We start from the raw sequence: 72,089 nt of genomic DNA on the forward strand, positions 1-72,089 counted from the left end.
AGAAGCGAATTCGTTGGTTGACTTTATTGATTACCTTGGTGGTCATTTTTTCGCTGGATAGGTTAGCCTCCAGGATGCAACCCAGGTAGCAGATGTAGTTTTTGAGCGGTGGTCACACCGTCTCCATAGCGTGGCCGTGTGTGTCTGTGTGTGTGTCTGTGTGTGTGTCTGTGTGTGTGTCTGTCTGTCTGTATGTAGCCTCTGGTGTAGCCTGAGTACCCTGGGTGACCAGAGAGGTGCTGTTGAGTCTAGCCTGCCCTGAGCATCAACTGCAATACACACACACAGGCACCCCCCCCCCCCCCACAGGCACCCCTCCCCCCCCCACACCCCCACACACAGGCACCCCTCCCTCCCCCCCCCCCACAGGCACCCCCCCCCCCCCCCCCACAGGCACCCCCCCCTCCCCCCCCCCACCCCACAGGCACCCCCCCCCCCCCACGACCACCGCTCAGTTCACACGGGTGTGATTTTTTCTTTCTATCACAGTGTCACCTACTTTAATTGTGAAGTTCTCAACTAGGCTAAGTTTCTGACTAGATCAAAAGAGGATACATTCAGTTTTGCCTAGGTGAATTGATAGTCTGTTATCATTGAGCCAAGTGCAGATCTTATTAAGTTCACAGTTAAGGGCCTTTTCAACCTGCGATATGTCTCTGCCTGAGACTAGGAGAGCCGAGTCGTCCGCGAACAGAAACAGATTGCAGTCACAAGCAGATGACATGTCGTTTACGTATATTAAGAACAACAGTGGTCCTAGTATACTCCCTTGAGGTACTCCACAGTTTACTGGGAGGGGGGGGGGACAGGGTTCCGTTGACTTCCACCATCTGTTCCCTCCCCACCAAGTAAGAGTGCATCCATCTCACTGCTGTGCTATCAAGACCAATAGCTTTGAGTTTTTCAATCAGAATAGAATGATCGACGGTGTCAAATGCCTTCTGGAGGTCCAGCATGACCATGCCGCAATATTTGCCATCGTGAATTTCACGTTTGATGTAATCATTCAAATAGATGAGGCATGTATCTGTGGAATGGGACTCTCTGAAGCCAGACTGGAACTCGTAGATCAGTTTATTCTCTTCAAGATATTTAGCCACCTGTTCATAGACAATTTTTTCCATTACCTTAGAGATGGAACTAAGGATTGAGATTGGCCTGTAGTTGCCAGGGTCAAGTTTACTGCCTTTTTTGTGCAGGGGGGTTACCTTAGCTAATTTGAAGTCCTGGGGGACATAACCCTGCTTGATAGATAGATTAATAATATGGGTAATGATTGGGGCAATGGTGGCAGCTGAGTCTATGAGAAATTTGGGGGCGATTTTGTCATGGCCAGCGGCCTTGAATTGAGGTAGGGTGCGCAGTTTTTTAAACACTTCATCAGTTGTCACCGTGGCAAGTTTAAAATTGTCTTTGAATACCCCAAGGTTCCTGTAGAATTTCAAGATGTGCCTAACACCAAACAGCCCAGATGGAGCGGGCAGTTTATTGACCAGATTTTTGGCCATGGAGGTGAAGTAGATGTTGAGATTTTTGGCTACATCAAGGCTGTCAGTGAGGAGGGTTATGGGATTTATCATCGCCACTAGTAACGGTGGTGATGGGTAGGGACTTCCAAAACAGCCATTTCTGTCAGCCAGCAGCACACAGCTTGTGGAGGGCTAATGATGATGACAGAACAGCCTTATCCTCGCCCCAGGTGGGCTCCACTGCTCGCTGAATGACTCAAGCAGAGACATGACTCATGGCCTGCTTGCTTGATCTTTTCACCATTAAGGTCGGCAGCACATTGTGTCTGGACAGATGTACAAAGAACGGCGGGGGGCCGCCCGCTGGCCTGGCAGTCCAGGTGCCATGCCACGTGGGCTCTGGTGCCTGGCAGCGTGTTGCGGGTTCGAGTCCCGATCCCGACGGCCTTTGCTGCATGTCACTCCCCATCTCTCTCTCTCCCTGTTTCCCGTCTACCTACTGTGCTGTGAATAAAGGCAGAAAAGACCCCTACAAAATATCTAGGAAAAAAAAGCGTAGGAATGGGACGATAAGCGATATTATCGTTTATCGTAATAAAAAAACACTCACGATAATCGTATCGTGGACATTTAATTTATCGTGATATCGTCTTTGCAGAGCTGCATATCCGGTACCACTTAAACCCTCTATAATTGGTTAAAGGTACTTAATAATATACGTACTTCTTTTTTTTACTCTCTACCAAATGTCTTTGACATAGCCGATCTATAAGCTCACAACGCGTCACAACACAACGTGTTGTGAGCTTGTAGATCTGCTATTTTTTGGCAAATGATCCACCCCAGGATAATGGATTTTGATTATCGCGATAATATTGTAAATCGCGACTTGTTTTGTCACAATAATCTTGATATGAAATGTTCGGCCCACTGTTACTTACTGTTAAAGACCAGACCAGAAAATGTACTTTTAAAAGGTAGGGTAAGGGTAAGCGATATTTATTGGTGAAAACTACGTTATTCTGATAGTAATCATTGCTATAGAGTGTTTGTTCAGTCACTGGAGTCTCCTTGTCTCTCCATCTCTTAAACAGAGAAAAATAAAACCTGGTATAGGTGACTGAATTTCAGCTAAACAGGAGAGAGTACCCATTTATCAGATATACAAGCGCATCACTTCCTGCCGCACGTTTTTAACTCAAATCTTCGCTTCTGCAGTGGTGGAAGGTAATTAAGTACATTTACTTAAGTACGGTTTTGAAGTATTCCTACTTTACTTAAAGGGGTACTGTCACCTAAAGGGGTACTGTCACTTTAAAAAGTCATCTTAAAATATGAGTTAATATTTTTATGAGGTCATTGTGGGAATGCGCAATTATAAGCCAATCAAATTAATTGGCTGTACTTAGACTACTTACTGTACTGGTCAGCTGTTGTTGGGGGGCAAGGGGCAGATTACACTGTGACATGAGACTATTTCAGAGCGTTTTCAGAGAGACCACGTGACCTACTGTATCATACTATTATAATTTCGGGGCGTGTCAGCGGGCCTTTAAGTATTTCTAATTTCCAATACTTTTACTTTTAGTAAAAACAGCCTTTGCTACGTGTCTCTCCCCGCCTCTCTCTCCCTCTTTCCACTCAATCTTCACTGAAAAACTGTCAATAAAGACAGCAAAACCAAAACATTATCTTTAAATAATAATAATAATAATCAGGGCACCTCCTGGCCTACTGGTCCAGGTGCATAACACTGTCTTAGGCATTGCCACATAGGCATGGATGCCTGGCGGCATCTTTTGAGCGTGCTCAGGAGAGATACCATATACTCAGCACAGACAGACCTGGCTGTACAGGTGATGTCATGGTGATACCTGATGTCCGTTGACCTGTTGACGTGACATGTGGTGTCAGACTTAGTTAACCCCCACACAGACAGTGGTGGACAGGGAACTATATCAGTGGTGGACTCTGTTTGACCAGGAAGGAACAGCGGCTCCGTTAGTACCGTTGGTATGAAGGAAGGAAGTATGGGGCCCAATTTCCAATTAACAATATGGCTGATGTGCATAGGGCATATACCCGCCCGGCCCAAGAATGTGACGGAAATGTTCTTTCATTCTTTATAATTATGGCCTTTTTAATATAAAGGCCATATTATATACATAATATATACAAGGCCATGTTATGGCCTTGTCTCGAACCATTAGTTAATTGCATTCACCTATGGGGCTGTTAAGTATGACATCATTTTGTAGGCAGAGGAGAATTTCTGCCCCGTTTCCGTGAATCTTTTTACTATTTTTACTATTTACACATTTTTATTCTCTTTGTTGTTGAAAGGAAAGTGTTAGAATTATACTTTAGTCGTTATTTTTGTCTCGGATCTGTTGAAATAGCGAGGGACAGAAAATGCTCCTCTGCCTACAAAATGATGTCATACTTAACAGCCCCATAGTGACATACAGTTGGTCATACCAGTGCCTGAATGCATGGAAGGCGGATGCAATTAACCTGTTGATAAAGAGAGAAAAACTGCAGCACTTGCCTGCAGTCTGTGAAAAACAGGGTTACGAATACGATCCACTTCTCTATAGGCAAAGATATCTAAAAAATCCACACGCAATATCTTTTGAAACCAGGGGAGAAAATATACAGAAAACGAATCACAAATGAGTGCATTATTTCCCTGATCATTTCCAATCGTATCACAGACTCCGCTGGTCATCAAATTTGTATTTGTCTCCAAAAATAAATGTTTGTCAAAGAATTATTGACAAAAATGTAAAAGCTCCATGACTCCAAGGCTTCATGTGTGTAATTGATGGAAAATAAGTTGTGTTTTGGGGTGAACTACTCCTTTAAAATGGACTGTGGGTCCAACTGCGGCGACACGCAACAACCCTTTCAATTTTTAACACTTCCCCTCACAGTCCTCTGTGGCTGTGTGGTGGTTGGTGACACCGCCATGAAACCCAATAAGTCAGAGACACTGCTGTCTGTCTGTCTGTCTGTCTGTCTGTCCGTCTGACTGCCACACACACACACTGCTACATACTCACACACGCAACTGTAGCTGTGTTGCCAGGTTCCACGAGAGAAATAAGCAACCAGGTCTATGAAAACAAGCGACTAGACAACATGAGTAGGCTACTTTAAATACACATTTGTATACATTTGCTAATTGAAAATAGACGATCTACAATAAATATATAATCTACAAGCTAAAAAACTAGCAAATAGCAATATTTACAAGCTACTTTATCGGAAAACAAATCCAAAGTCGCTTATAATGAGCAGACTTGGCAACACTGAACGGTACCTGGGGCAACACATACCACAGGACAGGTGTAAAATTCTTCATGACTGTGATGATGAACACATCTGGTGTGACTACCTCAACTGGCCTAGTGTATGTATGTGCACGTGTGTCTCACTATATGCATGTCTTTTTGTATGTTGCTATCTGTGTTTGTACTGCAGCTTTTAACCCATTCAGGCCAGGAACACATTTTAGTGTAGTACAGTACAGTACATGTACAGTATGTAGCAACATATTTGTTTTTGTAATTTTTTAAATCATATTTGACTTTATTCAGAAAACTTAGGTCAGGCCTAAATGGTTAGTACCCTTCTATTGATAATGTTAAGACCCTGGTGTGATGAGTGAGTAGGACACCTGCTGCTTGACAAGTAGTTCTTTGGGAGAGCAACGGACTATGCATAAGGAGTCCAAGCCCCTTCTTTTCACCTGACAGGGGGAGTTTCCCCAGTTGGACGTAGCGTGTCGTGTGTAAGGAACACGTTATTCCAACCAGGTCCCTTCCCCTCCATCAGGCACCCCGGCTGGCCAGGGGGAGCCAGTATAGAGACCAAGATTACTGCATGCTTTTTTGTGAGGGTACCTACAACTAGGAGACACAGGGAGAACATGCAAACTCAATAAAGGGGCCATTTTGCCAACCCCACCTAGACAAGTAGTACTGCCCAAAGCACATAAGCACAATGTATACAGTATGTTTGGTCTCTCTCGTCTGGCACAAGAGACCACGCAGTTCGGGTAGCCTAAAGGCATTGGGTGAAACACCTGCTTGACCGTTTAGAAAGAATCAGGATAAAAAACAAAGCAGCAGCTTTGAGCCTTTCATCATTTGAGCCATGATGCTCAGAAGGTGGGCTTAATACATGACAACAATTACAAAACAGATATTCTTCTTGACGAGCCGAATGAATGAATGAATGAATGAATGAGTTGATGAATGAATGAAACAAGTATCAGTGTTTTTTTTTTGTGGTGGTGACACCATCTCCTTTAGAGTGACTTTGTCCTTGTTTTACTATCTATCTATGTTGCTTTGTATGAGCTGCAATGCCGCTGGTGACCAAGTGGCGCCGTTGAGTGACACACACACACACACACACACACACACACACACACACACACACACACAACCCTGAAATTAACTGCTACACACGCAGCCATGCACACACGCACCACCGCTCACTTCAAACTTGGTTTGATTGTATATCATTAATATTATATTATATATATTTTTATATACAATATTTATATGTGGAACAAAATGTAATGCCTCAACTCCTACATTCCAAGTGCTTGTCAGGTGGTGGGGGGTCCCCAGTTCAAATATGATTATTTTGGGGGATATACCCCAGTGCAAATATGATTTGGGGGAGTCCCTGTCCCCATGCAGTTCAAATATGATTATATGAATATGATTATTTTGGGGGGTCACTAGCTCAAATAATATGATTATTTTGGGGGTCACATCCTAAAAGGTTAAGAACCACAGCTTTACAAGGGGTCCAGAGACTCCAGTCGTCCAGGGACCATCAGGGCTCCTTGAGGTGGTTCAAATGGACCTCTAACTTTAAGAGTAGGCTATGTCATTCTACACTATTAACTACACAAATGGAACCATGACAACTGCTAGGCTATAGACCTACTGTCAATGAAGCGAACGCATCAATAACAATCATCGGAGAAACTCGCGAAACTTACTTGCAGGTCGTTGTTTGCCATCCTGAGCCGTGAGAACCAAATGCTGCCGGTCTGTTTGGGCTTTCGTTGCGGGGATGCGGGGATGTCTGCCCGGTCTGCCTGCCTGTCGACCTCTCACTAAACTATCAGACACACAACATTAAGCCGCTTGGCTTGGGATCCGTGTTCCGTAGATCTTGGCGTCCGTACAAACGTCCAGGAAATAAATATCCTTTTTTAGTGGGATGCAGACCTCCTGGTTGAATAACGTGTGTCGCTGGAGCCTGATGGCGGTGACAGCGGCGGTGACACCACGATCGGTGACATCCTGGCGTTTCAAGAAGTCACTAAACTGTGGGACTGTGTTGTTGTGAGGTCGGTGTCGCCGGGCTGAGTGTGTGTGTATGATCCCCCTGCCAGGATGTCAACTCGTGGATAGTACTATCCTGCTGATCGCCCGCCACCGCCGCATTGTGTATAACTTCCACGAGAAAGTATAGCAGCAGTGTCTACACTCACTCAACCATCCAGTAAAACTGAGTCCCACGGGGATCAGAGCGCCGTGGGCTGGGGAGGAAAAACGACGCCGTGACACAGACGGACAGAATGCGGAAAGCTGATAGCCCTGTCTGTCTGTGTGGTGATGATGGTGATGCCCGCCTGCCTGCCTGCCTGCAGGAGGCTGAGAGGCTGTGTGTCGACCCATGGGCGCCCTCTGCCTCTGGCTCATGTCACTCTCATTACTGTAATAGAACCTGTTGATTTCATTTGACCGCTACACAGCCAGGACAGAGGTGGAAAAATAGGCTACTTAACCCATTTAATTCATCAATTCAATACTGCAATGTAGAAATAGCCTGGGCCGACTCTGTTAGGGCACGCGGTTACACCGCACTTTTATTCCGCCTATGAGGTGGGATTCTGCAAGGCAATTCAAAGGGGATGTGTCTGTTTGCTCGCATCCTTGCTTGCTTTTTAAGGAGAATAAATACCGGTAAGTCACCTTGCCAGGAATGTGGTGAAGATTATAACATCAAATATGTACTCTCACTGTTTGCTCAGTGAGACCTATTTGAGAGTTTTAAAACAGCCTGTGTCACTTATTAAATATACAGATAAGTTAATTTCTATGTTAATATAGTCTTTATAACAGTTAATATATATATTAACTTTTCATATATTTTAGGTTCATTGTGCTTGCAGTGAAATATTCAAAATATCTGCATGAAAAAAAATCCACATCTCAAAATATTCCACACCTTTCAAAATGTTACAATTCTGAAAGGTTATTAATGTTAATTTATGCACTCAGTACTTGGAATGGAACACTTTTGAACAAATGTCTTCATCGATGGGGCGGGGCATGAAGGTGATCAGCCTGTGGTACTGCACTGATAGAGGCCTGTGGTTGAGTCTGGTGTCTCTCATCTTCCTCTTGACACAACACAGATTCTGTGTGGGGTTCAGGTCAGGCCAGTTTGCTGGTGAGTTAAGCCAAGGTCACCAGTAGTAGTTTTGGCTCTGTGGGCAGGTGCCAATAGTGCTTCTGGCTAAAGGAAATCTTTTCCAAAAAGCTTGTCAACCCACGGAAGTCCAATATTACTTTAACCATTATTTTATGAACAGATATACAAGCTCAGCGCGACACTGAGCGCTGTGCTGCAAGCTTGTAGATCTGCTATTTTTTGCTTGTAGATCTGCTATTTTTGAAAAATCTTGAAAATGTGTTTGAATATTTGAATATTTTGACCCTAAATGTCTTCTAAAATCCTTTCTGTCAGTGGTTCAAGGTTGTCAAACTTTTTCATGTCATGGACCCCCATCTCAAAATATTTAGTTCCAGGGACCCCCAAAAGCAAAATTTTAGCTACAAATGCTCGTTACAAAATATGTATTATGCAAAAATGTGAGTAGCCTACTCCCTCCACCACTGTGCTCTTCAACACAGAGCCATCATGTGAGATGGCCTCTAGTCTAGTGTGTGAGCCGTATCACTCTCCACAAGCAGCGGTGTACAGTTACACTGGAAATCTGCTACTGAGAGCTTTGTGTGCAGATGGCTGTTGGTAACCAGAGAGAGACCACCCCACTTGTGAGGAAAAAGACATAATAGGCCATATTGTCGCTGTCGCACAGAAACCTCCTATCTCAATTTTTGCCAGACCCATGAAATGGGTAGGCCTACATAAGCAAATGTCGGTCTGTCTGTCTGTCCTGGTTTTCTATATAAAGGGTATATATGATGATGACATGATGATGACATGCCTACAAAAGGCATGATGTCATAAATGATGATGACAGACAGGGGGTCTGGCACAACCAGGTTGACCTGGTCTAGTTTTATATAATAAATTCCCAACTCGATCATACTACAGCATCACAGCACCCAAAAGTAGCAGATCTGCAAGCTTGGAACTAAGCCGGTAGTCGTAGATCTGCTACTTTTGAATTTGAACCCTGAAAAACCCATCCCTTAAAAAAAATTGGTTCACTGGCTTCCTTTAAAACAGCCCTGAACTTTTCAGGAGGCCAAAGGGGAGTTAATTATCATTTCTCACTTAGACAGACAACCCTTTTCTACTCTGTACATACAGTGTTTTATAGGCCTACTTGTGATGATATCACGCATTTACTACTTTAGGGCGTTTGTTTCCGGCCGGCAGTACAATGGCAGGGCCTTTAGCCAATGAGAGAGCAGCGTTCTCGGTGACGTCACAACCAACAAGTGCAACCTGATATAACTAACAAGCGCAAGTTGGCACCTTGACACTGACAGAGTGCCCGCCCACATACAGTACATAAAGACAGCACTCTTCACCCTACTTGCGCTCTCTGCTGGTCGCACTTGTCATTTTCTTCGGAATGTTACTATGAGTTGAGTGCACAAAGCGCAAGCAACATTGACAGAGTGCATTCTAGTTTTTGGGGGGTGCAAACCGCTCCTACATTTCATTTCATTTCTGTATTATGGAGATCTGTACTAATATACGTAAAGTAACTGACGTCATGGACAGAACGGCCCATACAAGCAGTGTCGTGTTTTTGTTTTTGTTCTGGTGCTGAGCATCCAGGTCTGGACCAGGAGACGCCCGCTCCAGTGTGGCGGTATCCCCTTCTATTTTGTGTACTATGTAGATTGTAGATAAAGTATTTTTTTTTTTGAGCGGTGCTAACCGCTCCTATAGACCGCTTAAAAAAAAACATGATGTCACAAATGATGATGACATGAGTCTGCTAGACCAATGAAACACTTCGATTCTGTTGATCTGTCCATGATGTCATAGTCACATAGGCACCCGATTGGTTAACTCTGATTTAGAACGCGTTTAGGCCGCCTAAATTACGTCATAAAAAATTATTGAGTGGTGCTAACCTTGAATTTCTCAATTGTATGAGTCATGTATTATCTATAATACATGAAAACAAACCACACTTTTAGACAGAGCGCTTTAATCACAGGGCCCTGTCTAAAAGTGTGGTTTGTTTTCATGTATTATAGATAAATACATGACTCATACAATCAGCAATGTCAGTTCTCTGAGTTTCATGAAACAAAATGTATAATAAAACACACTGATAACAGATTTCACAAAACCGAATGAATCTCATCTCAGTAATGTTCTGACGGAACGTGATGTGCTTCTGAAGACAGTGAATCACGTGATTTCCTACTGTACTTTTCCTGCCACAAGTTGTATTAACTTTTCTCCAAAAACAGACTGTATAGATTATAACTAAATAGTATAAACAATAAAGAGCCACCTGCATGACAGAATCAAGACAGGACACAACATGACAGTGATATGCCAGATATGATGAGTCTGTCTACAGGGATTGCTGGTACTCAACCTTGCCCACAATGTCAAGACCATGGTGCTTCATTGATGGAATTGCAGCGGAAAGGGTCAGCAAATACCACTAGTTTCATTACCTGAAGGAGTTCGGAGCGAGCCCCCGCATGCTCAGGCTGTATTACAACAACTCCATTGAAAGCACTCTGTCAGGCTGCTGTGTCACAGCCTGGTATGGCATCTGCACCATTAAAAAACGGAAAAGCCTACTGTATGTTGTGGTGCGTTGGGCCAAGTACATAATGGCTGGTGGGCTCTCCTCACTCCATGAGCCGTACGATGAGCAGTGTGTAGTCAAAGCTCACTGAACAGGACAGTCACCACCCCAGTCACAACCTCTTCATCTCACTTCTACAGCCGTGGCTATGGAAGGAGGTCTAGTATCAAATGCAAGAGCACCAGCTTTCTGAACAGCTTCCTCCCGCCTCAGACTGTTGAACAAGGCCTGAACACCGCATGTCACCCGGCTGGCCTGCCACAATGGAACACTTTCTTTGACTGACTGTTTTTTCTATGTTGGATTGCCTACCTTCATGTGGATTCTTCCCCTATGAGACCTACTTTTCCTTTGAAAACTTGGAACTACAGTACCATGTGCCATGTGTGCCACTGTTATCTGTGAGGATTCTGAAATCACCTGACTCATTTTTATTTTTGGAATATTAATATATACAAAAAAAAGATTATGCTGTCACTAATGAGTTAACTAGACCAAATGTTCCGCCCCAGGATAACGGATGATTCTTTGGTCAAAATAATCGTGGTATGAAATTCAAATACTTCGGCTTTGCCGAAATAATTAGTATAGGGTCATAAACAAAAATCTAGAGGCAAATAAGATCACTGGTTGCCTAACTGACGACCACCAGAGTCATCAGGCTCCGGTGGCAGAGCTGGTTCTGTCCAGAGATGGTTCCGTCCTCTGTATGGTGTAAAGGTCAGGACACACGAAAACCTTATATAGTCTGAGCAGACCTCTAGACTGACATCATACACAACACAAAGAATATTGCCATGCATGCCTATCAACACTGATTCGCGCAGGCGCCCTTACAGGAATTAGTTTGCACCGCTCACTTCGCACGGTGATGATGACACAAGTCCGTTAGACCAATGAAACACTTCGATTCTGTTGATCTGTCCATGATGTCATAGTCACATAGGCACCCGATTGGTTAACTCTGATTTAGAACGCGTTTAGGCCGTGTAAAATACGTCATAACACGTTTAGGCCGCCTAACCTTGAATTTCAAAATTGTATTAGATTAATATTCACTTATAAGCGATAACATAACCACACTTTTAGACAGAAAATTTGCACAGTTTGTGGCCTACTTCCTTAATAAAAACGACAGCAATGCACAATGTTGTCTATATAGTTCATACAGCAAAAGACCATGATACCCTATTAATAACAATAACTAAAAACACAAAAGAACTATAAATAATAAATGTGTTCCTATATATTTTATATATATATATATATATATATATATATATATATATATGTTACAGGATGTTTGGGTAACGCAGGACGTTCATTGTAAGAGCGCTTGTTTTGTCGTTCACCACACACTAATCACCACCAGGTGGCGACGACAGCCATTCACTCGCATTCACTAGTGAAGGCGCTGACGTCACTCGTTTGCGACTGTATTTACTAGCCTAGCCTAGCCTAGCCTAGCCTAGCCTAGCCTAGCTTAGCCATTAGCTCCATTGTAGTCACTTGGACAGGGTGTTTATCGTGGGCTTGCCCAGGCCTTACGGCCTGGGCATAAATATAACTATTGCATTCACCACGGCTTCGTAACTCGCGCGGCGCTCCGCCGGCCGCGCGGCCCAAGGTCCGCTGGCCTGCGCGCCGCTTGCAATGTCGTGGACAATCGAGCGGGCGCGGCTCCGCCTGGAGGATGTTGCTGTGGGCGACCGCTTGTTCCGCCCCGTGCTGCACACCGAGTGCTCCGTTTCTCGACCGTCCTGTTTCTCTTTAAAACCGTGACATATATATATAGCTTTTTTTCTGTTTCTTTTTTTTAAATCTTTTTCTTTTACCATTCTCCCTTTTTTCTTTTCCTTTTCAATCCTTCTTGAACTGTTCTCTACAAGATATCATATCCTTATGATACAATTCTAGAGTAAAAGATAAAGATATTATTTAATATCTTCAATTTAAAAGGGAAAAACATTTATGATTGCCAGACCCATGAAATGGGTAGGCCTACATAAGCAAATGTCGGTCCGGGTTTTCTATATAAAGGGTATATATGATGATGACATGATGATGACATGCCTACAAAAGGCATGATGTCATAAATGATGATGACAGACAGGGGGTCTGGCACAACCAGGTTGACCTGGTCTAGTTATTTAAAGAAAAGGCTTGAAAATCAAAGTCCACAGTATATCATACTCCCTAAATATTTTTTGCACCGCTCACTTCGCACGGGTGCGATTTTTTTTTTGTGCTGTGGCTTGGGTGATGTCACAAGCATCCAACCAAGCACTATAAGGGTGGCTGTCACCCCTCGAGATTAGATTCAAACAGTATTTAATTTACTCCAGTCTTTGCCTATCTAAGAGATCTATCATTTAGAAATTGGTCAGAAGTTGTTACATTAGGGAATCGGTCACAACATTGATCACAATGGCATCACCAACGCCCCTGTCAGCAGCATGCAACACGTTTTCCCTGTCTCTGTTCAAACGGCTGTCTGAAAATAACAACACTGACAATGTGTTCTACTCTCCTCTCAGCATCTCCTCTGCTCTGGCCATGGTGCTGCTGGGGGCCCGTGGCAACACAGCCACACAGATGTCAGAGGTTCTGCACTTTAAGGACAACGTCCACATGGACTTTTCCAAGCTTATGGCTGACCTGAACAGGCCAGGGAGGTCCTACGCCCTCATCCTGGCCAACCGCCTGTATGGAGAGCAGTCCTACCAGTTTGTTGAGGAGTTCTTAAGTGCCACCAGAAAACACTATGACGCACAGCTGGAGCCCGTGGACTTCATTGGCAACGCAGAAGGAGCCAGGCTGAACATAAACAGCTGGGTGGAGAAACAGACGCAAGATAAAATCAAGGACTTGCTTGCACCGGGTGTGGTGGATGGACGTAGCAGACTGGTTTTGGTCAATGCCATCCACTTCAAAGCCACGTGGGACAAGTCTTTCCCCAAGTGCGAAACCAGGGATGGACTGTTCAGACTCAGCAAGACTGAAAGCAAGCCGGTGAAGATGATGCACCAGGTGTCTGTGTTCCCTCATGCCAGGATTCCTGAAATCAGGTGTCAGGTCCTGGAGCTTCCCTATACGGGGAAAGACCTTAGCATGCTTGTCTTCCTGCCTTATAAGATAGAGGATAACACGACAGGCCTGGAAAAGCTAGAAAAGGAGCTAACCTATGAAAGGTTTGTGGACTGGACCAATCCGGGCAGGATGGAGTACAGAACGATTGAAACCCTGGGCCTGCCTTGTTTCAAGATGGAGGAGACATATGACATGAAAGACATCTTGATCAGGATGGGCATGGAGGACGCCTTTGACAAAGAACAGAGTGACTTCTCCGGGATGTCTCCAGCCAACGACCTGGTGCTCTCCAAGGTGGTGCACAAGGCCTTTGTGGAGGTGAACGAGGAGGGCACTGAGGCAGCAGGGGCTGCCTTTTCTGTTATGGGGCAATGGGCTTTGGCACTTAATCCCATCTTCGTTGCTGACCACCCCTTCCTCTTCTTCATCCGGCACAACCCCACCATGAGCCTCCTCTTTGCAGGCCGATACTGCTCCCCTCCTTGAGTTGGATATGGGGGGGAAGTGGGGCTGAGTTACCAGGGCCCAAGGTGGAGGGGTCTTAATTATTTTTTTATACTTTAACTATTGAAAAATAGCAGATTTACAAGCTGTGCAAATCTTTGTGTATAAGTATTTTTTTAAGCGATTCAAGCAAACATTTGTAACTCAGATTTTGTTTCTGGGGGTCCCTGGAACAAAATATTTTGAGATGGGGTCCGTGGCCAAATACAGATCATTTTGGGGGTCCTTCACATGAAACGGTTTGAGCACCAATGACAGAAACATAGTTTGACATAGTTCTTTTCAAAAAACCTTATAAGGATTTTAAATATTCAAAGACTTGCACCGAGTGCCGTGCTGCAAGCTTGTATATCTGTTATTTTTCAATAGTTAAAGCACAAAATAATGTGTTCCCAGTCTGAATGGGTTAACCCCCCCCCCCCTTGAAGAACATTCATGGGGTCCCGCAGTGAATCCTTGTACCCAGGGCCCAGGATTTGGTGCGACACCCCTGGATATGGTTTCCTGCACCACAGTTAGTTGGCGTGGTTGCCCTGCAGGGCAACATACTATTGCTCTTGGTGTTCTTGGTGTCCTATACGTGGCTGTGCGTGTGTCCGTAGCCTTTTTCCTCAGCGTTTTGCCATAGTAACATGTGTGTGCGTAGCATCATGTTTGTCTAGTGATGTCATATGTCGTATGTCTGTAGCCTTCTTCCTCAGCGTTTTGCCATAGCAAAACGTGTGTGTGTAGCAGGCCTGGAATTTCGTCATTTTAGGGGCAAGGCCACTTGGCCTTTGTTGTTGTCCATTTTTTGAAGGCACAAAGGCCAAATGCCAGGGCAGGAAGGCCATCAAATAAAACAAGATTTTAGTCCATTGAATGATTTTGTTGAATTTAAGAATTAGGGATGATAACCTAATCTGCAGTGAAGGCATTTGGCCTTTGTGCCCTCAAAAAATGGACAACACCAAAGGCCAAGTGGCCGGTTACACATCTTCATTCAGAAACATTGCCATTCAGAAGATTGACTTCCATTAGCCCTGCACCAATCAAAGTCAATGGATTGGTTTAAAGATGGGGACTCGGGAGAGATTTCAGAATCTCACAACTAAATGGTAAATGGTAAATGGTGCATTTATATAGCGCTTTTAATCCAAAGCGCTTTACATAGATTGTGCATTACATTCACCCATTCACACACACATTCATACACCGGTGGCGGAGGAAGCCATGCAAGGCACCAACCTACTCACCGGAGGCAATTAGGGGTTCAGAGTCTTGCCCAAGGACCCTTCGACATTAACTCAGGGGGAGCCCGGATTTGAACTGGGAACCCTTCGGGATTTATACCCTTCGTGCTCTAATACCAGTTTCTCTACCCCTGAGCTATGCCTGAGCTATGCCGCCCCCAACAACAACAACAACAACAAAAGACACTGGTGTCTACATGACAAGAAAGAGACACTGGTGTCTGTCCAGTCTAGACTCTACATATTGACAACAAGAAAGAGAGGAGAAAGTGGTTCAGTCAGCTGGGGCATTAAGGCCACAGTGGCCTCAAGTCATGCAATTGTTTTGAGGGGCACAGGGCCAAACTGAGGGGCAACGGCGGCCATGGCCTTCATGGCCTCCATGAAATTCCTGCCCTGGTGTGTAGCATAGCCTGTACATCCTAGACTCAAATCCTAGTCTGAAGACATTATGCAAGCACGACCACCGCTCACTTCACATTGGGTGTGATTTTTACTCATTATCAAGGGTTTTTCCCATTGAAGTACAAGGGCAACCACATTTGCAATTTCCAATTGCATCTTTCTAGTTACTTGCGCAAGCAGAGCGTGCAAGTACTGTAATCGGCTGGGTATGTATGTAATGTATGTATGTACTGTATGTATGTATGTCAGTGTCTCCTCTTGTTGAAGACCGTAGCCCAGTCAGGGACCAGCATCTCTGGCAACATCACCAATAACAGCCAATGAGGGACCAGCATTCCTGGTGATGCCACTGGTGATGTCAGCAGAGTTTGGTATATAAGAGCATTCCTGGTGATGTCTTCATTAATAACAGCCAATGAGGCAGGGCACACACACCTCATGGAGTGCTCTGGTGCACAAGTAGGCCATGTATGACCTACTTGTGCACAAGTCGCATGTTGGCACCTCGACAGTGTGCAGTTCTAGTTAGTGTGGTTGCCAGTAGCGCAACCAGACTATTTTTCTAGCCCATTGTTCAAAGTATTCCGTATACACAATCTGATGTCATCAGTGATGTCATCAGTGATGTCATTGATTCTGAGTGTAGTTGAGTTCAACGGGGCAGTGGTGCTAGTGAGGAATCCAGTGATGTCATCAGTGATGTCACTGATTCAGACTGGTGTAGTTGAGTTCTATGCGGGGGAGAGGTGCAAGCTTGTGGAACGGTCGAGCTTCACATTTTGACGAATACACTAATTTAAGAGAAGTTTTTAATATTATATTAATAATTGCAAATATTAAAAGGTTCTGAATAACAAATTAATTTAATTGGTTTTAATAGTTTTTCTTACGGTTTAAATAACTAAGAAAGGAAATAAGACTATTTGCAAAAGGGAAATGTGTTATTAAAATATTTCTGATAAGTACATACATTCTTTGTTCAAGTTTAAACTGTTAAAGTTTAGAATATCACATGGGTCAACTTACCCCTCACCTGGGGCAAGTTGAACCAAATTACCCCCTTTTATTAATAAGTCATATTGTTATGGTCCTTTGTCATAGACACTTACTTATGATTTCAAATGATAGCAGACATCCTGAAATATGTCTAGATGTTTTGAATTTACTGCCATCTCACTTTTTCTTGCTTCCAGGGCAACATAAGCACGAAGTGGTTCATCTTACCCCGTTCTCCCCCTATGTGCACTGTTTCACCATGTTGATATTAGTCATGTAACATAACAGTCATTTCTACCTGGATATTCTGTTAAGACATCAAAGACATTGATGTGAGAAGATATTTTGTATTTTTTAGGGGTTGGAGAATTTTTTTTATTTTTGTGTTGGTTTAGTAATAAAATGTGTTGGATACTAAACATTTAAAAACGTATCACTTGTTAGAAAGAGGAAGTCAATAGCTTCATTTTGATGCCATACGTGTCAACCCCATATATTGTGACAAGCTACACTGTGATGGGGCAGGTTGTCACAATGTGTCAAGCTGACTTTGAAGGCTAATAACGTTTTGATACAATAAGTTATGGAACAAAGGTTTTACCCATTTCAAGCCAAGACCTTAAAGGACAACTTTGTTCTTTTTTACAACAAGGCTTCATATTTTAAGATAGTCATTAGAGAAAAGTAAAGATGAGTGTTAAAATGTTCTTCTATCGTTTTAGTGATTTTAACGATTTTGATTTGCATGCATGCCCCCAGGGGGCATGCACGCAAGTGGCTAAATATGTATTTTTACTAATCAATAAGCCCATTCCCAAGATGCACCACAATCGTTCATGGGCAGATGTGACTTATGGGGTCTGGTGTAAATAGTAACAAAGAAATTGCAGGTTTATTGTGTCTAAAAATACATATTTAGCCACTTGTACGCATGCCCCCACCCACTGAAATCAAAACTAAAATCGCTAAAACAATAGAAAGCAGTAAATGAAAACATTGTAACACACTCATCTTTTCTTTTCTCTAATTACAATCTAAGATACGAATCCTTGTTGTAAAAAAACAAAGCTGTCTTTTAGGCTTCCTTCTAATGTAGGAGTGATTATCAGATGTGTTGTTCATGAGCAGTTCACATCAGAGTAAAAAAGTGTGACAACCACCCCCTAGTCTCCCCCTACATCAGGGTTCCCCAATTAGTTTTCCCCAAGGGCCGAATTATGTCTAGGGTACCAAGCCGAGGGCCACAACATTGCAGGGGGCGACTGTGGCGTTCCCACTACTCCAGCGACAGTTTTCGTCGTTGTCGGGTGAAAATCTTGTATGTCCAAAACCGTTCGTTTGAATTTATCATTTTAAAAATGATTTAAACTAGTGAAAACAGCTGATCTACAAGCACACAACACCTCGCGGTGCGAGGCGTTGTGTGCTTGTAGATCTGTTTTCACTACTTTTTTGCAACGGCCTTGTATGATTTGCGAAAGAACGTACACATTTGGAGATACGAGATTTCCCCCCGACAACGACGATATACTAGTGTTGTTGCTGCTCTTATACCACCATTATTACTGGGGTTGGTGTGGGCCACACAGAAGCCCCCCGCGGGCCGCAAATGGCCCACGGGCCGCCTATTGGGGAACCCTGCCCTACATATTTTGCTTTTGTTCTGATTTTAAATAAATCAGGATATGAATGTGGGTGAAAAAAGAAGAAGACATTATTTCAGTTGTTTATTTAATAACTTTAATTAATGTTTTCAGGTAGCCTACTGATCTTTTTATTTATTTTCACAGTTCATACTAAGAACAGTGCAACTAAAAGAAACACAATAAAAGGATACACAAACCATATGTCTCCAATAAGAAAAGAAGATATGCTGATACATCTTTGCTGGAAAAGGAAACAAACATTAACATTAATAGAAATAATCTCCATAGCCTACTGATGTTTTATCCAGAGGTCCACTCCCAATACTTTATACTGTAGGCCTAATACTGCATATAGGGCGAACTATTCGCATAACTGCTAGATATGTATTTTAAATAGGCCTATATAATAATATAACGTATTATCTCTCATAACACAAAACTAACCTACTAAAAGACTGACAACATGCATACATTTACTGTGCAACTCACTTCTATTGTTTAACGATATTTAAAAATGTATTTTTGGAGCGGTGAAAGCGCTCCCAATAGACAGGTATGTCCGTGGGTATGTGGCTGGCTGGCTGGCTGGCCGTGTCCGTCCGTCCGTAGCCTGGCAATACCTTGAGTGGCCACACACAACACACTAGTTAAAGAGGGGCGCTGTTTTGTGCAGGCCAGGCACACTCACCACACACACACACACACACACACACACACACACACACACACACACGCACACACACACACACACAGGGTATAGCTGCTCAGATTCACCGCTCCACTTCGAACCGAGGTTTGATTTTTATTTTTTTATTAACTTAATGATCACAAACAGTATGATATGCATGTCCAACTAATTGTGGACATGCAGTAGGCTATGATTGATAATATTATAACATTTTCATAAAACATCTCATGTAAAATGTGTAAGAAGATACAGACTAGCAGCAACACAGTGTTCATATAAATGTAAAAAAGATGAGGCGACCACTAGAGTCACTCTTCCGCCAGATGGCAGTGTTGCTCTACATCTGCCACTAGGAGCAGAACTGATCCACCCTATGCAGACAAAGGGAGAACGACAGGTGCAGGTTTTCATTATGCGAACCAAAGCCGCTTTAACACACCTTTAAACAACGATTCTTGTATTGCACGTTTCACAAACCAAAGATTGCACACAGTATCCATATAGCTATAACTGTAGTAGTAACGTTACAACAAAGGTACACATAACAAGAAGGATTTCCCAAGTTGAATGGCGGCCCAGTCGTGCCCACCCGGTGTGTGGCACAAAGCCTGCCATCTCTCTCCATGTCAGACTGACTCTCCCATTCTCTGTTCATGATGACATCACCGGTAGCCTCGGAAACCCACTGAATAATCAGCCAACCCGGAAAATGAGGTCACAACTTTGGAATGCGAGAGGAGGGGGGGGGGGACCCCTCCAACTCCAACCAACACCCCCTCTCCTCCCCCCTTCTCTCATCTCCTCTCCTAGCATACTCCCTTCTCTCCTATCCTAATAAGCTACTACTCTGTCCTGTCCTGTCCTGTCCTGTCCTGTCCTCTCATCTCCTCTGCTCTCAATTTTAAACTTCTGCTCCAGTGGTTCCCAAACTTTTTAGCTCGAGACCCAAATGAGAAATTAGACATTGATTTGCCTGGGAGGGGACCCAAACTAGTGAAAAAGGCAGATCTACAAGCTCACAACCACGTCACTTTGTCCACGTTGTGAGCTTGTAGATGGGCTATTTTCACTAGGCCTACTTTTTAAACATTTGTTTTCTAATTTATGGAATTTCTTTTATTTAAATTACTTTGAAAAATCATAGATTTTTATTTTATTTTATTAATGAAAATCTTAGCTGTCTGAAATAACAATAATTATAAACAAAATATAGAAAACAAAAAGTTAAGGGACCCATAAAAATGTGTCTGCGACCCAAAAATGGGTCCCGAGTCCTTCCGACCCAGTGTTTGGGACTCCACTAGGCCTACATCTCGGAAGCAAACATCTCCCCTGTCGACCCGCCTCACCCACTGCATGTGTGGATGGATGGGAACAAGTTCCTTCTCCGACTCCATTATGTTGCTGACAGCTCAGTGAGGTCTTTAAGGGTGTGTGTGTGTGGGGGGGGGGGTTCTCGCTTTAGTTGTGGCGCACACACACACACACACACACACACACACACACACACACACACACACACACACACACACACACACACACACACACACACACACACACACACACACACACACACACACACACACACACACACACACACACACACACACACACACACACACACACACACACACACACACACACACACACACACACACACACACACACACACACACACACACACACACACAGCAGGGATTCATTACGGAGTCTGACAGCACAGCCAAGGGAAAAGATTGCATCATGACAGTGTCATCATAGGTCACACGCACGCACGCACACACAGTCACAAACAAAAATGCAAAAAGAAGTGTGGTGAGTGCAAGGAGTCAGTTCATATTTTATGTCCTATGAGTTTGGGTTTTTTGGGGGTCACATCGGAGGGAATAGACCAGTAGCCTACATGAACACCAACACAGCTGTACAACAAGGCTTTGCTAGAAAGGATGTTACAAGAAAGAGGAATAATAAATAAGTGCATTGTTATTGTCATAGCTGCATCCTCACTCAGAGGTCATAGTGTTTAGGGCTCACTCATTTTGGTCCTAAGCAGTAGTAAAGGAAACTAAAACTACTACCGGTATATATATACACAATTAAGGTTATGAGAGCTATATAGTGGAGGGCTCCGATTTGTTTTATTTTTATTATAATATTGCATTTAAATGAAAAAGATAATAAAGGATAACAGTGCAATGTGTTTACCATGTAGATATCAACCAAAGTGCAGTAAATACGCGAATTTAACTGATACAAGGGTTTAAGGGACATATAAGGGATATTACACCATATCTGTTCTTGAGGTAATTGTTCATCCCGGATACACAAAAAACTTCCAAAAGCATAGTTACTGCACTTTGGCTTTGTGGGGCAGTATAGTGATATGTGTACATCTCTGTCGGGTGGAAACCTCATAATTATGTCCAAAACGATTACTTTTCAGTATTCAAATTTAAAAAAATAACAAAGTTTCAGATCGACAAGCTCAAAACGCATTTCAAGCTTGCAGATCTGCTACTTTTGATGCTTTTGTGTGACGCTGTAGTGTGATCAAGTAGGGCGTTGATTGACTAAAAAATGTAAAAGGTTAGAATAATGGAGATACGTTTTCTGCCCGACAGCAACGATATGTGTGTAATAGTGCTTAATGCTAGACCACAGCGTAGTGCATTTGATCAGGACCCATCTGCCACCAGAATAGACCTACTGATCCTCTCAGTACAGTACATTGATATGATCACATGACCACCTGACTAATATATAATAATCCTGGATCAGCGCTCTCTAAGGAATAAGTCTGTACAGAGTTGTGTGCACGGTGTGTGTGTGTGCGTGAGCAAGCTTGTATGTGTAATAACTTTGCAGTACGTTGTGGTACAGAAATAGACTGATGGACTTAATTCATGCTTCATCGTGCAATGGTATTGAGCTCCAACAACAGCAGATCTTATCTGCTACTTTTTGCACACGGCACTGCCGTGCAACCAAGTATCCAAACTTTCCAAAGGTTCCGTATGGGTCCATTCAGTTTTTCGTACGCTAGAGTTAAGGGGAGGTCATCGAAACGTAAAAAAAGTTAAATAAAAGATTCAGTGCTGGGTCTCCACCTCCACCACCGTCCAGTCCCCCGGCGGGGGGGTGCCGGCGCCCTGGCTGTCCGGCGAGTAGCAGCTGACCGAGGTGACCGTGGCCGAGGAGGAGGCGGAGGAGGGTGGGCTGCCCATGAAGTGCGGCAGCAGGCGGCTGGGCCACATGCTGCTCTCCAGGGGGCTCAGGGTGCCGCCGGGGCCCACGGGGAGCAGCAGGAGCGGCGGGCAGCCGGCGCCGCCGCCACCTCCCCCGGACGACTGCAGCAGCAGCGTCTGGTTGATGAGCTGCTGCACCATGTCCACCTTCCGGCTCCAGTCCAGGTCCTGAGGCGGTGCCGGGCGCTGCTGACCGGACATCGCCTCCATCGTCTCTCCTTCCCCGTCCTCCCTCCTCCCGTCCTCGCGGGCATCTCCGTCTCCCTCCTCATCCTGCTCCTCCTCCTCCTCGCGTTCCTCCTCACTAACCTCCATGGCCTCGTAGATGGTGCACAGGCCCGACGACGGCGACAGCATGACTCCCGAGGGGCTCCTCCTCATCTGCTGCTGCTGCTGCTGCAGGTGCTTCTGCTGCAGGCGGTACTGCTGCTCCAGCTCCAGCTGCCACTGGAGGACCATCCTGCGCTGCTGCTGATGCTGGCTCTGATGCTGGTCCTGATGCTGCTGGTCCTGCCTCTGCTCCTGCAGGCGGAGCTGCAGCAGCTCCTGCCGCTGCCTCTCCAGCTGCTCGTGCACCCGCCGCTCCTCCTCCAGCCACCGAAGCTTCTGCCTCTCCTGCTCCTGCCGCTCCCGGGCCAACTCTCCTCCTCCCGCAAGGGAGACCCCTGGGGCTCCGGCAGCACGGGCCTCCCTTGCGGGAGAAGGAGGAGTCGGAAGAGGAGAGGGCGCGACCTCGGCGAACTGGGCGGCGACGGCGGGGTCGATGGGTCTCCGGTTGCCCGGGACCAGTGCCAGGTAGTGGCCGTTGGCTATGAGGGGGGCGGCGGGGGATGGCGAGCAGTTCCCGGGGTCTTCCCGAGAGCCCGTCTGATTCTTGGTGTCTCCGTCAGAGGCGTGTCCTGTCAGACAGTCAGGGTCACTTTTGGTGAGTGTCCGTTACGGGAGGCATGCATCCGACACGACGGGGAGAGGACAGCCACACGAGGTCCGGGGGGGAGGAGAAAGGTCATAACGGATCAACCGTTATGACACACAGGATCATAACTGGACTGAAAAAATTATAAAAAAGTAAATACAAAACAGGGGTGGTGAAATAAATTGGCATCCATGACACAGGAACTGTAGACTGTTGGGGAAACAGTGAATGGTGTGGTGGACAGCACAGAACACGACTTGCCGGGAGCCACATGCAGACTCTGACGCCGGCGTCTCTTGGCATTCAACAAGGGTCCAAAAGTTACCTGCAAGACTTTGGTCATGTGAGAACACAAAAAGGTGCTCATTTTTGCCATGCGAGAACACAACCGTGCTCCTTAAAGGACCCCTCGTTTATTACGATTACATCGGAACTCTGTTCCTTTCCTCTCCAGTGGGCTCCTTTTCCATTGATCCGTTACGCAACTCAAGCCGACTCTTACGGTCACGCTGACAAGGCCTTGGAGTACGATAGGTTGCTCTAATTCATGGCCAGACCAGTGTGGTGGCAGTAAGCCTGCCTTCATCGATACTGTGACTGTGATAGCCTTACAGTGCACCGCAACATAATAGCGTGCCGATTTACCCAATAACGCTGGCCAAATATCCTTACTCTCAAGAGGAGTGTCAGATAAATTAGGATGGTTTGCATGGATACAAGACTAATTTCTCCATTACATGTCCCAGTGGCCTGACACAGCCTTAATTGCTGCTAATCTAAATGTGATTTTCCTTGGTTTGATGCCAAATTTCACAAGAGTTCAATGAAATGTCGTCAACTAATGTTGTATACGGTTCTCATAATTATAACACAATAGGCCTACAGTAGTCAACAGGACAACATGGGGGTAATGCATTTAAATTAATTAGTCCATGGGCCATACGAGCTGTCACTCTCCGAAAGGTGGCAAAGATTACTATGCATTTTTGAAAAGCTCTATATCTGTAGATTATATATTTTGGTATGATAATCCTTTCTGAGACACAGCTAAATTGGTGTTATCAGCTCCTAAAGTCAGTGTCCCATTAACTTTACTATTAGGGGAGAAAAATGCAAAAAAATAATCTGCTTTAAGTAGCATATGAGAGGTTTAACTAAGTTTTTTTTTCATGATTCTGAATCCATTGCAAGCATGTGTTTTGCACGAAAAACATTCCTTGTGGTAAAAACGGCCCTCACAAACTGTGAAAAGTGATAGCTTTTCATCACTAAACCATAGTTTTGTGGGGCCGTTTTAGTCCAAGCCAAGGAATGTTTTTCGTGCAAAACACATGCTTGCAATGGACTTTCAAAAATGCATAGTAACATTTGCCTTTGCCACCTTGCAGTGTACACGCCTGTCACACACGGGCATGCATCATTCACACCTCGACAACGTGTAGTATCACAGCAGGGTGATTTAACAAAGAGATGAGCCTATGCATATCAATAGACCACCTGTTAACTCTTGTAATGTAGGTGTTAAGCGACATGTGCGTGACATCATTAAAACCGCGTCCCCCCCCAAACATTGAATCACCAACACTGGATGAGAGCGAGAGCCTCCATTCAGTTCACAACTGTTGAATGGAGATATTAACCTGACTCCACCAGATGGTGGCAGCATTGAGTTCACAAGGTAAGTTCACCATGCGAACTCAATACCGCCACCATCTGGCAGAGTCAGGTTATGGAGATATTGCATTACACCAAATACAGTACATCCTCCTTTAGGAGCACTCAAGTCAAGAGAAACATCTATGAAAGCTGTTCCCGCTCCACCGGCCAATTACAGTATATTCCTTCTCTAAAAGAAGTGCTCGTCAAAGCACCGAACTCTGGTATCTCACAGGGGATGTTGCAGGGTCAGTGCTGGATCCACAGCTCAGGGAGAGACATACATTATGCATGCTGCGTGTTCACTTAACACAGACTGCACGAATCACGTACATTTCAGTTACAAGTGGCTAAATTGACATTGAGGATTATACTGTGTGTGTGTGGAGAACAAGGTTACTGAGATACTTTAGTTTTTTTAATATAAAAAACAAAGTTCCAAACGTTGGTATCTCAGATGGGACGTGAATGAGGCCCAGAGGGTGACCACCAGGGTTTATTTATAGCAGGAAGAGAAAGGCCCTTAGAGACACATATTGAAGGAAGTGAAGTTTCTTGAACTTGTAACGACTTAAACCCTATATTATATACTTTGCTGACTGGGGTCCCCCAGGGGTCGTTATATTTCCCCTCTACTACACCACATTTCTCTGCACTGTGAGCTTATAGATAGCCTAACAGTACGGGCCAGTTTCATCAAATGTCTGCCCCAGAATAATAGGGATGCTGGGGTTCATGTGGTTCACGTTCAAGTCCTCATTCACATGGTTCTGAGAGGAGGGGAGGTTGTCCTGGAATGTCTTGTATGGATTAAAGGGTTCACCCCCCAAATATGTTTTTTCTATTGATTACTCACTCCATATAGACCATTTTTTTTGTTTGTGTCGCATTCCTAAACCAATAATTTGATGATAATAAAGACCCTAATGCAGTGATACTCAAACTCCGGCCCGCAGGCCACTTCTGGCCCACGGCGCAATATTGACTGGCCCACTAGCTTTATATCCTCAAAGCCACGCATCCAACAAGCTTTAAACTGAGCAGATTGGACCTTCCGTCCGTTCCGGCCAAAACATCTTGAAAGCGGCCATCGAAATCGCAGATTCTTGACGATTTTCCTCTTTTCTTTTTTTTACCAGTGGCTCTGCCTGACTAATTAGCATACCCAAAACAACATTGTAGGCCTAATGCAAACTTACTTTGATTACAAATTGTATTATTGACAGAATATAAATGGAATTACAAGCCATAAAATAAAGCACATTGCACTTGTCTTACGTTATGTGGAAATAAAGCAAATAAAAGAGAAATGTCATTTTATCAACTGGCCCGTGGCCCCTTGACATTTTTGTAATGTGGCCCACCGGTTCAGAAGTTTGAGTATCCCTGCCCTAATGTATCCAGTAGGACACACAAAGGAGACTCTGAAAATTCATCGCAAAAACTATTCATTTGGTGATGCCTCATTCATACAGGTTGACGCCGTTATACATGGTTGACAATATGACCTCGTTTAGAAAGTAAACGACGTCGCTTTATCGCCTCGTTGCGCTCACGACAGCTCACAACACTAAACATCAGTTTCAATTAAGGTGAATTAGACTATTGTGAATTCATCACATGACGAAAACGCTCCCAGTGAGTAAGGACCTTTCAGTCTGACCTAGGAGGTGTTGCGCACGTGCTGTTGCACGGTCAGTGCTTTATCCAAAAAGGTCAGAGAGAGACGTGTGCATGCTGCGTGTTCCATTTAACTCAGTGGTACACACATGCAACCACATTTGCATTTGCTCACTCAAAGAGTGGATTCATTAACACAGAGGACTTGTATACTGCGTATACGAGCAGTGTTCATTTTGACAGCAAATTTAGATTTAGTTTTAGTCATATTCTAGTCATCTGGAAAGCTTTAGTTTTAGTCGACTAAATATAAGGTTGATCGTCAGGCCTTGATGAGATCGTAATGGCCGATTTTACACTTTGCAATAGATCTACAAGCCCACAACGCGTCACGCTGGCTTTCAGAGTGCAACATGTGAGCGCAACCAAACATAAAATGACTTTGTTTAGTTCTACTGAATCTCTTCTCCACTAGTCCCTTAGTGTCGTTTTTCTTTGTTGACGAAATTGTCCTATATAGATTGTCTTAATCACTTTGTTTTTCTTTGTTTTTAGTCAGTGAAAAAAGGTAGTCGACAAAACATTTTTTGTCATAGTTTCTGGTCGACGGAATCAACACTGGCTATTGAGACACCACTTTGTTTTAATCAGACCAAATTTCCATTTTGTCTAAACGCCATTCCACCATGTTGTGTTCACTTGATGTCTGCGGACCGTTTCCATGGGGATGATGAGGACATACAAAGTGGGAGTAGCCCATTATGTCATGGGAACTTGGGAAGTGACAGACACACACACACACACACACACACACACACACACACACACACACACACACACACACACACACACACACACACACACACACACACACACACACACACACACACACACACACACACACACACACACACACACACACACACACACACACACACACACACACACACACACACACACACACACACACACACACACACACACACACACACACACACAACTGAGGACTCGTAAAGACAACACGACAAGAATTTCAGGCATGCTTTAGGGGCCGTGTCCGCCAAACCTGTTTTTTAGTTTTGTTTCATTTTGGCTGCCAGCACCTTCCTGCCATGCATTTCTATGGCAGATAGGACGCTCTGTAAAAGTATCAAGACAGCGATGTAGAAACTTAAAGTTGTACTATGTAACTTTTTTTATAAAACAAATCTTAAAATTCTCCTAACTATTAAAACACAAAAGTTTTAGAAGATCCGCGCCGTGAATTTCAGCCTGTAAAGCCTTCTCTATATATGTAAACTGAGATCCTTGCCGGGGACCGGATCTCGCGCCAAAATTGCGTCATCACACTACCGGCCAATCACAGCGAGGGTTATACAACTGCCGGCCAATCACATCGCATCTTGAAGTGGGGTCGCCATTTTGTTGTCGCCGGTTTGTACCATCCAGTCTCTAGGTAATTTCGCCTACCGGGCAGGGTGAAGGAGTGTATCTCTGGAATTACTGAACGCACAGGAACAAGGGACCCCTCCAAAGATAGATCTCAGCGAGGTGGAGGCAGACGCGGGGGTCTGAAGGTACGAAAAACGGCCGAAAGACGCGGACGCGACCGCGGTTCGCTATAGGGCTAATGACCACTAGGTGAGCAACTTACACAGTATGGCTTTAAGTTAACTCATTCATAGCCAAGCCTGAGTTTCCCGTGTTATTTCAGTACCCCCAGACTGCCATGGCCCGAGTTTCCCAGAGTTTTCCCGTAAAAAAAAAATGTATTAGGCATGATCGCAATCGCGAAATTGCATGTTTAGCCCCATAACAAACATCTTTCAAAATGGCAGCCATGTTTGTTTACATTTGAAGACTTTGAAGGCTTCTATCTCATGAATGCCTGAACGGATTTCCAAGCGGATGTTTTTGTTTGAAAGCTGTGAAAAAGTACTACACATATGGTGTGATCCGTGCACTAGAAATTTAGGAACGTGGCAGTGAGGAACTTGGGGGCCATTTTGAAAAGGCAATGAATGAGTTGTTTAAAAATCCGGAATTCCAAAATTACTTCATTTGTACAATAGATTAGGCCAGGGGTCTTCAAAGTTTTCAGGCCAAGGACCACTTAGTTGAGAGAGAGATGAAGCAGGGACCCCCACAACCTTTTCATAGATTCCATATGGTTTAATAATTTGACAGCACAATCATCAGTGTATTTTGGATTCATGTCAATTTGTGTTTTCATATATTGAACTACTTGAACCATCAATACTTAATACACTTCACCTTTCACTCTGTACTAAGTGCTTTTTCCCCGCTCTACACCAAACCGCTTTACCGAAAATAGCCGATCTACAAGCTCACAACGCCTCGCGCTGCGAGGAGTTGTGAGCTTATTTTTTCTCAGAATATATGGACACTAGGGTTCAAGTGGTTGATATAAAAAAGGAGAAGAAAATGTTTCTATCGCACAAAGTTTTGAAGGCCCCCCTGTAGTAACTGTTGAAGACCCCTGGATTAGGCAATTATGTAATAATTGTCACAGGCTAGCCTAGCTCAGCGCAGGTGTGGCGCTCTCTGGGCGACAACGTCGCGAAGCCACTCAAAAAAAGAAAAAAAAACATGTTCTGCGTACGGACACGGCCCCCATGACAGTTGAGTTCAGGCGGGGAAAGAAGAAACAGGAACGGAATGCCTTGCAATGATGTTTTAATGGAATTTTTGAACAAATAATAATATTAAAAAAAGAATAAACCCCTAGTTAGTGAGAAGAACCATTCATTTATCATCAAACATCTCTAGTGTAAAGCTGGTCCAAAACCTCCATCAGGTAGTACACATTTCTTCGTCTTTTCTTTTTTTTCCTTTTCAGTTAGTCAAACATGCACGATACTTGGTCCAGAAAGACGCGCCCTCCCCCTATGCTGTGGCAAGGGTTAACTCTAAAACTGTGACAGATGCAGGGTGTGTGTGTAATGTATGTGTGTGTGGGGGGGGGTGGGGGTATTTTCTTCACACGGTCTGGTCTTGTTAGTCGTTTTTTTGCCAAAAGCACGAATGAGCAACTAGCCGAGGTGTTTAACTGTTGAACCACTGTAAAAGAAAAGCCTTGAAAAACACACTAGCCGGAAGTCGTACTTTAGTTGCGAGCTGACGTCGCACGCGGCAAACTGAAGCCCACAACGTGTTGCCAACTTGCTAAGCGCTGTGAGCTCGCAGCTTGGCTTAACACATTTCGTGCCAGCTACTGTATTTATGAATTAATCCTCTAACTTCTGCCAGCGTTTAATTTCATTGTTTTTACGGTGTTTTCCAACAGCGATCACGCGCGCCCACGTGGTTGCGTGTGCTCACTGCTCCTCCGTGGAGCACACTGAGGCTGTCCTCTGTCTAAGCGACTCAAAACATTTTCCACCCTGTTGTTGTAGCGCCGCCCAGGCACCACTACACAGTGTGGGCAAGGGAGCAAGTGGCGCTGTGGAGAGCCAGAACCAGATGGAGGCTAGTTTTTTTCTGCAGAAGAAGAATTTAACCGGATGGAGGAGTCCGTTTTGTTTGCGGGTTATTTCTGTATGCACTCATCTCATAGGCAACCGAGCCGTCTTTTAAATAAATCTCCGTCTATGGCACAAAAGTGCCTACCTTTGAAACAATTTAGTTTATGACACGAAATGTGTTAATTGCGGTGTGCACGCGATACAGTACGTGCACGGAACTCAAGTATAAATCAGGCGATACTGTACATGAATGTGTGGGGGGAGGGGTATATGTATGTATATGTCGATGATGAACTACACCTCATCTAAAACCACTTTGAAGAACACGCCTAAGACGGCACAGAGCTTACGCTAAAGCGAACAGACCCCCCACCCACCTCCCCTCCCCATAACCTACTTCAGAAAAAAATTAAAACATGGGTGAGAGAAAGGGGGAAGCCGTGTTAAATATCTAGCCTTTATTATTTTAATACACATTAAGCTATGAACGCTTAAACAAGAAGAACACTAACTGTAAGAAAAAAATACAAAGAAAAACAAAGCTGGACTACAGTAATGTCTAGTACTGGTTGTGTATGTGTGTGTGTGTGTGTGTGTGTGTGTGTGTGTGTGTGTGTGTGTGTGTGTGTGTGTGTGTGTGTGTGTGCGCGTGTGCGTGTGTGTTTACTGTATGCGTTCACTGGGTAGGGAGGAACAGGTTTCAACCAAAACAAACTTAACAACGAACAGGCAAATACAAAAAAAAGACAAATAAACAAAACTAACTGACAGTTGTTCGGTAAAAACAGTAGGATAAATACAGGCAGGTAGTCCGTTTCGTTCCATCCATGTTGTTTCCTTTTTTTTGTTTCTTTTTTCCTCCTCTCTCTCTCTTTCACTTTTAAAAGTTCAGTCACATCGGACCAATCAAAGTCAGTCAAACCAACACCCCCAGTCGGGGGGGAGGGGTAGTCGGAGGAATGGGGTGACAAATAAGCAGTGTTACGTAAAAAGAACATTCTAATAGAAAATGGTAGTTAGCTATTGTACATAAAAGGAAGTTTAAGACCCCGACTTGGACTCGAAGTCGCGCAGACCGGCGCCGCGTGCCTTAACAACCCATTTAGGCCTAGAATTATTGACTGCTTTAACTGTTGAAAAATAGCAGATACAAGCTTGTATTTTTAGAGCGAACGTTTGTAACTCAAATTTAGCTTCTGGGTGGTCCTTGGAACTATAATATTTTGAGATATGAATATTTTTTTACAGGGGTCCTTCACATGAAAAGGTTTGAGAACCACTGACATAGTAGTCTCTCAAGAACAGACTAACTGAGCTGTTAACTGTTAAGTGAAAAGGATCTTTTCTTTGACGATGGCTGGCCAGATTGCTGACATTATAGAAACATAGGTTTTTTTTTTTTAAACGAAAAAAAAAACATAGGATTCAAAAGACACTTATAGAATCGGGGAAAAAATTCTAATTTTCACGATTTAAAAAAAATAGCAGATCTACAAGCTCGCCGCGCGCCACTCGGTGCCGCGCTGTGAGCTTGTATATCTGCTATTTTTCACTGGTTAAAGCATTCAATAATCCTAGGCCTAAATGGGTTTAAACAGCCGATCCGATAGCTCATAATGTGTCGCGGCGAAGCGCTTTCCGAGCTTGTAGATCCGCTACCTTTAGGCGTGCGGCGCCATCGTCTCGCGACGTGGAGAATAAATCGGGGCAATAACAAGCCGAACACTCAGAACCATGACCATAGTAATAATAGTATGAAAGAGGGAGGCTTCATTTGAAAATCGCTACAGTCTTTTTTTTTCTCTTCTCTTTCTTCCATTCGTCATCCTTGTTCCATTTTTTTCCTCCCCTCCTCTCTAAAATCCTCGCCTACGTTCTCGCCCATCCCCCACTTTTTTCCTTTCCTTTTTTTTTCTTTTGTTTAATTTATTTTCTTTCGTCTTCTTTTTATCTAACCCCAACCGGAGAGAAAACGAACGACGACAAGTAACGAGGGGGGAGGAGTTTCTGGGAGGGTAAAAAGGTGCATTCCGGGTTGGTTGGTGGGTGGGTGGGTGGGGTTGTCGTGGGAGGAGCAGGGGGTGGAGGGTGGAGCTCATTTATACGTTACCTGCCAGAAAGCTATCAGTCTTATCGCATATGGCAGAGTAGTAGGGCGGCTGGCCGTCGCGCTCCTCCCCGGCGGCGGGGTGCTCCAGCGGGGCTCCGAAGTGGCCGCTGCCGGGCTCCAGGGGGTCCACGTCCTCCAGGTCACCCCCCAGCATGTAGTGGCGGTCGTCGTCGAGGCGGCCGGCGGCGGCAGACGCCTTGAGGCGGGCGGGGTCCTCCTCGTTGGCCTCCTCGTTCTCCAGGGAGAAGATGCCGGGGCTCTTGGCGCTCTCGGCGGTGTTGGAGTTGGACGTGGTGCAGTCGAAGCCGTACGACGCCACCGAGTTGGCCGACTGCGGCGTCAGTGCGCCACCACCGTTGCCGCCGTCTGCCGCGGCCTCCTCGTCTTCGTCCAGGGCGGGAAGGCCGTGGGACGGCGGCGGGCTGTCGAAGCCGCTGGCCGCTCGCTGGTGGTCATCGAAGTCGTCCACCATGGGAGCGTCGGGGTCGTTGATCTGCATCTCGCCCTCCTCGTCGCTGGCCTCGTCGCCCGAGGTGGAGGCCGAGGAGGGGGCGGAGGCCGGCGCCGTCGGGGGTCCCCCGGCGCCCGGGACCTCGTCGGCAGGGAGCGTCTCGGCTTCCTCCTCCTCGCAGTCGCCTTTCTCCAGGTGGATGCCCAGGTCCTGGTCCATGTCCTGCACGGGAGAGAGAGAGAGAGAGGGGTTCACAAATATACAACACTTATCCAGACTGAATGTTTCACTCCGTTGGAATGCGACCCGTTGTGAGCTTGTAGAGCAGCGATAAAGGTTCATTCCCACCGGACGCGATAAAGATAAAGATATGTCGACGTTCACATCAATTATGATGGCTTTATCGTTGTGGTGTGGACGCTGCCATCCACTTCAATTGAAAACTATTGTTTTTATCGTTAACGTTATCGCGCCCAGTGGGAAAGGGCCTTTAGAGATATCGTGGAAAAAGTGGAAAAAGATGGTCCAAGTACAAAGCCAACTCAGGTCTGGTTTACTCGATTTCGAGTTTTTGTTACATATTGGTATGGAATATTGATATTTCACACAAGTCAGACAATTCCTTTACGGCAGTGGTTTTTCAACACTTTTCATATCAAGGTCCATTATTTATTGGGCATTTGAGCCACGGACCACCTTTTGATGAGACGTAGCCTCTCAGACCCAAAACGTTGAATATTTTGTTATCGTTGGACAGGATTTTGTCCACAATTCCATGCTGTATTGAGGTTGGTACCATAGAGAGACAACAGGCAAACGCTGATCAAAAAATAACAATTCTTCGACATTCTCTAATTGTGTAGACAAGAATTTAATTCTTGAGACTGTAGAATCAAACCAAATGTACCCGTAAGGGTCCATTTGGTTTGATTTTACGCTCTCAAGAGTTAAATTAAGACTAAGAGCGTAAACAGCTAGAGCGTCAACAGCTAAATCATTTCCATTATTTCGCTGGGGACCACCGGGGAACCCCCTCAAGGACCACTGGTGGTCCCCGGACCACTGGTTTGAAAACCACCGCTTTACCTGATGGAGAGGGGCGGCGGGCACGGGCGTCTGCTGCTTGTCGGAGCGCGACTCCACGCCCGAGCTGCTGTCGTAGTCGCGCAGCTCGTCGGGCGTGGACGTCTCGCTGCTGCTGTGGGCGGCCAGCGCCGCGCCGCTCAGCGTGCTGGACTGGGACATGGCCATGGGCGGGGCAGAGGGAGGAGCCGCAGCGGCCGCCTCCTCCTCTGGCTCCTCCTCCTCCTCCTCCTCAGCGCTATCCATGTCCTTGTGGTCGGATTGGCGACCCACATGGGACTCCTGCTCGGGCTCGCCGCTGTCCATCCAAGCCTGGGCCGAGGGACAGGGTTATTAGTTAACTCAGAAAGAACCAAGTAGCACGCACATCTTGTAAAAGATTCTCCGGGTGCTGAGCAAAAAAATACGTACGGGAAAGGAGGAGAGGCTCGCAACACCATCATGGGCTCCCAGGTAAGTTTATTAGTTAACTTAAACATAACTCGTCACTAGAATTAAAGTTTTTGTCAACTGAAATAAAAAAAAATCATTAACTGAAATGGTTTTTAATAAAAAAATCGAACCTCTGTTCGAAGTGGAGCTGTGTGTGTTTGTGTGTGTGTGTGTGTGTGTGTGTGTGTGTGTGTGTGTGTGTGTGTGTGTGTGCGTGTGTGTGTAGCACCTCTCTGGTCACCCAGGATCATGTGTACCGATTTTTGTGACATTTGAAGAAAATATGTAGGAAAAGGTGCAAAAAGTGTGTTTTGGAGAAAATTCAAGATGGCGGAAAATCTATCCTGGCGCAAAAGGGCGTGGCCTATATGGGGAGATGCGTCTTGACCCAAGGAATCCAGGGAAATTTTAATTTTCCGATCTACGGTTCAAGAGTTACGGGGCAAAACGCAAAGTGGGCCGTTATAGCGCCACCATGAGGCCGAGTGATGTAATTATTTTTGGATTCATTCTTAAAATCATTATGAATCTCCTCTCCGAGGTTTGAAACTGTAGCTCCTATAGTTTACGAGAGAAAAATACTTGAATGTGAGTTTTTGCAATTCCCATTATAAGTCAATGGGGAAAATTAATTCACTAATAAATTAATATCAATTAAACTATAGAACCTTTCTCTTAGCAAGTTACTAGCAGACGATTCCCGAGTAAGCCGGTCGATTTGACATATGGCGCGAGTGTGTGGTGCAAAAACTGTGGGAGGAGAAGCGTGCCAAACTTTGAGGCTACATACAGACAGACAGACAGACAGACAGACAGACACGGACACACACACGGCCACGTATAGGGAGCTTGTGTTCCACACAGCTCCAAAAAAAGAATCAAATCGTAGAGTAAATGTGATAAGTTTTAGTCAATATTTCACTCACACATGGCTAATTATTTTGGGTGGATATGAAATCTTCCAATATATATAGAGTATATATATTTTTAGCTGTTTACGGTTTTAAGCTCAACAAGTGAGCTTGTGAACCTACTATTTCCTATTTTTCTGATCTTGTTGATTGTCAACCAACTACCCCATATTATTCAAGGAAAAACGTACCAAAACTAAACCTTAAATAATATACGTTTTCATATTGATAATAACCTGGGCAGGAGACCGGGCGGGCTTCACGGAGTCGGACGCGCCGTGGTCGGATGACGCTTTGCTTCCGGAGGAGGCCCAGGGGTCCGAGGAGAAGGGGCCTACCTGACCCCAGGCGGCAGCGCCCGGCACCCCGCCGAACATGGCGGGCAGCGGGGCCGGGCGGTTCAGGTTGTCCAGGTGGAGGTCGTCCTCTTCCTCCACGTTACCGCAGCTCTCCGTCACCCCGCCCTCGCTGGGCATCTCCTCGTCTTCATCCTCCTCATCCTCCACAATCACAAAACACAGTCCTCTTTAAGGTCACGTCACAGCTTTACGGGTGTTAAGAGAATTTGTGAAATTATTTTGTACAAGCTCAATCGTTCCTAGTTTAGTTTTCAGGAAACAACTAAGTTGGATATACGGTGCAAAAAGTAGCAGGTATGAGATTAGACATAGGGTGAACAAGTAAATCAAACAATCACTGACTAGTGACTGCGGAAATTTCACACTGACTTCAGAAGGTTGACATTTCTCTATTGGTTTTGAGTGGCCTTGTGTAATATTATTTGATTTTCATGAGCTGTATGCCATAATAATAATAATAATGATTAATGAACAAAGTAGCAGGTATGTACATTATATGATAGTATAATATAGTCCCCATTCCGAACACCAGGTTAGCATTTACCAGCGTTGGCAGGTTAGCATTTCACCAGCGTTAGTTTTACTGAGGTTAGTGTTAGGGTTAAGGTTAGGTTTAGGTGGTTGGAATAGCGATGTTTCGGAGTGCCAATGTGTAACCAACATGAGGTTAGATATATACGGTGAACGCAGCAGCAGGTATGTATATGATAGCCAGCAGGTACGGTACCTCATGTTGCTGGGCGGCCTTGGCGTGGCTCCGGTGGTCCTCGGCCCGCTCCGAGCCCACGTCCATGTCGTCCACCCTCTCCTCTTCCTCCTCGTCCTCGTCTTCCTCCTCGTTGGCCAGGGTCTCCACGTTGGGAGAGCTCATGAAGTTGCCGTCGCCCTCGGAGCCTCGCAGGCTGGAGTCCACCAGGGCATCGGAGCTCTGCGTGCCCTCCAGCAGGGCGGTGTACTGGGTGCTGCTCACCTCCGACACCCCCGGCAGGCGGCTGCTGGTACTGCTGCTCACGTCCTCCGAGTAGGCCTGTGACCAGAGACGAATGTTAGAGAGGCAGGGGCTGACATTTCTAAAAGTGTAAAAATGTGTGGGAACACACATTTTTACCAATTAATTTCCAAAACGTTTCCAGAATATTTAACCCAATTACCAGGACTATATAACAATAATTCAGCTCAATAACAGGTCGCTTACTCCTATGCACAATGCCCAAAGACAGGTAGTGTATGCCAGTGGTTCTCAACCTTTTCAGGCTGATGTACATGCTCACAACGCCTCGCAACGCGAGGCGTTGTGAGCATGTAGATCGGCTATTTTCACAATTTCTGCCTCTAATATTTGACAATTTGGCCCATGTTTAATTTGTCATTTCAGAGGTATTGACAAAATCAATAACCAAAGACAATGCATAGCTATTTTTTCCAGGACCTTCCAGGACCCTTGATAAAATCCCCAAAAAATCGAAGGGCCTTTTGGTGAAAATCGCAAAAATAGCAGACCCCCAAGCTCGAGCTGAGCTTGGAGGTTGATTTCTACACAGAGAGGGCGATTCTTTCAACATAAGATGCTGCATTCAAGTTCAGGATCAGGAGAGATCGGACAAGGCAATTCTCTTGAATGCTGCCTTCAGGTATGGCATGGAAAGGCGGCATTTGCATTTCTTTCACCATAGTGAAAACAGCATTTATGGTCTGGAAAGGGCACTTTTTACAGACAGATAAAAGGGCAGGGGCTCAAGCTTGTGAGCTTGTACATCCACCATTTTCTCGGATTCTCCGACTTTCCTAAGTGAAGCTTTCCGAACTCTAATTCGGGGTAATGCTTTTCAGAAGTTGCGATTTAGAGAGAGAGTATGGAGAGGCCCTTAAAACTATGACAAAAATATTCGACAGCTACCCTTTTTCACAGACGAAAAACAAAAACAAAAACGAAACAAAAACTATGCTATAGTTGTCAGAATCAACACCGGTGCCTACCTCCGAGTCTGCGGCAGCGGACATAGGGTCGTCTGCGTTCCAGCCCGCCAGCCCGCCGAAGTAGGACGTGGTATTGGTAGTGGTGGCGTAGTCGGCAGTGGCGCTGGCGGTGCCGAACAACATGGCTGCCGGCTGGTGTCCCAGTCTCCTCTGTTCACTGTCCTCCTCCTCGTCCTGGTCGTCGTCCTCGTTGATCTCCTCCTCCGCCTTCTCCACGGCCTCCTCCTTCTCCTCCTCGCGCCGCGGAGAGACCACGGGGGGCCTGGAGGTAAAGGGACCATTAAGGGTTATTCAGGGTTCCCACACATCTTTACCAATTCATTTCCAAAACTTTTCCAGAATATTTAACCCGATTTCCAGAACTATATAACAATAATTCAGCTCAATAACGAGTCGCTTACTCCTATGTGCAATGCCCAAAGACAGGCAGTGTATGCCAGTGGTTCTCAACCTTTTCAGGCCGTGACCCCCGAAATAATCATATTTTAACTGGGGACCCCGGCACCCTGACGAGCACTAAGAGTAGAGGAATTTTGTATAACACGGTTTTATTGTGAAAATAGCCGATCTACGCGTGAGCATGTAGATCTGCTATTTTCACAATTTCTGCCTCTAATATTTGACAATTTGGCCAATGTTTAATTTGTCATTTCAGAGTTATTAACAAAATCAATAACCAAAGACCCTTGATCAATTCCAAAACTTTTCCAGTACTGGAAAAATATTTTTCTAATTTCAAAATATTTCCAGGAATTTCATGACCGTGAGAACCCTGGCTATTATACTGTATAGGGCACAAGCGGTGGTGGCCGCTTTGTGGTTCCTCTCAACAAACCAAAAAAAGCCCATTAATTTTTTTTCCCCCATAGGGTGTTTCTCAAACCTTTAAATTCGAAGGTCTCCCTCAATTTTGACAGTGTACAAATGGAACCAAATGGACCTTCCAGGATCCTTGATCAATTCCAAACCCTTTTCCAGTACTGGAATAGGGGGAAATCTATGGGAAAAATGAATGGGCTTTTTTTCAGAGGAACAACAAAATGGCAGCCACTGCTATGCCCTCTAGCAGGGGTGGGCAACTTTGATGATAGCGAGGGCCACTATATTTCCACCTTCTCTCCAGAGGGCCACATTGCATATTGCTACGTCCTACTTTGTCATATCTCATACAAAAGAAGCACAAATAGCAGATCTGCAAGCTCAAAACGCATCGCAGCTTGTAGATCGACTATTTTTGCTTCTTTTGAATTGGAATCCTGAATTATTTTTTGTTATTTTTTTAATTGGAATCCTGAAATTTAACATTTTGATTTAATTTCAAACACATTTAGTTATATAGTCATGTTAACATCATGAACCTAAATACAAATACATTGGACATAAAAAAAAAACAAAAAAAAAACACATTTTAATACTACTATACTAGTCATTAGGCTACTAATATAGACTGACGGAATTAAATGTTCATGTTGGAATTGTAACAGCTGAAATGAATAATATATCAGTATTCCGGTATTAACCTGCGGGCCGCATTAAGTAAAGGTGGGGGCCGCATGTGGCCCCCGGGCCGCCAGTTGCCCATGTAAGCCCTATAGTGAGATAAATATCACAGTTTCACCATTATTAACGAGTACATTTATTCCACAACACTACGGGTGTAGAAAATCACATGAGCTTTGGTGAATTAGAGCCTTTGTTACATTTCCTCCACAACATGTCTGTTGGCTTTTTTCCTGGTTGGTCGCCTTTCAAAACACAAAATAATACGGTAGCCAAATGATACATCCAAAATAGCAACATCTCTTTGGAAGTAAATAAAAAGCGACACCCGACAAGTCGGTTTTCATTTCTTTTGGACCCGAGTAGAGACGTTTTTTGGTTGGCGTTTGGTTTCGTTTTCCCACAATTACACTGAGCCTCTATTATAAGTTAATAAAAGGTACAAAGCTGGTTAACCTACTTGAAGGAGAAGTCGTCCAGAGGGGAGGCTCCTCCCAGCAGGGCAGACGCAGCAGGAGGCGCGAAGGACGCAGGCATGAGGAGGTTCTCCTTCTCCTCCTCCATCTGCTCCTCCTCCTCGTAGGCCTGTGGGGAGAGACGGTAGTTGAACATTAAATTGTCACAAAAAATCATGTTTTAACATTTTCTTTTTTTTAAGCAGGCCATGCTTTTCATTCTCTGCCCACTTAAAAAAAGAACTGATAGCGGAAATAGCAGATCTCCTAGCTCATAATGCGTCGCAACTCGCAAGCTTGTAGATCGGCCATTTCCACTATCAACGTTCTTTTTTAAGTAAAAAGTTGTCAAACGTGTCAGCCATTTCTTTGCATATTTAGGTTATGCGTCATATCTACCATGTGCATCTTCAAAGCACTGCAAGCCAAACAAATGTAATTATCTACAACAAAAACACATTCAAATCGTCAATCGCAATTATTTGAATGACAACTAATCGTCACGTAAAACGCCATAATCGTGATAAGCCCTAGCGATCGCCGCCACAACCCTGAGAAGCCTCCATCCTTATCCTCACCTCATCCTCGTCCTCCTTCGGCTGGAAGGTCATGGTGACCTGGCCGTGAGGGCTCTGTGGGGCCATGAGGAGGGGGGGAGACTGTGGGGGCTGCTGGCCAAAGGCCCAGGGGTCAGGCTGCATGGCGTCCATGGCGTTCTGCGGCTCCTCCCTGACCGGTGACCGGGCCTCCGGCGGGGAGCAGGGAGGGGACATGACCGTGGTGCCCAGGGAAGGGCCCGAGGTGGCAGCAGGCAGCTCCCCCAGGCTGAGGAGGTCCATCTGGGCACAGAGTGGCTCCTGCTGCTGCACGCTGGGTACGACGTCCTCTCGCTGTGGTTCCTCCTCTCGCTGTGGTTCCTCCTCTCGCTGTGGTTCCTCCTCCCTCTGTGGTTCCTCCTCCCGCTGCGGTTCCGGAGCGGCCACTGGTGCCTCGGCCTGGGTTGGAGGCATAGACTGTAAAAAAAATATGGACGATACGAAGCCATTGGTTTCTATGCTGCAAAAATGACGCTTTTTGTGTCCCTCGTATGGGTGTCGCCATCATTGTTTTAATGGTAACCAGGAATCACAAGGAATGCTATTGGCTGCCAACGGTCACGCGGAACCGCAGGGATACATGGGAAAAAAGGTGTTGAGCCTCCCGAAATAAAGCACAAGAAGAAGAACACAGCAGGCTAGTATCAGTTTAGTTGGCTACTCCCCCCCGCAAATGTATCATCAATTTTAACATAAATGGGACCATATTTGCACAAAACGCATATCATGGTGATTGAAAGGGAGTTTTTCACTAGCGACAGGAACCATAAAGTATTTATGACAACGTTTATTAAGGTTAGAAAATCAAAGGGGAAAACGAATGGGGTCCAATGTAGACACATTCTTTTTGGTACCTCGCGGGGGGAAAACAGCGCAACTAGCGGCCAAACATAGGAAGTTTTAGTTCCGCATTGGATTCGTTTTAAATCGGCGGAACTATGCCCCTGGTTGGAGGACAGAGTTGATATTTTTACATTTTCCAATTTTTACTTTTCCGAGATGTAGTGGATACTTTCCACTACATCTCGGAACCAAATATTGTACTTTACACTACAACAATTTGAAAACTTTAGTTACTAGTTACTTTGCAGATATAAGTGATTATATTATAAAACGTACATTAATCCACTTTAGCCCTATTTCATACCTAGGCTGTGTGACAATAGACAATCTACAAGCTTGTAGATCTGCTATTTTCAAACATTTTGTACTTTTACTTTTGGTTGCGACCGTTAGGTCGCAGTTACTATCAAAACCTCCACCGGCTGTCTGTCTCTCTGTCACACGTCACACTTTTGCCCTACTCATATCTCCGCCACCGTTGCCCCGATCCATGCCAAACTTTGCGCACACACTCCCCTCATTTCTCACATGGCCCTCTTCTAGCGCCACCATGAGGCAGAGTCTTGCAGAACACATTTTTGAACACTGCTCCTACAGATTTGGCCCTAAAATCACACAAAGCGGTACACAGCATCTCTAAAGTCATGTCTTCAACATGGATCTGTCCCATTTCCCATATTCCCTCCTGATTGGCTACCATTGCCTTCTAAAGTTTGTGTATGCGACCTGACGGTTGCTTATCTCCCGATTAGGGAGTCTTTCTGCTACTTTAAAATGTTGATACAAATATGTTTGTACTTTTACTCAAGTACATTTTGAATTCCAGACGTTTACTTGTAATTCCTACATTCCTACACTGCAGTATATTGATAGTTTTACTTCAAAAAAGGTCCAAAATGTTGAGTACTTTTTTCCCACCACTGACTGCACCAGGCCTTACCTGGGCGACAGAGACCAGTTCCTCCTCCTGTTCTGCCGGCCTGGCGATAACGGCTGCCGCGGTGGCTACGGCCGCGGCGGCGGCTACAGCGGCGGCCACCGCCTCCTTGTCCTCCACCTTGGCGGCCCGTTTGGTGACGGGGGTGGGGGTGCTGGAGCCCACCGCCTTCTTGGGGCTGGTGGCCTTGGCGGCGCCGGGAGTCTTGGCGCCGGGCGTCTTGGCGGAGGGGGTGGAAGAGGACTTGCCCTCTGGTGCTTTGGGGCGGGAGGGCGTTCTGTTGGCGGTCGCTGCTGCTGCCGCCGCTGGCTTTTTGGCAGCAGACTCTGGTCGGGCCGTCGATTTATTGGGAGTCTCTGGTTTCGGGGTCTTGGTTGTTGCCGACGCGGGCCGGGTGAGGGGAGCCGCCGCGGGCTTCTTGGCTGCTGCCGAGGTGGTGGGTTTGGTGGCATCTAGAGAGAGAGAGAGAGAGAGGATGAACGGAACATCGTTACTGTATCTTATGGCAGTGGTTAATCATCATTACACGGCTTGGTTGAATGCTTGATTCTGATTGATCATTGTTTTCCAAAGCGACTTGAATGCGTTGCGCTCGGTGAATGCCTTATGGAAAATATAATAATAATAATAAGCAAGGAAATACTTTGTTTTGTTGTTACTTTTGGGTCAATGTAGTCATTTATTTATTAATATGTTAAGTAGCCATGTAATAAGCAGAATAATATACCCTGCGCCGGTCGTTGTTTATAAATAACACCCTTCAGGACGATCAAACACCTCAGCGGGGAATATTATCCCTCACTTAAAGGTCGACTTCACCACTTTTCAACCTATCTTCATATAATTGGTCCTCCCGTGCCAGCCCGTAGGAGCACGTGCAGAAACAAACACCCTCCCCCTTGACATGAAAGCGTTTGATAACCACACTGCTCTTCCTGAAGGTTTCAGATACCTTTCTTGACTGGCGCCGCAGTGGTCTTGGACGCCTGCGCCCCCAGAGTCTTGCCAGCAGAGGGGGCAGTGGAGGAGGTCTTGGCCGGGCCAGACTTGGTGGTGGGGGTGGTTGTTTTCGGGGCGGTTTTGGACAAGGGCGCGGCTGAGCTCTTGGGCGCGCTGGCGCTAGCCGGGCGGGCCGACGCCGAGGCGGGGCGAGGGGCCGACGTGCCGGTCGTGGGCCTGAGGAGGAGAGGCAGGGGGGGAGGATTAATCATGAGCCATGACAGACATTTGGAGAGCAGGAGGATAAACACATGAAAAGGAGTTGTTCATCCCCAAACATGTTATTACTCCTATGGACACTTTGTGTTTGCTTAAGCCAATAATTTGAGGAGACTCAAATGATTGTCTTAGGAATGCAACAAAAACTAAAAAATATCCATGAGTTCAAGTTTCCATGGGGTGAGTAATCGATAGACCGACCATTTTAAAGTAGTCGACTTTAATAAAATAACAGATTTCCAAAGATAGACGATCATAAAGCTCCCAGCTCGCCGCAATTTTCGCCGCAACGTTTCGAGCTTGAACATTGGCTATTTTCAATATTCTTGTGAACCAAAATAAGAATAAAACAGGGCTTAAATCTTTAACAGGACTAATGAATTCAGCTGATTGTAAGAAAATAGAATGGTTGCAGCCCTATCCCATTGCATAACGGAGAATAGAGCTTCAAGCTGACAGCATGTCACAATGGAGCATGAATTAGGCACCACGACATGTTCCCTAAATATGGGGAGATGCACCATTATGATGAAATGGAAGTGTGTGTGTGTGTGTGTGTGTGTGTGTGTGTGTGTGTGTGTGTGTGTGTGTGTGTGTGTGTGTGTGTGTGTTCGTGTGGTGCCAAGTTCACAGTCAGGGGCGAACGGCAGGTCTCACCCTGGCTGGACATTCTTGCAGCTGGGTGTAATGTGGGGGAAATGAAATATTGACTTTTAAGAGCTTGACGCGGCACCTTGTGAGCTTGACACCGGCACGCAACTACTGTAAATCTGAGTTTAAGATCATTCATTAAATATGACTAAAACACACTTAATGCGGCCGCAGGTTAATTTCTGAATACCCATATGAAATCGATTTAAAATAAAATAAAATATATATTCCAATTTAAAAATAGAAAATTATTCAGAATTTTAATTAAAAAAATAGTTGATCTACAAGCTCAAAACGTGTTCGGCACGTTTTGAGCTTGTAGATCGGCTATTTTAATACTTTTGTGTAACATAGAATGACGAAGTAGAGCATTAATTATGGAAACAAACAGTCAAATGTTGGCGCGGCAGGTGCTTCTCAACAACGAGAGGCAGAGACTATAGAGAGAGATGCCCTCCCACAGTTCAGTGACTACTAGTCACTGGAAGAGCACGAGAAGCACTCCACACACACACACACACACACTCTCCATAGGAAGTAAACACTCCACACACCCATACACTCTGGAGGAAGTAAACACAAGTCCAGCCAGGGAACAGCAGGACGGGAGCAGGAAGAGACGGTGGTGTGTTGCTGGGTTGGTCGTTTATTTGGTTTCCTAAACTCCCATGGAGAGAGAGAGGACCCTTCCACAGTGGTGTAAAGTAACTAAGTACAAGTACTGAAGAGTACAATTTTGAGGTGTTTTCTTTTACTGGAGGTATTTGTACTTTACTGGACTATTTCCAGTTGTCTGTACGTTTACTCCAATACATCCCAGAGACAAATACTGTACTATTACTCCACTACAATTATTTGAATACTACTTTAGTTACTAGTTACTTTGTAGACATAACATACATTGCCCGCTTGGCTTCAGCCCTATATACATTTTACAATAGAGCAATGATACTCAAGTTTGTTGACTCAAGTAAACGAAAATGTAGTATGTTTTCCACCACTGAATCTAACCTCCCATCCAGCTGGCCCTGACTAGTCTAACCTAACGTGGACATTCTATGCGGCCCGGCAGATCTCACCGTGTCCTCCGGTGTCTCGAAATGACGCGGAGGGGGACATGACTCCTGCTGCTGTCCGCTTTGAGTAAATTAATTTTTTATAATTATAATGGATAAGCCTTAACAAACCAGTTCACATGAACAATCCTGATGTAAAATCGGAACAGCTACATTTATTTATATACAATTAAAATGTCATGAACCAGCACAGTTACGGGGGGGCTAGCCCAGCTTTATTTTTCTTCCGATCGCCAAAATAAGCTTGGGTTTCCGAGGCTAGGCCCTGACAGACGGCCATGTGATCACTTCCCCTGCCCTAATACTTGTTGTACAGTGTTGATACTTTACTTCAGTAAAACATGCGAGAACTTTCTCCACTACTGCCTCACTACACTAGCTGCCTGCCTCCCAACCCACTGCTAAATAAAGACTCTGTTAGCGGCCCTGGCATAACGGGAACAAGCAGCAATGGAGGGACACGCACACAGCGGGAGGGAGAGAGGGAGGGAGGAAGATTTCTGGGAGCACGTTAATCTTTAATTCTGAAAAAAAGGAGAACCGAAATAACTCCTTCCAAATCCCCCCGGTTGAAACCGCGGCCGCCGCCGGGCCCCCCCGTTAAAAGCACATCCATTGTGCAAGAGAGCGAGATGGGTGGTTCGACATCCTGGGACGAAGCAGCGAGTTCTGTGAGCACACACAGACACACACACACAGACACACACACCCCTCTCTGTAATGGAACAGTGAGGAAGCTCGCTGATGAGTCTAACGCCCATACATGGCTAGTAGTACAGTCGGTCCAAAGCGAACCGCCAACGGGTCGTGAACTTTAAGTGTACACATACTGTAATATATTTATGAATTTATATATATCTTTTTATGATTTTTGGGGGTCTTTTGCCCTCTTTGATGGATGACAGTAGACTGACAGGAAACAGGGAGAGAGAGAAGCACAAAGGTCGTTGGGATCGCGAGTCGAAGCCGCAAGCGGCTTTTCATTGATTGTAATAAATAAACTAAAAACAACATTAAAAAAGTATATTTTAAAATACATTCATTGAAGCCTAATCTGTATTAAAGTATAGATTGCTTAAACATATTGTTTTTAATTTAATAATTATAATCAATGGAAAGCTGTCCTGTGAAAAGAATTACAATGTCACTTACGCCCTTTTCGCTCCAAGCCCTCGATATAATGTGTGGGCATGAAAGGCACAGACAGGCAGACGGATACAACAGGTACAGTATTGCACAACTGGACATCAATGGTGACTATTCTGCCCAACGGGCACCTATTCTCTCCAACATTACTTCTGAGACTCCTCAGGGACATTCAATCCCTCATATACTGTGCACACCCCCGGGCACAGGACTAGTATATTACTATTTTCTTTTGACCCGCTTTTTTCCAACGCTTTTTCCATGCTCTCGATCTCTCCCCCATCATTTTCCTGAAAGCTACAAATGATTGCACCAAAAAGGGGATTTCAGCCCCGTCTACACAACAGCACCATAGGGTTTAAATGGTGCTGAATTTACAGCTCAACAAAAGCTAATTTGTCCTAGTGTATGACACTATCACGATACATTTAAATCTCTGCAATAGGATTAATGTTAGCGTTTGTTTTTAAATCACGATAATAACGATTATCATCCCTAGTTCCCGCTAGGATTGCCGAGTCATGTCAGTGGCGTTGACTGTCACACAGCGTTATTATATTCAAGTCTTGTGAAAAAAAAAGAAAAAGAAAACACACACACAATGAAGCCTTAAAAAAACAACAAACACCACCATTAATCCAAGTGTCAGGCCTATTTGGAGCGCGTCCCCGCTGATGCGGCAAGTCGCTGATCTTCTTGTACCAAAAAAACAAAGGTGCCCTCTCATTACTGTGTCACAGAGAGAGAGAGAGAGAGAGAGAGAGAGAGGAAGAGAGAGCGAGAGGAAGAGAGGGAGGGCGAGGGATTTAAACACCACTTGGCGGAACGATGGAGTCTTAGACAAGGACAAGCTTTTCATCCATCCAGCGCTGCGCTGACACCACCCCGGGAACAACAGGGCACAACAAGCCATTGTTTTCCATCCTAACGCGGCCAACTTAATGGACACTGGATCTCTTTCTCTTACTGGAAAAAAAGGCTGCTCTAACTTGCGCTAATGAACCCTACTTAGCTCGAGCTATTGATCGTTCCTCGGTTTAATCTGATTAGCGTTAGCTAGCATGACGGGACGGGAGGCCAGATTTAGGCCAGCAGTTGCATCAGAATGAGATCCTCTAACGGTGAGCTCAGGTGAAGAGGAGGGCGCTTCCGGGCTAAGCTAATTACGAGTGGAGTTGCCAGACCACAATGAGTGCCCAGTCAAAACACCAGCCAGGTGCCATCGGTTTAGCCATGTGTTTATTTTCCCTGACATCGCGGCTTCATTTCAGTGTGGCACCGATAAATTCGGCCCAACATGGGCGTGTCTGCTGATACTCGTCTTAGTTCAGTGGTTCTCAACCTGTGGGGGGGTCCCCAAATTATTTTGGAGGTCTCGGATGATTAGCTTAATGTGAAACAGTTTCCTCACTCAACAGACCAACATACAGTATAAGTGTATAAGTGACACCCGAGGTTGCAGTCGGATGCACAGCGAGCCTTTAAACGGTGCTACTTGTGTTCGCGTCGTCTCCCTCAAAACGGTCGGCGGTTCTCAAAAGTGGAGTCCGGGGACCCCCAGGGGTGCAGTTTATCCAGTGTCCCTGGAATGAAACCTTTTCAGATAGGTGTCTGTGGAAAAACGTATAACAATTTGGGGGTCCTCAACTTTAAAAAGTTTGAGGACCACTGCAATGGGTGGCCCGTATGGCCTCGACTTAAATTGGGGCTAAAGTTAAAACCCATTTAGACCTGGAACACATTATTATGCGTTACTTTAACCATTATTTTATACTTGAACTATTAAAAATAGCAGATATACAAGCTCACAGCGCAGCACTCAGGCTTGTAAAGCGAAACATAATTCCAGATCTTAAAGAGGCGGTGCCATATTTTTGTACTTTTTCTGGTTTTCATGTGTCTAGGAGGTTGACAGTATTTCATTAGACCCCCTGGTGTGGTTGTTATGAGCAATTATGTATTCCTTTTGCATTTTGGATTTCATTCTCGAGGCTGCCACCTTGTGGTTCAAAAGTACCGATCCAAAAACACAGATAGTGACATCATATAATCAACCCCTCCCATTTTACCATTCACCCAACACTGTGGGTGTGGCTAACTTCAGCTGGGTCACCACCCACCATGACAACCAGGCATACTTAATGAACTGGTGGGTGTGGCCTCATAAAAGCCCAATTTTAACTCTTTCTGTACACATTTTTGGAAAAAATCTTCCTCCTAGTATAATCATAATACCTGATAATCATGTTTTAGAGGGGGGAAAATCATGGCACTTCATCTTTAAAGGGTTACAAGATAAGAGGATTCTGCCAGACAGCAACGATATGCTGACATCAGCAAACGTACTAGGAAGGAGCACTGCTCATGCAGAATGGACCATTTACCAATCATGTTTATGGGATTGTAAATAGTAAATGAATTCATGTGTTCGTCACTTCCAACGCTGCAGCTGGTATAAGGGTGGGGTTTGGTTTTAAATAATGACTTAATGTGCTGCTGGTAATAATAATAATACAATGAATAATAATGACAAGGTGTTTCTGTCTGTGACTGATAGTGTCATTAGTCTACTTGACTCTTCTGGCCCTCTGTCAAGAGCACCACATACTGTAGCAGCATAAACACCCTGTCATCTCCATCTCTCCCCCCCTGCCTTTCTCTCTCCCCTCTCTCTGTCTGCCCGCCTCTCCATCTCTCTCTCTCTCTCTCCCTGCACGCACCAACACACAGATATACCCTCCTCATCACTCTCAGACATACGTAAGCACACACACACCCCACCCTCTCCAACACACACACACACACACACACACACACACACACACACACACACACACACACACACACACACACACACACACACACACACACACACACACACACACACACACACACACACACACACACACACACACACACACACACACACACACACACACACACACACACACACACACACACACTTCCGAGGCGCACTCAGAAGCAACCACACACATTAATACATAAATCTTCTTACATTCAAGACACACACACACACTCCACTCCCTCCCTCTCTCCCTCCAGATCCATTTGGTGATTAGCTGTGCGGCTTGTCTGCCCATAAAACAGTGATGACGGCAGAGGACTGCATGCGCGCGCGGAGAGACCGGCCACGCCCGCGGCAGGACCGCCAGATTTACGAGCAGAGTGCTGCAGACTGGAGCGGAAGGCCGCCGCGTGGCACGCTAGTGTCGAAAACTATGACGGAAAGACTAGGACCAAGACTAAATATAATGGTCAATTTCATCAACAAGTAAAAACTGGACTAAAGTGTTAGGGAGGTACGAGTGGAGAAGAGATCCAGTAGGACTAAAAGACAAGGCATTTTATGTTTGGTTACGCTCCGGTGTTGCTCTGAAAAGAGCAGTCGTTTTCAAAAATAAAGCGTAAACACTATTTCTGTAGACAAAATCAACTGTAGATTTAGTAGACCAAAATCTTATATTTAGTCCGCTAGAGGCTGTTAAAAGGTAAAAGTTCTATGTAGTAGTGGTTCTCAACCTTTTCAGGCCACACCCCCCCAAAACTTGAAAACATGGATATTTGAATGAATTCAGTCTCCATGGGGTGATTAACTGTTGGAAAACAAGTCATTTTGGGGATGAACTCTCTTTAAAACCCCTTTGCAGTACCAGTGTTCTCACGGTCCCAGAGGGAGCGTTATTTACGGAGACGAACACAGCGTGACTAACAGGAGACCAGCGGGGACCACCTGATCACTCCCTTACAACAGGGGTTTTCAAAGTGGGCGATGGGGCACCCTGGGGTGCCGTGATGCCAGTCCAGGGGTGCCGTGAGATAATTTAATAATATTTGGAATTCATCACTACATCAATATCACTTCACTATGTTAGTAAAACAGACCTGATTTGCACTGTAATTGATCGAGTTCTTTTTCTATCTACGACAACTCGTTGTGACGCGTTGTGAGCTTGTAGATCGGCTATTTTTGGTGAACCGGTGTCCTATTGCTGTGAACTTTACACGCACATTCCCTGTTCCCACTTGACCAAGAGAGAAATGCCACTATTTCCACATTGCCCTCCTATTGCCATGAAGCTGATTATTATTATTATTATTTTTTTTAAAGATTTGTTTTTGGGCTTGATAGGACAGTAGACTGACAGGAAACGGGGAGAGAGACAGGGAATGACATGTGGCAAAGGTTGTCCGGATCGGGAATCGAACCGGTGACGCCAGCAGGCATCATAGCCTAATATGTGGTATGCGCCTTGACCACTAGGCCAGCGCGCGCCCCCATGAAGCTGATTTTTACAAGCACATCGGTACACATAGTCTTGTCATCAAGACGGACCGAGGAGCACATTTTCCTAGTTGTGAGCGGCAGTATTCATTTAACTGCAAGGAACACCTGAGATGGTTTAAATGTGATTTATACTTCAGTTGCGCGCCCGTCTTATGCCACCAAGTGCAAATGGAGCGCCACCCTTGCCATGTCCTTCAACAGCACCGTGTTGCTATATAACATCCTTCACTGAGGTGTCAGACCCACATGGCACTGTGGTCCACACACACACACACACACACACACACACACACACACACACACACACACACACACACACACACACACACACACACACACACACACACACACACACACACACACACACACACACACACACACACACACACACACACACACACACACACACACACACACACACACACACACACACACACACACACACACGTTGTCCTCTCTGCACGCACAGCCCTGACTCTCACCAGGGTCTCCTGGTGGCAGCCTGGATGAGGAGGTGCAGCAGCATGCATCATTTAGAGAGAGAGAGACAGAGATGCACGTGAGCTCCGGACACGTTGCTCCTCCACCTCCTCCACCCAGCCCGCTGTACCTCCGCGCACACGCGCACACACACACACAGTAATAAGGAGCGCCCCGTGAGGCCCACACATGCTCAGCATGCTAATTAGAACACACAGCTTCTGCTCTGCGGGCATCATGGCAGTGATGGCACCTACATACACCATGCACACTAGCACCTACACACACCATGCACACTAGCACCTACATACACAACAGTACACCATGCACACTAGCACCTACATACACAACAGTACACCATGCACACTAGCACCTACATAAACTACAGTACACCATGCACACTAGCACCTACATACACCATGCATGCACACTAGCACCTACACACACTACAGTACACCATGCACACTAGCACCTACACACACTACAGTACACCATGCACACTAGCACCTACACACACTACAGTACACCATGCACACTAGCACCTACACACACTACAGTACACCATGCACACTAGCACCTACACACACTACAGTACACCATGCACACTAGCACCTACACACACTACAGTACACCATGCACACTAGCACCTACACACACTACAGTACACCATGCACACTAGCACCTACACACACTACAGTACACCATGCACACTAGCACCTACATACACTACATACACCATGCACACTAGCACCTACATACACCATGCCCAGTAACACCCACATACACTACCTTATAACATGCACAGTAGCACAAGCAGGTCTGCGACTCTGCGTACCCGTCCAATTGGCTGGGTTTACATGCTGCATAGGGTCTGCTTGGTGATCAATGCCTTGCTCATTGTGGTTTTATCTAGGGGTGCAACGGTTAATGGAACTAATTGATTTTATTGATTAAGAAAAATAATCGGTAATGGCATCATTTAAAAATATAATTGATTAACCCATAAAGACCTAGCTGGAAAGGGGACACGGTTCTAATTGTTGCATGTATTCTAATAAGGTGATTTATCTAGGCTTTAATTGCATGTATGGGTTTTATGCACAAATGTATTATTTGAGATGTAAGTGTTTATGGATTTATGGATCATTGATTATGTATGTGTTTTATGCCATTTATTTTATAGTGTCTGGATAGGCATATCGTAGAGACTGGATAAAGACTTTGACCAGCTACATGAAATGTTTGGAACGTTTTCATCTATAATTACAATAATGGTGAAAATAGCCGATCTACAAGCTCAGAATGTACAGCATTGGGACACATTACGAGTTTCGGTTATTCGAAAAAATGTCATGTGATAAGTAGGTGGTTAATCGATTCGTTTATGTATGAAAATGAAAAAGATACAAAAAATATATTTTTGAATCAACAAAGCGATGATGATGTAATCACTAAGAAAATAACGCGCACACACACACACTAGGTATGGGACGATATGAAAATTTCATATCACGATTATTGTGACCAAAGAAATCGCGATTTACAATATTATCGCGATAATCAAAATCCATTATCCTTAGCGGAACATTTCCCCAAAGAAATGCCGATCTACAAGCTCACAACGCGTCCCAATGCGGCGCGTTGTGAGCTTGTAGATCGGCTATTTTTTTACAAAGACATTTGGTAGAGAGTGAAAGTACCTTTTACCAATTATAGAGGGTTTAAGTGGTACCGACCGGATATGCAGCTCGGCAAATAAAGGGTGAATTGATCCCAGTGCATGACGGAGGACGATATCAAGATAAATTAAATCTCCACGATACGGTTATCGTGAGTGTTTTTTTATTACGATAAACGATAATATCGTGTATCGTCCCATCCCTAACACACACACTCTCCCAGGCATTCATGTAGGAACACAGTGTTCTAACACCAGTTGGACTGTCTCACCAATCACACTGCAGGGTTTGCCTGTGTACCGAGTACAAGCAGCTTCTAACGGCGCATGCACGCACACACACACATACACTAGCCTATATACTACGCACTACTAGGGCTGTCACAATTATTACATAATCGTCTAATCGTGATTATTTGACATAATCGTGATTATTTTTCATAATCGTCATAATCGTTTCCATGTCAAAAATAGTGGAAATAGAAGAATAGAATATGAATATGGCCCCGCGCCTTCGGGACATTTTTTGTCGCGTACATTTGCACATACGTGAAATTTATCTCTGCATTTTACCCATCCTATAACAACTAGGAGCAGTGAGCAGCCATATACGGCGCTCGGGGAGCAATTTTGGGTTAAGGTCTTGCTCAGGGACACATTGACACATTGCTGCCTGACCGGGAATCGAACCAGGGACAACCAGGGGAACTGGTTCCCCAGGCAGGCTCCCTAACCACTCAGCTATGGTCACCCAATAATAATATTATCTGCTATAATAAATAGCAGATCTACAAGCTCACAACGCGTCGCGATGCGACGCGTTGTGAGCTTGTAGATCGTCTATTTCCACTATCAATGTTCTTTTTTTAAGTATAAAGTTGTCAAATATGTCAGTAATTTCTTAATATATTTAGGTTATGTCATATCTACCATATGCAACTTCAAAGCATAAAAGCCAAACAGAAATGTAATTGTCAACGACAAAAACACAATTAAATCGCTAATCGCCAATTATTTGAATGACAATTAATCGTCATGTAAAATGTCATATCGTGACAGCCCTACGCACGACACAAGAAGGGGTAATGTTATGCACACACAGAAACGCACACCTTTTGCAAAGACAAGGACACACGTCTCCCACACACGGGGGGGGGGGAGCGAGAGAGAGAGACGAGACAGACAGAGCAATATTACACACTCATGTCAAAAGAAACCATGAATAATTACCTTTAGACACAATAACATTTTTCATGACAACATCATTGTCGTTAGCCTGGAATCAGCTTGTAAATCACTTGTTGTGTGACAGCATGGCGCTACAGAGCACACAGTACGTTTACACTGAACTGCTGCCAGTTTCTTTTTAAAAAGACGTGTTATTTTCAAGCCTTTGTCGCTCCCAACAAATTGACTGGCATTAGCTGGCCGGCTCTGGCCAGACTCCTGCAAAGCGTGTCCAACCATTAAAACCCACGGTCAACATGGCAGTAAAAGAAAAAGGGTGATGTGCAGAAAGATCCCCATTATTTTCCAAGCCAAGCGTTCAGATCAATGTCCCGAGTGACTGACTGGTCTCCAACAGTGTTGCCAGATTGTGCGAGAGAGAGGAAAAACAAGCCCAAAAGAAGCGACTAGGCTGCACGAACACACACACACACACACACACACACACACACACACACACACACTAGAGGCCGTAACTGGGCCGGCCCGCACAATTACCATACTTTTAGGCCTGAAAACCCAAAAAAGGTGTCATTATGCATTAATGCTTATTGTCCTCAAAGTCGTGCATTCTACAAGCTTTGAACTGAGCAGATTGGACCTTCAGTTCCAGGAATAATGCCCCAAAAATCTTGAAAACGAGTTTTGAGTTTTGGCCATTGTCACCTGTTTTGTTAACAACACAGGCTAGGAAGGTCGGACGGCGACAAATACCCAAGTATATAAAAAGTTTGAGAACCATCTGTATTGTAATCGTATAGCAGGACGTGAAGTCCACAGATAAAACCCTAGTCGGCTCACACACATATTCTCAAATACTGTAAATCAAACTAGAGGAAGATGCAATTGGCAATTGCAAGTGTGGTTGCCTATTTATTGCCTAGATAGCTGAAGCTCGACCAATCCTCGCCAACACCACCAATCCCCCATTGAACTCAACTACAATCAGAATCAGAATCAATGACAGTGCTGTACGGGTGTGGATTTAGTGTTGCCTTCGACGATAAGGACAGGATGTGCGGCTGTGTGCAAGCACTGTTGTTAACACTACTTCCACTGAGGGATGGGACGCTAATGAAAATTTCATATCACGATTGTGACCAAAGAAATCACGATTCATGATATTGTGATAATCAAAATATCCCACTGATTTCCAATTGAGTTTTGGCCATTGTCACCTGTTTTGTTAACAACACAGGCTAGGAAGGTCGGACGGCGACAAATACCCAAGTATATAAAAAGTTTGAGAACCATCTGTATTGTAATCGTATAGCAGGACGTGAAGTCCACAGATAAAACCCTAGTCGGCTCACACACATATTCTCAAATACTGTAAATCAAACTAGAGGAAGATGCAATTGGCAATTGCAAGTGTGGTTGCCTATTTATTGCCTAGATAGCTGAAGCTCGACCAATCCTCGCCAACACCACCAATCCCCCATTGAACTCAACTACAATCAGAATCAATGACATCACTGATGACATCAGATTGTGCATCCAGGAAAATAACGAAACAGTCAATGACATCACTGATCAATCCTAAGGCTGCACTTGACCTCACTGATGACATCACTGATGACATCACTGATGACATCAGATTGTGTATCCAGGAAAATGAGAAAACAGGGCTGGAACTATAATGTGTTGCCTACAGCAGGGGTTTTCAAAGTGGGTGATGGGGCACCCTGGGGTGCCGTGACGGCAGTCCAGGGGTGCCGTGACGGCAGTCCAGGGGTGCCGCGACATGATTTGATAATATTTGGAATTTATTTGGACACTTGAAAAAATACTTGAAAAAATATTTAGTATCATAGTACAAAGTTATTTTCAGTCAGTTCTATGGCTATTATCTCAACTTTTTCCTCGCAACAGAATCACTAAAATATCGTCACTGTCAGGCAGAAACCTTGTATCTCAAAGTTTCAAATGTGTACGTTCTTTTGGTAAAGCAAAGCCCTGCTTCATCATACAAGACTGTCGCACAAAACTAGTGAAAACAGCCGATCTACAAGCATGCGAGGCGTTGTGTGCTTGTAGATCTGCAGTTTTCACTAGTTTAGATCATTTTTTAAATGATAAATACAAACCAAAAGGTTTTGGGCATACTAGGTTTCCACCCGACAACGACAATATACTATAAATATAAGGTGCTGGGAGTGAAAATTATAATGTAGGTGTGCCTCGGATTAAAAAAATATTACTGGGGTGCCCTGAGACAAAAAGGTTTGGGAACCCCTGGCCTACAGCAACCACACTAATTAGCCTACGCATTCATGGCTTGCTGCTTGGCAGAAGTGGAAATTCAAAATATTATGTCAGAGACGTTTTAAAATGAGTTGTGTGTGAAAGGAAATGACAGTTTCCTGTTCTTTGGCTTTCAGTGAACGTAGCTATAGACTCTACAGTATGTAGCATCCGATGCTTGTGGAACAGTTGTCTGGCCTGACAGACTAGACAGTCTCTAGACACAAGATATCCAAGACACAGAGATACGTTGGTATCTGACAGAGTGGAAGTGCTTCCCGGAGATGCCAGCCTTAATTGAATTTTTGGGGTAATTCTCAAGGGGAGAGCGTGAGAACAAAAGCCTTTGTGAGCGCGCGCGTGTGTGTGTGTGTGTCTGTGTCCGTGTGAGTGCCTGTCATTGTGTACAATTCGATTTAGGGATGTCAAAATGTGCTGACAAAACGATTGTCGACGGGTTCTCTGCCAACTTGACAGTAATAAAAAGAAGCCAAAATCTTCAATTTTTGTCATGGCCTATTCAAAATGTTCTGTTCGCCAGTCAAACGCTTCAGGGCGTGTATACGTTGTTCGTTTCAAATCAAGTTACTGGAGGAGGGGTACTGGAGGTGGATTGGTGCCAATTACCCTGTGACAGCTCAATAGACGGGGATGGAGAGTTGAGTGCAACTGTCAGTCAGTGTCAGAGATGACTAGACATGACAAGATGACTAGACAACGTACGGTACAGTTGTACAGTAGGATCTGGCAGGCGCCAGCTTGGTGACAGTGCTGTACGGGTGCGTTATGGATTTAGTGTTGCCTACGACGATAAGGACAGGAGGTGGTGGATAAAACGCTGGCTGTGTGCAAGCACTGTACGTGCACTTAGGGATGGGACGATAATGACAATGTCATATCACGATTATTGTGACCAAAGAAATCACGATTTACGATATTATCGCGATAATCAAAATATCCCCAACATCCATTATCCTGGGCGGAACATGTGCCAAAAAATAGCAGATCTACAAGCTCATAACGCACCGCGACGCGTTGTGAGCTTGTAGATCGTCTATTTTTTGGCAAAGAGATTTGGTAGAGAGCGAAAAAATACTGTATCAAGTACGTATGTTATAAGTACGTTTTACCAATAGAGGGTTTAAATGGTACCGGAAATGCAGCGAATAAAAGGTGAATTGATCCCAGTGCATGACAGGTTAACTTCACAATAAATTAAATCTCCACGATACGATTATCTTGATGTGTTTTTTATCACGATACAAGATAATATCGCTTATCGTCCCATCACTACTAGGACGAGAAGAGTCGGGTAGGAACATCCATTTAAGATGGATGATAGATAGATCTACAAGCTCACAACGCATCGTAAAAAGGTAAAAACATGGGAGATGGGTTTCTGCCCAACAGCAACGATAGAACTATGACCCATTAAGCCCTGAAAAATGCCTTAAATAATCTTCTAAATCCTAACGGTTTTCTGAAAATGTTTCTATATCAGTGGTGCTCAAACTTTTTAATGTTAAGGACCCCTAGAATTATATGTATTTGACCTCGGACCCCCATTTCAAACTATCTTGTTCCAGGGACCCTGAGAAAGAAAGATTTTAGTTCAAATATATATATATGTCACGGTTTTTTTGCGTCTCAGAGAATTAGAGAAACGGAGCGCTTGCCGTGCCGCACAGGGCGGAACAAGCGGTCGCCACAACAACGTCCTCCAGGCGGACTGGCGGAGCCACTCGATTGTCCACGACATTGCAAGCGGCGCGAAGGCCAGCGGACCTTGGTCCTGCTCTTCGCCCCCGAGCGCCGCAGGCGCGAGTGGCCGCGAAGAGCGGACCAGGGCCGCGCGGCCGGCGGAGCGCCGCGCGAGTTACGAAGCCGTGGTGAATGCAATCGTTATATTTATGCCCAGGCCGTAAGGCCTGGGCAAGCCCACGATAAACGCCCTGTCCAAGTGACTACAATGGAGCTAATGGCTAAGCTAGGCTAGGCTAGGCTAGGCTAGGCTAGTAAATAAAGAAAGAGAGTCGCAAACGAGTGACGTCAGCGCCTTCACTATTGAATGGCTGCGTCGCCATCTGGTGGTGATTAGTGTGTGGTGAACTACAAAACGAGCGCTCTTACCTAGGTCTCCTTGAGTTACCCAGTTACCCTGTAACATATATATTCAAAGATTTCTTTCCAAGCAATGCACACAATACGCAACAAACCTGTAAAAAAACGACTGCTTTAACATGCCCACACTGTAAAACCGGTGTAAATGTATCCATTTCTATCTCAAATGGTAATACAGTATTATATGGTTAGAAATGCAACCAAAACGGACCCGTGTACTCCCTCAGAGCACGGACGATTCCCCAGCGCAATTAGATTGCTGTCGCTTTGGGAGAGAGCCTTTATTTGCTTTGCAATTCTACATGTCTGATAAGTGGAACACCAGAGTGTGTGTGTGTGTGTGTGTGTGTGTGTGTGTGTGTGTGTGTGTGTGTGTGTGTGTATGAGAGAGAGAGATGGGTGTATGCGTGTGTGTGTCAGTTGGCTGTGTGTGGTGCACTCATCCGAGACCGACTCATTCAGAGTGTGTGTGTGTGTGTGTGTGTGTGTGTGTGTGTGTGTGTGTGTGTGTGTGTGTGTGTGTGTGTGTGCGAGCGTGCGCGTCAGGCTCTGTGCTGCTCATCTGATACCAACCATGAATGAATGCATGGCAGCAGGAAGGGAAAAGGCCTAAATCTAATTAAATAGATTAAGAGGAGAGATTTATGGCTCCATCAAGGCACATCACACACACACACTCACACGCGCGTGTGTGTGTGTAACACACACTGGAGTATGCGTAATTGAGTATGCCTGGAAGACTACCTGATGTTGTCAGAGGAGACCATTATCAATGTTCGCTCTCTTATGGGGCAATGTTACTTCTCTCTCTCTCTCTCTGTCAGATATTGTCCATATGGGCTTAGGGCAGTACTACTAGTCAGCCAGTGTGTCCTACCCAACACCAGGGTCCAGAGGTGGAAAAAGTACTCACAGTAGTACTCAAAAGTAGCGCTACATGGTAGAAATAGGTCAACAATACAAATGACGCTAGTTTTGTGCATTAATCTATTTTTAGTGGCCCCCGGGCCCTGCCGGATCAACTACTTTATATTCATCAGAAACTGACCAAGGAGGGACTCTGGCAGTCAACTGATACATTTGCAACCACTATATTAATGGCAGGCATTTCCAACAGCTTCATGTCAACTCTAGTCATTAAAATAAGTTGGGGTCTGAATGAAACTTAAACACTGAGGACTTTACGGCCTCAACTCTCAGAAAACCTCCCAGGAAGCATTGCTCCCGCAGGGCCTGTGTTGACTTTGGATGTGTGCGGCCGGCCAACTTCTACCTCCACAGACTTCTTTACAAAGATTTACAAAGCTTTTAAAGGTAGCAACCCCCCAATGCAACCACCCAGGGTGCTGTTGTGCAAACTGCACCGCTCAGTTCACACGGGTGTGATTTTTTTATAACTTGCTGCATGTAGCACGGGCTTAACCCTCTAAGGCCCGCATTAAGAAATACTTGAAATAAAAAATTGAAAAAAATCAGATGGTGTTGTAGGAGTCCTATTAAGAGGAAAATGTAATGTTTTTTTCAAAAAAATGTTTTTGTAAGATTTTATAGCCATAAATCAAAAATCATAAATCATGCTCTAATTTACATATGGGGGGATATTTTTCAAAATAATAACATATGTACATGTTCTAGACATTCTAATGATCACCAAAAAGAATAGTACAGGCATTTTACTTATGTTTTTTGAGGTATAGCTTCCATGAAAAAGTGAGATGTTGTTCGTCAAAACTCTGGAATTTCAGCGGGTGTGGCGGGTGTGAATGTCAGCCCCTGTGGGGGGTATTTATATGCAAATATTGTGGCCAATGGCATTGTAATACTAAACAATAGAATCCAATGGTGGTGTTTAGGTGGTAGGGGGAGCTAAAATAAAATGATTTAAACCTTTTTTTGGATAAAATACAAACGTTGTAATATTACAACCGTGGGCCTTAGAGGGTTAAACGTGCTGTGCGCTAGCTATACTGTATAGCGAGGGGCTTGGCGCCCAAACGCCAACATCACACCCACCTGGCTGTCTTGGATGCAGGGGGCTTGGTCGAGGCGGTGGTGGTCGGTTTGGTAGGAGCTGCAGAGGCAGGCCTGGGAGCTGGAAGAGAGGAAAGGAGGAGAGAGGAGAGGAGGGCAAGAGGTACCAAAAAAGAAGAAAAAAAAAAGGTGAGCGCTGCAAACAAAGCCAGGAGACAAAGACCACAGAAAGAACAGCCATTCTATACGGTACAGTTATCTCTCATACATGAATGTATAAATCATGACACAGTTCCTTCACATGTCCTGGGGATGTAGGGCAAACGCACGCACACGCATCTACATACGTGTATGTAGATGCGGCAGAGTCAGTCAAGCATGTCTAACCCGAGTGGTAGTGCTTTTCTATTTCTTTTTTTAGCTCCTGGGCTCACTATGTCACTGGCACATTAGACCAGTGTTTCTCAAACCTCTACATTTCAAGGTCTCCTCTTAACTCTGACAGCATACAAATGGAACCAAATGGACCCCTTGGGGTCCATTTGGTTCCATTTGTATGCTGTCAAGAGTTACAGACTTGTATGGGTCAATTTAGACCGCAATTGAGACCTTTTTTTAATTTCAAGGTTCCTCCCATAACTGTGAGAAGTGTACAAAATGGACCCGTAAAAGGGTCTATTTGTTCACTCAAGAGTTACAGACCTGTGAAAAAGGTCCATTTGGAACCCCCTCAAGGAACCAAAGTGTTGAGAACCACTGATGTAGGCCGTTATTGTGTTGTACCGCACCTCCGCACCTGCTTCCATCTTTTTTTTAACCTACTGTACACCTTACTTTTTGCACATTATGTCTAACCTCATGTACATGCCTGCTACTCTTTTATGCTATATCTATAAATGTGCATGTACTGTACATGAGCTATGGCTGGCTATAGTGGACTATGTTCATAATAACCCACGATTTAACCACCACATTTTTCACTCATTAGTAAGTTTGATCATTCCCTACTATCTGTGGACAATGTGTGTTCCTTTTAAGCACTAAACGCTATAAAATGTTATGTTTTTATTGTATCGAACAGGGAAAATAGCAGATCTCATTTTTTTTGACCAACATTCGCACACTTCGCTGAATGTTCACCCGTCACGACATGTCCGGAATCGGGGTGCTGGTGGTCATGTGGTTACATTATATATATCAATCAAATATATACTATATATCTATTCAAAAGTAGAAAATCTACAATCGAAATCTGCTACGATCTGCTACTTTTGCTGTAGCACGATCAAGTAGGGAGTCAATTTACGAAATAACACAAAAAGTTTAAATATCGAGACAAGTTTCTGCCTGACAGCAACGATATAACATATCCTGTCCTACTTCCTACAATAAAATGACATTTCGAGCTTGTAGATCTGCTACTTTTGATGCTTTTGTGTGTCAATGTAGTATGATCAAGGTTTCCCGACAGCACCAATATAAACATTCTAATAAAATGACTGTGGTGGTCTTCCTCTTTGCGTCATTTCCCAAGCTTACCGGCAGGCTTCCTGGCTGCTGCTGTGGTGGTGCTAGCTTTGGCGCCGTTAGCGGGTGCGGTCGACGCCGTTTTCTTGGCAGCCGCCTTGGCGGCGCCGTTGGTGGTCGGGGCGGTAGTGGGCCGGACCACCCCGACGGGCTTCTTCTCAGCAGCCTTGGGGGCGGCGGCGCCGGCCGCCCTGGAAGGCACGGGAGCAGAGCCTGGCGGCTTCCTGGCGCCAGCGGTAGCGGGAGCGGCCTTTTTGTCGGCAGCGGCGGCTCCGGCCTTCTTGGCCACGCCGTTGGTCTGGGGCTTGGACACGCCGTTGGCGGTGGGCCGCGAGCCGGGCTTGTTGGCCAGGCCGGGTCCGGCGGGCTTGGTCTTGGCCCCGGCCGTCTTGGCCCCGGCGGTCTTGCCGGCGGCGGCCGCCTTGGCTTTGGGGTTCTTGTTGGTCTCAGGTGCCGGCGGCGCTGCTTGTTGTGGTTCTGCCGCGGGGGCCGTCGTCTCCGACGCAGTCACCTCCCCCTCGCCCTGGCCGTGCCCCTCCTCCTGGTCAGGCCCTCCTCCCACCTCGTTGGCTGCGGTGGAGTCTAGGACCTGGGGTTTGCAATGACAATGTAGAGGCTTTTAGCAGACGCTCGTGTGTGAATTCGGAGTAAGCAGAGTAAGTATGAACTCTAGTCCCGGGGGCTTCACAAACTTTTACATTTGAAGGACCTATACATATGGAGCGTACACATGAACCAAATAGACCCTTGCGGGGTCCATTTGGTTCCATTTGTACACGATTATTGTGACAAAAGAAATCGCGGTTTACGATATTATCATGATAATCAAAATCCATTATCCTGGGGTGGCCAAAAAATAGCCGATCTACAAGCTCACAACGCGTCGCGTCGCAACGCGTTATGAGCTTGTAGTTCGGCTATTTTTTGGCAAAGACATTTGATAGAGTTAAAAAAAGACTATCAAGTATGTACATTACAAGTACCTTTTGCCAATTCTAGAGGGTTTAAGTGGTACCGGATATGCAGCTCGGCAAATAAAAGGTGAATTGATCCCAGTGCATGACGGAGGACGATATCACAATAAATTAAATCTCCACCATACGATTATCATGAGTGTTTTTTATCACTATAAACGATAATATCGCTTATCATCCCATCCCTGGTCCCCACTTTGAGAGCCCCTCTCTAATCAATATACAACACAGTAAATATTGTGCAGAGAGAACCGTGCAGTGGCTCAAAGGACCTGGGATGCCAGGTAAACATCAAACCTACAGTAGCATGTGTTTAACTACCATATATATTATATACTGTAAATGAAAACACATTTAAAGAGATGGTTTCTGTTTTATATGCGTCTATGGAGTTAACATTACTCTAATAGACCCCAAATCACGCAAAGAGGTACACAGTATCTCTAAAGTCATGTCATCAACAACATGGATGTGTCCCATTTCCCATATTTCCTCCTCATTGGCTACCATTGCCTTCTAAAGTTTGTGTATGCAACCTAATGGTCGCTTATCTCCCGAGGGAGACTTAGGGAGTCTTGCTGGTTATAATAGGCAAATATGTCTGTGTATTGTTGGTTTCTTCCTGAAAGCCTCCAAGTGAAAAGGCCCAGTTGAAATACACCGCTTTAATGACATCATAAAATCACCCCCTCCCCTATTTTCCATACAGCAACACTGTGGGTGTGGCTAACTTCAGCTGGGTCACCACCCACCTGAAAACCAGGTATACTCATTCAGAACGGGTACACATTATTGTGTATCATTATTTTATGATTTAACTATTGAAAAATAGCAGATATACAAGCTCACAGCACCGAGTTAGAATTTTGACCCGATTCTATAAGTGTCTTTTGAATCCTAAGGTTTTTTGAAAAACAATCTGGCTAGCCATCGTCAAAGAAAAGGTCCTTTTCACTTAACTGGAGCTCAGTTAGTCTGTTCTTGAGAGACTACTATGTCAGTGGTTCTCAAACCTTTTCATGTGAAGGACCCCCAAAATGATATTTATTTGGCCACGGACCCCCATCTCAAAATATTCAGTTCCAGGGACCACCCAGAAGCAAAATTTGAGTTACAAACGTTCGCTTTGAAAATACATATATTCAAAGATTTGCACACATTTTCACGACTTTTTCAAAAATAGCAGATCTACAAGCTCGTGAACTTGTATATCTGCTATTTTTCACTGGTTAAAGCATTCAATAATTCTAGGCCTAAATGGGTTAATTAACAGGTGGGTGTGGCTGTGGCTTCATAAAAACAACTACACAGAACCGCTGGTCTAAATCACCTCCATTGGCTCCATCGCGGCCGTGGCGACTCCGTCCGGCTTCATGTGGCCTGGAGCTTAGCGGCGGCGTGCCGTTCCGTCTCTGCGGAGCGGGTTCTGGGTCGACTGGACACTCGCTGGGCCACAGGGAACGCACGGCTAAATGGCTCCACTGGAGAGGACGCACGATGATCTGCAGGAGAGACAAGAGCAGGAAGTACGGATTAAATAAAACCTCACGACTGAAAACTTTAGTATGACAAGTTCTAATGTGATGCAATTTGTGAAGCATTGTTTCACAAGTGAATGTTTTCCCACCCACACTAAATTCCTAAACAATTAACACAATATGTGAAATGTATGTTTTAGTAATATTGTTTCTGCTGTTCCACATACAGCCAACCAAGTGAAGAAATCACAGATGGAGGCTTTAACATTTGCTTTTATATTAAATATCTGAGACTTTTTCAGGATTTTATGGAAGACTGCTTGGTTGACCCATTGCAATACCCTTTTCATCTTATTCAAAACTGACTGAAGTCGGTCATGGCGACTGACAACCTGAGATCCATGAGAGACAACGAGAGAGACGGCAGGGAATTCAGCATAACGTCAGTCAAATCCCAGAACAAGACCAGACAGGACAGCAGCATATCAGCAGACGTGGCTATGCAGGATCAGATAAAGGTCATGGCTTACACCTATCTGCTGCACGCATCCATTCCACACACAGTGTCACGTGGAAATCTCATATGTCCAAAACCGTTACTTGCCAGGAAATGAAAAACCTGCGTTCCAATGACTCCAGTTCAGTCATACTCAGTAGCCACAAGCACACAGCTCTGGTTATTACTTTTAATTGGTTAATTTATAAAACCCACAGACACTTAACATCTTACAACCAGGCCTTCCTATTTTGGGCAAGTAAATGATAGCAGATCTACAAGCTCACGACGTGTTCACAACGCCTTGTGGTGTGTGCTTGTAGATCTGCTATTTTCACGACTTTTGTGCGAAACTTTTGTACTATGAATTAGGGCTTTAATTTACAGAGGGGGAAAAAAACATACAAATGTGAAACTTGGGAGATACAAGGTTTCTGCCTGACAGTGAAGATATGTTGTTATGAAGCTGAGATCATTTGCAATTGCAAACATGATGAAGTTTTGCAGGGGGAGATTAGGGGCACAGGGAACAGGACGTACCGTCCAGGAAACTGCAACAGCCCTGGAGCAGTGCTTCTCATGGTGGATTTCAGGGACTCTCTAGGTTCCTGTATGGGGGTCTAACTCGACCCTTACAAGTATGCCAGTATACTGAACCAAATAGACCTGTTTAGTCAAAAGTTAAAGGGAGACCTTCAAATTTCAAAGTTTGAGAACCACAGCCCTAGAGGACACGCAGTAAGTACAGGAGGCCATACAGTATAGAACCATAATACACCACAGAACACAACGTAACCTCACTGTGGGGTGGAAACCTCGTATGTCCAAACACCTTTACGTTCAGGGAAGGGAACAAAGTTATCCTCCCTGACTACTGATTGAAGCCGAGGCCGAATTGGCCCGAATCACATGAAAGAACCCCGACAGCACATGGCTGGTTCTAGAGACTCCAAATATGCATGCAGATAGCTCAGTTCTTTGGCTACGTTCTTAGCTAGGCCTCGACCCAACCCGATATGCTGTTTCCCGGAACCGGCGCGAAAGGTTCGGAATCTCCATATGCGGAGTCCTGACTACTAATTGAAGCCAATTGAAGCCGAGGCGAATTGGCCCAAATCGCATGAGCTTCTAGTTTCAGAAATTGTGAAAATATCACATTTGCAAAACCACAACGCTGACTCGCAAATTGGCCATTTCCACTACTTTCACATGACACTCTTGTGTGATGACGACGTGGGGCATCAAATGACAAAAACAACATACAAAGTCAAGGTACCGGAGATGCAAGCTCTCTGCCCGACAGCGACGATAAGATGAATGATCACACAGGCACACACACACACACACACACATACAGTGTGTCATGACAACACTTCAAGGAGTTACGTTCAGAAGACTGACAGTCTCCCCGGCGAGTGGGACGACCGTTCAAACTGGGTCATGAGATGCTTCGGGGTGGGGGGTGGGAGTTACAAAGGGAATATTGTGCGTCGTGACTTTATGGCCGAGGGAACAAATGGGTGCCCCTCCACCCTAGGGTGAAGTGAGTCACAGCGTTGGTTAGGACAGAGGAATGAAGTCACCGACTCAAACACAGAAATACTGAAGGTTAATGGTGATGACGACATGCAGTGGAAGGAAGAAGAGGCATAGATGGAGCTATTGATCCCGCAGGGGGGCGTTCAGTTCCCATGGCAGGATATCGTCGTTGTCGGGTGAAAATGTCCCAAACCATTCGTTTTGTATCTATCATTTTACAAATGATTTAAACTAGTGAAAACAGCGAGGCGTTGTGTGCTTGTAGATCTGCTGTTTTCGCTACTTTTGTGCGACGGCCTTGTATGATGAAGCAGGGCTTTGCTTTGCGAAAAAACGTACAGATTTGAAACTTGGAGATACGAGGTTTCTGCCCGACAGTGACGACATACGCAGCAGTTATGGAATCACAGGACGGACATACAGAGAGAAAGAGATTCTTTTTAATGTTATGCCTCTGGTTAGTACTTAGTAGTACTGTACGTGTGAACAGAAGAGAACTGACGTCAAACAGGGTTTAGGATACTTTAGGATTCAAAATGATTCAGTTTCCTCTACGATTAACCTCTTAACCTCTTCAACGATTCCTATAGGGGTTCCAAATGGACCCTTTACAGTAATGGACCCTTTACACAGTGGTGCTTTGGGGGTTTCTTTTCAGGGCGGACGGTCACGTGCACGCGCGCCTTTAGATGTGTGCATGCGCCTACATGTGTGTATGGAGCAAATAGAAAATACTGCGCTGCTGTAGAGAAACTAAAAGTTTGCTTTGAACGGATCTCAAAACAGTACCTAACACAGTAATATAGCCATGTAGCCTATGAGGACGCACGCACAATGCACATACAGTCAACGCTGGAAACCTACAGTAGCCTAGGTGTTAAAGTAGCCTATCCATATGAAAAGGGTAGCCTTTGGACTTGTGAATCTCGGGGGGATGCGCAAGCCCACCACTCACTGCCTGCCTGGTAAACCTTTTATGCAAATAGCCATTTGATTAGATAGGCCATACATGGGCAACTGGCGGCCCGGGGGCCGCATCACCTTCATTTAAAGCGGCCCACAGGTTAATGCCGGAATATTGATATATTATTGATTTCAGCTGTTACAATTCCAAACATGACCTGCTTTAATTCCGTCAGTCTATATTAGTAGCTTAATGACTAGTATAGTAGTATTGAAATGTATTCTTTTTATGTCCAATGTATTTGTATTTAGGTTCATAAAGTTAACAGGAGTATATAACTAAATGAGTTTGAAATTAAATCAAAATGTTACATTTCAGGATTCCAATAAACAATTCCAATTCAAAAGAAGAAAAGATTGACGATCTACAAGCTCAAAACGCATTGCAGCGCGATGCGTTTTAAGCTTGTAGATCTGCTATTTTTGCTTCTTTTGTATGAGATACTAGAAAGACAAAGTTGGACATAGCATTATGCAATGTGGCCCTCTGGAGTGAAGGTGGAAATATAGCGGCCCTCGCCATCATCAAAGTTGCCCATCCCTGAGATAGGCTATGGCGCGTCGTCACTCGTAGGACCTATGGTTCTAGCTAGCATGCATTGTTCCGTGCAATTCCTGCTCATGCATGTGGGAAATATATTGGCCACCCGGCGTCCGGTCACGTCCGGCCTCAAAAGCACTACTGCCTTTACAGGTCTTGTAACTCTGAGAGTGAACAAATGAGAGATGTGTGAAAACGGTGCGGTATCACAGAGGAGCTAAAATGTGATTTGGATAATATGGGTTTATAGGGTTCAGCTTTTTCCACTGAAGTGGCTTCCGGCTCGCCAACAAGAAATACTATCTTTTTTGAGCGGTGGTAGACCGCTCCATAGCATGGCCGTGTGTGTATCCGTGTATGTATGTATGTGTGTATGTAGCCTGAACTACCACTCAGTGACCAGAGAGGGTGCTCTTGAGTCTAGTCTGAGCATCAACTGCAATATTCTCTCACACACACACACACACACACACACACACACACACACACACACACACACACACACACACACACACACACACACACACACACACACACACACACACACACACACACACACACACACACACACACACACACACACACACACACACACACACACACACACACACACACACACACACACACACACACACACACACACACACACACACACACACAGCTCAGTTCACACGGGTGTGATTTTTTCTGGGCTAGTGCACTCCAGAGAGCACAAGCAAGGAGATTTAGCTATCTCTCTCACACACACACACACACACACACACACACACACACACACACACACACACACACACACACCTCAAGTTATGACACATAACCAACCTTTCAGATTCAATCCTTCAGCGAGGTACGCACGAAAATAAAAAACAAGTGACATTCTGATGACCTAGTTAACACTGCCCCAAAAAGAACGAATATAAAGGACTGATGCTGCGGTGTAGAAAAATGCTTCTGGAGGTCGTTATGATGAATAAAGTGAACCCTGGAGCAGAAATGGAGGCTGGACCACAAAGCTGGGGACCCACTGAACTCGCGTGGCACTGCAAGCTTGTAGATCTGCTATTTTTGAAAAATCTTTGAATATATCTTTCAAAAGCGAACATTTGTAAACTCAAATATTTGCTTCTGGGGGGGGGGGGGGGGCATGATACGATATTTTGAGATGGGGGTCGGCAGCTAAATATATATAATTCTAGGTGTCCATGACATGAACAAGTTTGAGAACCACTGATTTAGAAGACATTTATAGAATAGGGGTCATAGAATAGGGGTCAAAACATTCAAAGACTTGCAAACGTTTTCTAGAGTTTTCAAAAATAGCAGATCGACAAGCTCGCAGCGCGGCACTCTAATAGCTAAAGCATAAAATAATGGTTAAAAAGTGGTTAAAATCCAGAGTGACAAAGATTTGCGTTCCCGGACTAAATGGGTTCAGACCTGAGGCCGATCCTACAAATGCCTTCTATAATCAGTGGTTCTCAACCTTTTTCATGCCAAGGAGGACCCCCCAAAATGATATGTATTTGGCCGCGGACCCCCCAAGTCCAAGTAGATGTCGGTGCAAAATCGGAAGAAAACTCCCTCAAGGTGTTTTTGAGCCATCGCTTCTCAACTGACAGAAGCTGAAAACGTAATGCCCTCGGGCCACAGCCGTTAGCCTGAGGCCATTATACTACACTTTCTGTGAGAATTTGTAAAACAGGAAAAAAAGGAAGCCCATGTCATGGATGGATGGCATAATGTGGGACGGAGGAGGAAATTGGAACCAGCAGAGTTTACACACAGAGAGAGGAACAGGAGTTGGTTGGAACAGCTGAGATGAGACCCAAGAGAGATAGACAGTGTTGTAAAGCAGTGGGTCTCAACCTGTGGGACGGGGGGGTCCCCAAATTATTGTGGAGGGTACCCAGATGATTAACTCTCAAATACCTGGAACGCGCCCGAGTCGCGTTAGATTTTAACCACTTTAAATATTATTTTATGCTTTAACTTTAGAAAAATAGCAGATATACAAGCTCACAGCGCGGCACCGAGTGCCGCGCTGCGAGCTTGTAGATCTGCTATTTTTGAAAAATCATGAAAATGTGTGAAAGTCTTTGAATATCTTTGACCCGATCCATGACCCGACTTCTAAATCCTTCCCCTAAATCATGTTGTTCTCAAACTTTTTCATGTCAAGGACCCTCACAATTGCAGGTATTTGGCCACGGACCCCCATCTCAAAATATGTTGTTCCAGGGACCACCCAGAAGCAAATATTTGAGTTACAAATGTTCGCTTTTAAATAGATATATTCAAAGACTTGCAAAGAAAAATCATGATTTTCCAAAAATAGCAGATCTACAAGCTCGCAGCGCTGTGAGCTTGTATATCTGGTATTTTTCAATAGTTAAAGCAGTCAATAATCCTAGGCCTAAATGGGTTTTCTCACTCAACAGTAAACAAACCAACATAAAGTTTAAATGTATAGAGCAAACCTGGGCTTTGTGCGGCCTTTGGTTCACTCTGACCGGCTCTTATAGGGTTAACAGCAAATTACAAAATAAACGTATTTTCTCATTTTACCTCATCATGGACTAAAGCTGCATTTCTTTTATTTTGACGTTTTTTATTCTCGTACATGGACGCAATGCGTACATCAGCACGTGTGCGTGATCATTGGATGGTGTCTCAATAACAAGCAAGTGGTCAGACTGGTCACAAGTCAAGACGACCTGCCTTAGCTTACCCATCAAAAATGTTTAAGTGTCTAAAAAAAGAAAAGTCGATGCCAAATGCCGGGTTTTCAACAAAAATTTGACAGCTAAGTATGTATTTACTGAAGTCGGAGGTAAAGCCGTGTGTTTAGTTTGCGAGGAGCACATCTTGCGGGGAGCACTGCCTTTTGGCCCGGACCTCCAAAATATTTTCTGTTGTTGTTCATGTGGCCCCATGGTGAAAATAATTGCCCACCCTTAGTATAGAGGGTATCTGCACATTTCTGATAATTGAAGGACCTTTTAATACCTCTAAAGTGACAAATTAAACATTGACCAAATTGTCAAATATTAGAGGCAGAAATTGTGAAAATAGACGATCTACATGCTCACAATGCCTCGTGAAATCGTCCTCTGTCATGCACTGGGACGTTGTGAGCTTGTGCCTTGTAGATCTGCAATTTTTTGGCATATGTTCCGCCTCAGGATAATGGATTTTGATCATCACGATAATATCGTAAATTGTCACATAAATCGTGATATGACATTTTCATATCGTCCCACCCCTAGTCACACACGCTTACGCACACACGTTGGCCTCTCTAGAATAGACATCATCTTCATGCTGTAAGCTTCCTGGCTGGCCTCCCGTTACTCTCCCTCCCCATTCGCTCATCCCTTACTCATCCCTCCCAAACTCTAACCCCTCACCCCCCCTCCCCAAAAAGTCCTCCTTTCTTTCTTTCACCCCCACCACTCCTCCTCCTCCTCCTCCCCCTCGTCTTTCTTTCTCCTGTAAGACCCTCCTCCTTCCTCCCTCCCTTCCTCTTGTTCTCTGTTTGCCTTCACGCAGATGGCCTGGCCAGCTGAGCACCAGAGAGAGACAGAGAGAGAGAGAGACAGAGAGAGAGAGAGACAGGGAGCAGGGAGGGAGACATGGGGAGAAAGAGGGGAGGAGGGACAGAAAGAGACAGACAGACTAGAGTGAGGGACAGAAGGAAACCGAGACGAGGAAAGAGATCAAAACAGTGCGGGACGGAAAGAAAGAGGCAGGGAGAATGAAAATAAGACGGGGAGAAAAGAGAGAGAGGCGGAAAAAGAGAGAGAGACAGCAGGAGAGCGTGTGAAAGAGAGCAACCCTGAGGAGAAAATCCATACATCTCTCTCTCTCTCTCTCTCACACACACACATACAACCTTGAGAGATGAAGGATGGACAGTGTCAGATACAGGCCACACACACACACACACACACACACACACACACACACACACACACACACACACACACACACACACACACACACACACACACACACACACACACACACACACACACACACACACACACACACACACACACACACACACACACACACACACACAGTGTGTGAACAGCCTGCCTCATTTACATAACAAATCATCTAAACTATTCAATCGATTCATCCCATGCACATACAGTATAAACATGAATATAACCTGCAGTGTTACATGATGCACGTGTAAAAGCAAGTTGAATACTGTCTAGTGCAATAATACCTTAAAGGGTCCGTTTGGTTCCCATTTGTACACTCATTAGTTACAGTATGGTGTGTATGTGTCCACAATACCAGCACTGACGAGAGATAAAACCAGGTTCTGGAAACGATAACACCTTCCGGTTTGTCAATGTTGGATCCCAGAAAGGGATGGGACGATAATCGTTATTAACCCTTATTGTGATCTAAAAAAAACTCACAATAATCGTATCGGACATTTTAATTTATTGTAAAATTGTCCTCCGTCGTACACTAGGATTTATTCACTTTTGTTGAGCAGCAAATTCAGAACAATTAAACCCTCTATACTTGACACGAATCGATTTGGCAAAAATAGACGATCTACAATTTTTTTTGCAGAATGTTCCCCCAGAATAGGGATGCAGGGGGTTCAATGGGGTTAACAACAACTGTCATTTTAAGTTTAAGCATATTTTAATTTACGTGATAATATCGTTAATCGCAATTATATTTTTGCCACAATTGTGAAATTTTCATATGGCCCCGTAGGGCTGTTACAATTATTACATAATCGTCTAATAGTGAT

The 72,089-nt window shown here is 44.9% G+C and overlaps 2 protein-coding genes across 2 annotated transcripts in view; one reads left to right on the plus strand and one right to left on the minus strand.

Annotated features, from left to right (window-relative positions):
• Window positions 1-12,963: 12,963 nt before the first annotated feature.
• Window positions 12,964-14,112, plus strand: LOC308282694 (leukocyte elastase inhibitor-like; the record flags this gene model as incomplete). Its single annotated transcript, XM_080723083.1, has 1 exon — window positions 12,964-14,112. One exon carries the CDS (start codon window positions 12,964-12,966, stop codon window positions 14,110-14,112), a length of 1,149 nt encoding a protein of 382 aa, XP_080579209.1.
• Window positions 14,113-31,604: 17,492 nt separating this feature from the next.
• prr36b (proline rich 36b) overlaps window positions 31,605-72,089 on the minus strand; it is a 74,313-nt gene continuing 33,828 nt past the window's right edge. Inside the window, exons 2-13 of the mRNA XM_080723084.1 lie at window positions 63,623-63,794; window positions 61,331-61,907; window positions 59,834-59,912; window positions 42,626-42,849; window positions 41,677-42,125; window positions 39,876-40,292; window positions 39,303-39,427; window positions 37,343-37,604; window positions 36,093-36,392; window positions 35,243-35,506; window positions 33,667-33,975; window positions 31,605-32,802 (exon numbers count right to left, since the gene is read on the minus strand). Of these exons, the coding sequence (XP_080579210.1) occupies window positions 32,119-32,802; window positions 33,667-33,975; window positions 35,243-35,506; window positions 36,093-36,392; window positions 37,343-37,604; window positions 39,303-39,427; window positions 39,876-40,292; window positions 41,677-42,125; window positions 42,626-42,849; window positions 59,834-59,912; window positions 61,331-61,907; window positions 63,623-63,667 (3,735 nt within the window). The 5' untranslated portion in view covers window positions 63,668-63,794 and the 3' untranslated portion in view covers window positions 31,605-32,118. The remainder of the gene's footprint in view (window positions 32,803-33,666; window positions 33,976-35,242; window positions 35,507-36,092; window positions 36,393-37,342; window positions 37,605-39,302; window positions 39,428-39,875; window positions 40,293-41,676; window positions 42,126-42,625; window positions 42,850-59,833; window positions 59,913-61,330; window positions 61,908-63,622; window positions 63,795-72,089) is intronic.

This window comes from Nannobrachium achirus (assembly GCF_963921795.1).
Source record: "Nannobrachium achirus genome assembly, chromosome: 4".
NCBI lineage: Eukaryota > Metazoa > Chordata > Actinopteri > Myctophiformes > Myctophidae > Nannobrachium > Nannobrachium achirus.